Raw genomic sequence first — 72,089 nt, 5'->3', positions numbered from 1 at the left:
GCGGTGTAGCTTTGTGTCTGGCTCGTCTCCGAGAAGACTCATCAGGTGAAGTTGTAGGAGCTGTGGTGATCACTATTATCAGATTATCACCGTGGGATTCACCTGGCACGTTGATTTGTAGGCATGGATTATTCTCAATTAAATCTCAAGAGTAAAATGAGCAAACCTGAGAGCTCCTGGAAAGTAAAGTCATAAATACTATCCCGTTCTCAAAATGTTCCTTCACCTCAGTCGTTTCAAACAAGATTTATTATTTGTTTCAGGCAGTTGTTATATTAAACCTACATTTGGAGAAAGCCAAGCCCACCAGCGTTCAAAAAAGGACTGAATATACCAGTGTGTTAGGTGCAGTGAACTCAGTCCCAGTTTGAAACACTGTGTACTAGTATACTTTAACTCCAGTTTTATTCCCACGGTGGCTTGGAGTCAAGCAAAAAAATGTATTGCCTTGCCAAAGAGCACACACATCAAAGCCATTACCACATCAAAACTTGAGGACACCGCTTCCAGGTGAGGAGCTGTAACTCCCTAAAATGCTTTTTAAAAGTTGTTTGCCGTTGTCTGACCACATCTCTCAGTGCTTTGCATCCACTGTTCTTAGACACTCGCACAGGAAGAATTCAACTTCTTAAAAAATGTGCTATGCATTCACAAACATTTTCAGATCTGACTGGGACCAGCTGAGACATTTTTAAAGGTGAGGACTCTGATCGACTTAATACTGTAAATACTTTTAATCTAAACATTAACTTAATGACAAAAGCCTTCACACATTTCTTATCCAAGTATGGATTTGAGCTGGCTGGGAATTTTTGCGGAAGCAGTATTTTTCTCAAAAAGGCCAGTTAATCAAAATCAAAACTTTCAATAGAAAATTAACAGCTTAAACAAAACTTTAGCCAGAAACAGAGTCAAATATAGTTTTTCATGAAATGAGAAAAGGGGAAAAGAGGGTGAGGAAGAAAAGCAGCAGCAGCAGCTTGATGGCTGGAGTACCTCAGTGTGGAAAAACCAATTTCCAGCCTTTTTTCTCCTTCACTTAGATGAAAAGTACATATCTCCTACATTTCATTTTTTGCTCCAGTTGGTAAACAACTTGGAGTGAAATTCTGGTCCCATTTAAAACTCTTGCACATGTGCAGAAAAGAATAATACTGAATTAACTGACTGTTTATCTATTTCAGGTATGGGAAATGGCAGAGCAGAATTTAATCTTTGTCATATGTTTTCCTGGCTATGATCCTAACATACAAGTTACTGTCTGCCCATCTGTGAGCTATCTTCTCTCTGCATCTCTGCTCTTTCCCCCTCCCCCTTTCCAGTCCTAAGGAATAAATAAATGAAAATGGAAAAATGTTGATTTTTCACTGATGTGAAGTAGGAAATATTTGAAACTTGGGAAATTTAGATAGGAAAACCAATTTACAATCCACAACCTTATTAAAAATACTTGCAAAATGCATATACTAATACTTTTTTTAAAGTAAGCATTTTGCAATTGTTAACCACTATATTTTCCAGTGTTAGCCTCTGGTCTACTCAGCATAGTCAAAACCAAAGATAGGGATATAGGTCTGATAAGACCACCATCTTTTCAGTGCTTTTGGAACTTTCCTTTTTTGAACAAATGACCTTTCTATTCCACCTAAGTGGTCCAGCGCTTCTGACTGTGCACTTTCATCCACACAACATTGACATTAAAGTTTGCTTAAATCAAATTTCCTATCTTGTTCTTCTTGTGGTACTTGAGGAACTCAGAGCTCCTGTGCCTCTCCTTCCTCAGCTGCTTTATATATATATATTTTTTTGTTGTTGTTGTTGTTAGGTGGAGAAGATTTCATAATTGCTGTGCTGTGTGCATTTATTAGTGGTTAAAGAAAGATGTTTTATGACATTTTTCCTGCCTGGCAGGAGGATTCAGCACAAAGCAGGACTGCTAATGAATTTAGATTCAGCAATAGTGCCCAGATTTCTTGGCTAGAGGGCATGCATGTTCTTGTGCTTCAGCCATGGAGCGCATCTGTACCGCACACTGCAACGCTGGGCAGAGGGATACACTCCATATGAGTTAGCCTGAGAAACATTAGTACGAAACAGAGAGCTTATCACATGATAAATTAACCTGCTTCTTATTCGGAGACAGCTTGATAGTGCTTAATGCTGTTTACACTATGTTGCCATGCATATTGTGGTTATTCCTATGACGACTACTTAGGGCAATATTCTATAGGTGTATTTAAAACTGTGGGTTCCTCTCCTGTTCTCTCTGATGAAAGAATTAGATTTTCTCTTTTAAGTCAAAGAGCTTAGGAGATGCACTCAAACATTCCTTCCCTTAAATGACAGTCTCTTATCATTCTTCCTCTTGAAAAGGATATTTCCTTGAATATTTGCCCTCATCATTAAAGTACTTTGAAAATCAGTGTGTTTGGGCTGTCTGCAGGAACAAGGAGATTGTCAAATACAAGCCCTGCTGCTATATGACGTTATTAAACATACCTATGCTTTCTTTATTCAGTTACAATTTGGGGAAATATTTATGTATTGAATTTCACCAGAAATCGTCCAATTTCTCTAATATGGTAGATCACCATGCAAAGGAAGATTCATTTAAAGTTAAATGCCAGCAATATCAAGGTAGGCTTTGTGTGAAAAGGAAAAAAATGGTCTCCAGCCACTAAATGTCTGAGCACTCTGCAGTACCTACAAACACATCCACAAACGATTGGGTGGGCTGACACATTGGATTTCTCTTGAGGCATTGTTTGGATGGCAAAATTAACCTACAGCAGTGCACACTATTTAAGCTTCAGAAGCAGCAACCTTGAGAAAATGAAAATGTTTTCAGAATGTAGCCTGAACACTTTCTTAGCAACCTTACTAAACTCATTTCACTGCCTTTCATAAAATAGTCACATCACATTGAAGGTTGTTCTGCTTTGGTGCTATCATCTCATGGCCTCATACCTGAGAAGGCTAAAAGACCTCTCAAGCTGTCCGGATGCTGTTGTTGACCTCACATTTTCATCTCGCAGAAGACATGTACGCAGAAGTTCAAATCACTGACAAAAGCACACAGTCTGTTCAGCCCCGGCTGTAAAAACACCAAAATGCCTCACAGGCCGCTTTGAGAAAGACCAGAATGATTTCTGTCCTACCTCCACAACACAACATTTTTTGCCTGTTTTTCATCCTCCTCTCTTCGCGCACACAGGTTATGTATGCAAATGCAATTTCCCCTAAGACAGAGAAGTGTGGTAGCATATCGATAAAGTTTTTCAGTGCCTGATGACATAAAATGACCCAAATAAAAGAGAAGTTCAAGAGTCTAGCCATAGACAAAATTGATTCAAATTTTGGATTGTGTCTCCAAGTGAATAGATGTCATAATTACTGGTCCTGTGAGAACAGGCAGTGTGTATGAGGGATACACAAAACACTGCCCCACTGTATAATATCTCCACACTCTTCCAGATTACACAGACTACACACAGTAAAATCAGTTGGATTTGAATTTCAGTGATTAACAAGGCATTATTTTGAAATTGCACTGTCTAACCAAGAAGTCTTCAGTTCTGCCGAAGAAATTGTATACCACAGTAATACTTAGTACAGCAATGTATTGCAGTTATAGACAGCAATAATTAGCATACAGGGAAGTCTTGAAAATATTTGTAGGCTAAGGCATACCTGGTAAATATTTTCCTAACACGATATTTAAAATAGCCATAAAATCTTCTCCCAAAGCCTTGAGTGACCAGAGCAATGTAGGGAAGAGAGGTGGTGCATATCAAGATCATAGCTTTAAAATAGAGAGCACTTCAGGCTTTATTTATTACATAGTCTAAAGCATAAATATTAAACCTCTTTTTTTTTTAAAGAAAGCACTCAGATAACCTAGAAATACTGTATTCATTAAGAAATCAGCTGTACCAAATGCTAAAACACTGATGGTCAATTACATTTTAGACCACAGCATATGTCCTCAAAGGTAATTTTTTTCTATCCGACTAGTTTAATTTTCTTAGTAATATCATGGACATATTCATACAACATGTAGTTTTCTTTTAGCTTGAAATAAACCTAATTTGGAAAAAAAACCAAATCCTTGTAGTGTCTCTACTGTGCAGCGTTTTAGTCACCCTATCCTTTACAGATTAAGCTTTTTGGCATTATAAGAGAAATCATCTGCTACATACTGGCATCAAGCAAAAACAGATTCATAAACTCTGCCCTTAATCTCTCTTTCAGTTTTCTTCCAATTAGAAACAATCTTTTGCTGATACTCTAATTAATACTTACATATTAAAATATTAGGCATTATAGCAGAAATCATCTGTTATATTCTTGCATAAAGCAAAACTAGGTTTGTAAGCCCTTGCCCTTAATCTTTCTTTCAATTTTCTTTCATTTAAAAACAATCTTTCCCCAATACTCTAATTAATGCAAATGATATTCATGATTAGTTAGTATTATGCTAATCTGAGCCCCAAATTTACCTAAATCTACATGGTGTTGTCTGAGTACCAGATTGCTTTGGGTTTCTAAGTAAAATTACATTAGCCTGCCAGCTGTACAAAACACCATGATAGAGTAGAAATCCAAGCAAATCATCAAGATTACATTAGTTTTGTTTCTTAATGAACAACTGTTTGCATTAGGGATTACAGACAAATTATGGTTTTCCTCTCTGTACCCAGGCAGCCAGGCATCTGTTGAGAAGTTTCATTTTTTTTCCTGACTATCCCTAAATAGATTGCGGAGAGCTAAGGCAGAGAGACGGGTCTAATATTTCACATAATTGAGTTTTTTCCATTACAAAGCAATCACCACTCTGGGGCCCACTGCTAAACTCGAATTTCTCTCTTCCACTGCTGCCTGGAATGCGGGAGAAACCTGAGTGGGTTTTTTAGAGAGGTGTCGGTCGCCCAGCTTCTCCTCTCCTCCTACAGAAGCAGATTACCTACCTTAGAGCCATACCTGCTCGCTGCTACACTTCAAGCCAATTTCCAAAACCGTGCTGATGCAACTCCCGCTGCTCTGATACAAACAGCGTGCCACCAAAAAAGCATCGTGTGTGGAAAACAGAGCATCGGGCTTACGCTTCACGGTCTGCGTTGACAGAGCACGCAGGGGACACCGCGCGGTGCAAAGTTGGGCGATAACGAACGTGGTACCACCAAGACTGCTAATCTTTAAAGTGTAACAACGAAAGCGCCGTTTTGTGTACGCACGCAATTTAGCAGCCTGTTCAAGTTTGTCCCTGTTTCGTGTCAAACTGCTGTAACGTGCTTGTTATTATGTTCTGCTTGATTTAATTATGCTCCTAGTGTACAGGTTTACTCATTCTTCCGTGCACTAATCTCGTCTCCAGAACTCACACTGTGACAGCTCATTATTGTTGGCAAAAATGTAGGGCGCTGATAGGAAAAGAAAGGCTCTGATACATTCATCATTGTGTATCAAGACCTCCTGATTACAAGATACAAGTAACGAGTTAATTGTGGATCAATCTGTAGAGTGCAGGACAGTAAAGGGCGGGTAAATCACCATCCGTGTCTTGAATGACAACACCGAGGAGTGGCAAAATAATTCTGGGCAATTTCTTTCCTTCTGTCAGACTCCGTGCTAATATTACAGCCCCCTCTTGGCCCATCCGGAGTATCAGATGTATACAAACGTGCAACCAAGGGCACTGCCGCTGTTGTGGAATTTATTAAGAAACCCTACCTGAATACCCTCCAGAACACAACCTCCCTGTCACTTCCTTCACACGCTCAGTTTAAATAGTTGTAATTAATTTTAGCAACAACACATGAAGTTTAAAAAAAAAAAATAAATCATTAAACTGGCAGACATCTTTGCTATTATAGTCAATAACACATATTCCAGATTTTCTTCTGTACTCTTGCAAGTTTCTTATTGCAAACTACTGCAGAAAAAGACCACTCTACATCTGATTTTATATGCTGGCAAAATGAAACAAATCTAAAAATACCTGCATATGAGGTCTACAACAAATGTTACTGAGGCTATTACACTATAAAGCCCATTTGAGAGTTTAAGGAAAAATCTGACTGACTTCCAAAATGCTTTAAAAAACTTACTTATTAGTATATCTTTGTCTGAAACAGGTGAGATGCAGTTCTGTCGTCACTGGGTCTTATTAAATGCAGCAGTTTAAATTGGAGCAAGATGAAATCAGGCCTTTTACTTGGAAAGGTGCCTAAGAGCTAATACAAATGAATGTTTTCCCCTCCATGCTTGTCACATTTGGTACTTCTGTATGGACATTTTTTTTTGCTGTTGACAATATACACAGAAAATGAAAACAGTGACTAAAATTAGTCACAGAGGGGACAATCTTCACATTAGATGCCAGGAAACTTCTAATTACACACCGGTATCATTTGAGATACAGAGATTTACAAATACCATATCACAAATACCGGGCATTATATCATGAAAATGGAATCATTCTCTCCAAGAAGAAATAAGACGTTTGAGAGTTTAAAAACCCTACGATTTCTGCTGTGATAACAGACATTGATAAGGCAATTAGATGTACTGAAAATCTGAATGGTTATATGCTGCTCAGTGTAGACATTCTGTCAGGTAATGATACATCAGTTTGCTTATGGATTTGTGAAAGAATACTAGCAATTAATTACATTCTGCTTTAGCACTTGTCAGTGAGATACCTTAAGATAGTTCTAGTAGCACAACCAAAAAACACATCTGGATGAAGTGGTGTGAAGATCACTGTACTACGATAACCTTGGGTAAGTTTTTAGTAATTCAAAACTGATGTCTCATTGCTATTAATGCACTCACTTTGTCCAAATGTAATTTTTTGTACCAATTATTTGGGCAGCAGTGTTAACTATAATGTAATTTTCCTGAGCAAGAATAAAAGGATTTCTGCTCCCTTTTCTCACTTACAAATACTCCTTGTCTAAGGCAGTTTCAGCCTTAGATGAAACTCATAATGTTTTCCCTTCTGGAATAATTTCCAGGTTCATAGCTAGTTTGGCTGAAAAGAACATATTTGTATGACAAGTCACAAGATGAAATTGGAGTCAGGTGCATCACTGATAGAAGTGAAGAGCTGGTGGTGGGAATGAATGGAAATGGCTACTGCAGACTTCAATAATAATTCAAATTAAGCAAATGTCCTCCCCTGACACTCGAACTTGCTAATTATCAGTACCAAGGACAGAAAATTCAAGGTCTTTAGGACTGTGTTATGCCCCTGCAGAGCTGGAGTTCCAGCCCAGGTGTAAAGTGGAAGCCAGTGCTGCTGCATCTGCCATGGGTGCTGGGTGGAGACACGACAGCCTTCTGGTCAGATCCATTTAATACCTTCTTCTGAAGTTGGGCCCATGAAAATGCACTCATAAATTTGACTGGTGGGCCAAATAATCTCATAATACGTTTATGCAGACTTATGCAGACTGTATTCTCCTTTCTTAGTGTGACAGAGCCCTGTACTGCTGTTAAAGCCAGGGAAAAGCCTGTTCTGTGAAAGCAATGGCTGATGAAATAAGAAACCATTGCAGTATTGTGGGCTGCGGACAGACAAACAAACAAACAACCACCACCACCATCCCCCCAGTATCCTCAAAGACGCAACTGAGAAATTCTGGATTTGCGAGCACACATGCAGGAACAATACTGTGGCTGGGAAGCTCAGGCAGAAGGCTCTGCTTAAGAAACATCAGCATGTCTGCAGGGATGTTCTGGCAGATAAAAACCTCATCAGCCTTCCAGGGTGGTGCAATAAATCTCAGTGGCTTCTGAAACCACATTATCTTTTACTTTGAGGTAGCACAGGGATGACTTCGTATATGGAATCAGCATAGTTAGTAATCCAGTGAAGGACTCTTGTAGAATATCCTTCTGTGGCTAACTAACAGGTAATTTTAAAGGTGTTACAAAAACAGAGCTCCCCAAAACCTGAAAAAGGCAGTTAGAACAAACAAACCCGAGTCTGTCAGAGCAAATGGAATATGACTGGTTAAACAGGACAACTTGGCAGTGCCACACTATGAAGTATTTAAAATGCTAAAGTGGTTTAGTTCAAAAGCCCAGTGTTAAAGAATTCAGTTTGATCCTCTCTTCGTTTTTGAGGGGAACTTGTCTACTACATCGTATCCACAATTCTTAAGACCAATAGGTTTTGGTAACATTTTCCTTTTACAGATTGCTTACCCTAAATGGAAGACCACGTAACTTTACTGGATCAAATTTATTACATGGAAAAAATCAAAAGTCTTTATTATATGGAAGAAATCAAACCTCTTTTGTCACACTTCCTTGAGCACTGGGAAGACATATAGTCTTTCCTTGACTTACAAACAATGCATTTCATTTCCATTGGAAGGTAATGTTCTTTGAGATTGCCCGAGAAGCAAGTCATCTTTTAAAAGGATGCTACATAGAAAATCTCCCCCATCAGTCTTTAATATCTTTGAGAAATTGAGATTTGACAGTAACAATTTGAGATTTGACATTGAACCTCTTCTTAACAAAATAGATCTGTCATTGCACATGCATGCTAGTGCAAGGACAGAACTGAAGCGTTTGTGAGACATCGCAGTGTAGGAGATCTGTTAAAATATTTGATTGTCTCATTTTGTTTAGAATTCTGAATAGCTCTAGTAAAATTTTTCAGTTAATGGTATCACTGTATAACTGCACAGAGTGGTAAAGTTGTTAGTAGCAGTTGAAAAAGACAACAAAAGTTCCTATTTATATTGGGTTTACAGATTTTATTTGTTCTCAGTGCAGTTTTTATGTTTTTAAACTGTCTCTGTCATGATGCTATTATCTGAGCCACACTATCAGTTGTAGCTAATACCTAGCCATCTCTTATTTCTATGAAGTACCAGTGGAGTGACTTTCTCACCTTTTTTTTTTTTTTTTTTGCTAGTAACTTCTATTTCTAATTTAAGTTGCAAAAAGAAACTGCACAAATCTTCACTTATATGCCTTTATTTTAGGTCTTCCATTTCTTCACTGAATTTGCTTTGTTCAGGGTTGTAAATCTAATGTCTTACAGTAGGAGCCTGAAAATACATCTTAAAGAGTAAATACGTTTCCCGTCTTGATAGTTTTCAATCTATCAGTATCACAGTGTAGAAAACGCAGCTTTATTTCTTCAGAATTTTGACTCAACAATCATCAAACATCAGAGACCAATTACCATAAATTACAGCTAGAAAACTAGCTTTTTGCATAGCAAAAAAAAAAAAAAAAATTCAGAAAAGAAAACAAAAGAAAACAAGCATCTAGAAAAAAAAAACAGGAAAGTGAAAGAACAGACTGATAACCTCAGAACAGAATAAAAGCAACTTTATTATGAGTTGCATAAGATTTCTGTACGTCCTACAGAAGATTCAGCTACACCAAGGTGCCATAGCTTGCTTGGTAGGTGCATTTCCTCAATCACAACACATGTTCAGATAAATTACAAAGGAAAACTGTTATTGAACAGGTACACGAAACACCAATGTTGTTAATTACATCTTGAATACTACAGCTGTATAAATTACAGACAGGTTACATAAAGTACAACTGCATTTTACATGCTGTGGAAGCATGCTTTAGAATTAAATAGTTGCTTTCTCCTGTGTTCTGTGAACTTGGGATCATTCATGCCTTAAGCCAACACAGCGCACATATATTTAGACACGCGGCCACACGCACACATACACACAAACATATGTTTATGATATGGTTGATGTACGGCTTTCTTCGTAAGAAAACTGTAAACATTGCCAGAATGAGTCAACAAAAGCAGGCACTGACAGACTCCCAGTGTGGAGCTCTTGCTGGACACAAGTATGAAGCACAAGTGGAAAATGTTGCACTCAGAAGGTGCTGCAACTGCTAAACACCCCACAGTGGCAAATTTAACTGGAAATATACAGCTAACACGCAAGGGACCGAAAGCAAAAAGACACAGAGGAATTAGAAAAACACGTGCTTGTGCATAAGCACAAATACCTTTTTTCTTGGTTAAAAGGACACATTTTTTTTTAGAAATTGGCAATGAAGAATTCTTAAACATTCTACACTGGTGTATACTGTCAGCATTTACATTCCCTGCTACTCTTCTAGGTTTTTCCTTGATGAAGGTCGGTTATTCTCCTGTTCCGTAATAAAAAACATTAAACATTAGAAATGAACGTGTATTCAAGTTTTACAGTTCTCCAGACAAATCTTTCTGATTTTAAACAATCTAATTCTGAGACATACTAAGTATACATAGCACCTGAGCCAGATATTTATTATAGAATGAAATGTAACTGTTCTGAACAAAAACTAAAACCGAAATACTTAGAGTGTCTCATAAGCACATAAGCACAGTGTCTCTTTAAAAAAGACATCTTTTGGCTAATCATTCAGATTAACAATTACATAGTCAATAAAGCCCCTTGTATTAAGTTGACTGCATTTTTGTGTAAGGAAAACTGAACAACAGCTTACCAATATAACCTTGATCTAACCTTTCCTTTTACCCACTCCTCCCCTTGAAATTTACAGAATTAAGATATTGTGTTCTAGGTCTGTGAATAAGCACAGCATGTTCAATATGTCCACAGTTATACTGACATTTGTTTCCAAATCATTTAATTAAAAGTCATTATTGAGAACAAAGGATTCATTAACAAGCTGTACATCTGAACAACTGATGGAGTTGTTGTGTTATGAATATCATTTTAATCCAAATTAGAAAATTGCACAGATGTGCTGCTGCAAAATATTGACATACTGCAACTCTCTTGGAATGTGATTAACATTTGTGTTAAACCAAAAAGTATATTAAAACACGGCTTTACTGATAAATTTAGGATGGGAATAATTCTTTTAATGCTGAAATATAGCAGCTAAATTGTTATTATTTTTACCTCCATTTGGGATTATATACCCTATTAATACAGCCTTAATACTATGTGAAATCCCTCTTTTAAAAAATACTTATTTCTGATCTCAAAAACAGAGACTAGAATAGAAGAGTGATAAACTTTGCATTGACAAACTTTTTGTTCCAATATTTTGTTATGATGTTTTTGATGATAAGAACAAGCCGTTAAGCAAAAGGAAATGTGCAGTATTTGCAACAAATCAGAAATTCCTAGTGTTCTCTGGATTGTTCTTAGCACAAATCTGTGATTTCAATACTTCTTTCTAACACTTTTGAATACACAGACTATTTTTCTTTCTCTATCTCTACTGCACATGGATAAATATATGTGTACAAAAATAGGGTTTTGAGATTAGGAAGAAGACACTTTTTAGAATATATGTTTACACTCTGTAGACTTGCATGCAAATGATATGACAACTAGAAACATACATTCAGACTTGGGTACAGATCTAACAAAATATCTTTCAATAGGTGCCTGAGATGGAAATATTTGAAAACCTTTCCCACAAGAAAATCCCAGCAGCCTAATAACAATGTCACAAAGTTTTGTAAATAGCTACTCAGATTTGAATTTTTAAATCTGTAAAGTGATGAATTTTTAAATCTGTAAAGTCAATCACAAAACACCATATGACTGTAATCCCAAACTAGCCCTTTGCCATTAATGAAGAGACAGTAAAAAATATCTAGTGTTTCTATGGGTATCATCCTCTCAATCATCTTCATCATCATTCCTCCTCGCTTTATAAATGCAGATTTTTCTATGAAAAAATTTTAAAGTATTTGCCAGCTGTACTGAACACTACCTGATATATAGGTTCTATCCCTTCACCAAATATGTTCTTTCCCTCACCACAAAGTTAAAAGCAAAAATAATAAGATGATGCGCAATGAAGACGGTCACATTGCAACCAGCTAAAAAATAGAGATAACCAGTTAACAATTCTCTATGTATTTCCTGTTATTTAATATATTAAAAGTTTACTTTTGTTTGCACTTGGTTGGTTATCACATTCTCAGTAAAACTTTTACCCTCTTGTGTTTTAGTAAATGCGTCTGCATTCAAGAAAACACAGATCGAGTAAGTGCGTAATTTCTGTTTGTTTGGTTTTTCCCTATCAAATGTATTTGTTATTATTGTAGCTAAATAAAAGAATCTGAATTAAATTAACTGTAAGATAGGAAACAATACAGTAGTACTACAATACCATAGGTGGATAACCCAGACTTTACTTACTAAACGTTCATTCCACTTAATTTTAAGAGAAAGACAGAATGCTGTTTTCCAGAGAACAGTTTCAATGTAATTACTTTAAAAAAAATATTAAAATAATCCATTATTTCAGGAATATACAAGCTAAATTTGATGTTGAACATCTGTGCTGCAAAATAATTATAAAGTAGATAGCTTATCTATAATGAAAAAACACCAAGTTTTGTAATGATGCCTGTCATAATAGCATTTGTTAATGAACTTTTTTATAACTATGAGTAACCATCTTAATACACTATTTCCTGTTCCCCACAAAGCATTTGCAATTCAATGTTTACAATCATTCAGGAAAAGCAGAAGCAGAAAACTAAAGAAGTCTGCCTGTCTTGTTTTTCACTCAGAACCCTCAAGGTTTTACTTAGACTGCATATTCCTGATAGGAATTTACTGTAAATAATTATACAATAAACTCTATGGTAATATTTTGTACTCTATGGCATTGAAGCATAAGGTACTTATCCTTCTTTGAAAGAAAACAATTCACGTTGTACGTGGGTTCACCTTAGATTCTACAACTGCAACTTTATAGATTAGAAATGTGATGCAAAATAGTATGCACAGCTAAAACATATTATTTCATTTTCACCCATACTTAACAGTCAAGCATTTTTAAACTCTCTTTCTAAAGTTTGCATGAAATACACATTCATGACAGCGAACATTTACATTACCTGTATTTTACAGATCACCATTCGGGATAAAATACCGCATGCAGTGAAAGTATTGATTTTCTTTTCCCTTTGGAAGCAATGCCAGCTTACTGAAAGCTATCCTTAGAGAAACTTTTATTAAACTTAAGACACGCTCCTTAAGAAAACCAAGCCTTTGTACATGCAATACGAAGGAAATCTGCTACACAAATATTTCATAGTGCCTATGTCTAAACATCTGTCAGCCACTTTAACAGCTCGTCACAATAATGTACACACTTAACAATAAAAGGTCTGATTAAAGATCTAAACACGAATCTAAACATAATACTATACAGTGTAACTCCCAGCAAAAAAGTAAGTTCACAAAACAGCTTTTAATCATTTACTTTCCTCCTCTGTTCCTTTTTAAAGTAACACGAATGTTCATACCGCAGTAGTTCAACAAGTAGGAAAGACAGAAAAAGTCTCCTCCCCTGTATGCAGAAAGCACAGAAACAATCACAAGTAGCAAACATAATTTAAATTAAATACTCCCTTCAGGTGTGATACCCTCACTGAAGGCACGTATCAACATCCACCTTTGGAAAGATAATGAAGTCCTTGCAAAGCAGTGCGGGAAGGCAGTTATAATCAGAAGGCTGCCTTCTGTCCAGGCACTGGGACGTGCTATTCACTGGTGCTCCCCAGACCCACCGCCCAAGAATAAAGTGCCTATTGTCTCAGCACTGTACTAATTGTGAAAAAGCTGCCCATGCAGTAAGCATAATAATTATCCAGACAAACAAGCAAACGCAATCAATGAAGGAATGAACAGGGTAAAAATACACGACCAGACAAAGCAACCCAAGAATGAAATTAATATTCATAATGGAATGCTAGCCAGCAGAAGGTCCCTTTCATGGCATGGCTATTGCATACAAGAGACCATTGTCCACACGCCACAAAATCAGTATATGGAGAAAACTTCATGTAGCTCTGCTGAGGAGAAAAGCCTTGCGTTCCCAAAACACTTGCTCCTGGCCCCACTGTTTGAAATAAAGTTTTGGGCTCCTTCGCCCAGCAACATTAAAAAAGTTGTCTCTCAGGGTCCACCCTTCCCTGAGCCCTGTAAGTCTTTTTTTTTTTTTCCACCTCCCCGCTTTCATTTGCAGCTGTATAAATATGAACAAAAAAGCCATGCTCGTCCTAACAAAGAAAAAATGGACTGAATATGCATATCCTCATTAACTAAATTTAATTATGACAAGCGGCATATTAATCAGTAGTTGCTCCAGTTACTGCATTCATTGGAAGGGAGGAGGACTCCAAATTAAGGGGAAGCGTGGGGGACAATTGCATACTGATTAGGAGGCTGCTCACAACATGATACAATACACTTTCTAAATAATTATTCAGAGGAAACAGAATAAAGAGGCAGATTGCTCTATTTTTAAGACCAACTCAAGAACAATTAGCCAAGAGCATGATGACAAGGCTGCTTTCTTTTTTCCCGTGGCTGCTTCCACCTCCACATTCTCACACCAACTAGCTTGGCAAGCACTGCAAAATTTGCATTTCACGAGGGGGAAAAAGAAAAAAAAAAAAAAAAAAAGAAGAGAGAGAGCACGAGAGGAAGAAGAAGAAAAAGGAGAAAGAAAAATCCCACGCTGTCCTTGCTGCTGTTTTAAAAAAGAAGGCCCATGCCACTGCAACAGCAGAGAATCCCTGTCTATCTGACTGTGATGTTTAGGAGCTCTTGCGGAGTCACCGAGCTGGAGCTGGAAACTTTGCACACTCTGAACTTTGCAGCACGTGCATCGCAACGGTGAAGGAGGAGTTCAGAAAGTGGAGGAAAAAAAAAAAAAAAAAAGGCTTCCAGGGAGCGGGGGGGGGGAAAAAGTTACACCAACTTACCATCCACCAGGTCCTGGCTGACATGTCATAGCATAGCTGCCATTTTATGGAGCTGTCCGATGCTTTCCCTGCCATTACGCTGTCAGCAACCTTCATCAGATGCAGCTCAATGGAAGATAAGACACCTAATCAAGAAAACATCAGCAGTGGCTTGCTGGGCTACATGTAGGCCAATCCTTATCACACTGCATCATGGGAAAAGCTCCTTTATTAGCAAGAACTCCAACCTCACTGATATAAAGACAAGGATCAGGGTTTTTTTTTTTTTTCCTTTTTCTTTTTTTTTTTTTTTCTTTCCCTTTTTGTCTGAAGGGATTGGTGAAACTAGCCGGCGTTCTTTGTGTATCATGTGTACACCAGTTTAGTATCTCGCAAGTGGGCGGCTAGCTGCATTGCTGGGCTGTCCAGACCTAAGTTTATTTGCATTCTTCCCGCTTGTATATTGTTTGACACGGTCCGTGGTCGGCTCCGAGCGTAAGAAAGGAGGAGAAACAAACTGCTCTGGGTTAGTATCTGCCCCAACAAGGGCAGAGGGGTTTTGCCCACACGAGCGCGGGGGCACGGTTCCCATGTCGGGAGCACACGTGTGCGTGCAGGAGCGCGCGCACACACATACACACACACATGCGAGCGCGCGCACACACACACACGCGTGCACACGCGTGCACGGGCGGGCGCCCCTGGGAACACACAGGTAGCAGCTGCCGCAGCTGGATGCAGCAGGGGTTGCCAAAGGCTACAAACTCCCTTCTCCAACCGGACATATGGAAACAGTTTAAGTCTTCGCAATCAGCCTTTAACGAGGAGTAGGGAGGCTGGTGAGTCGGCAGGAGGAGCAGGGGCGGGGGGGGGGGGTTAGGGTTGCAGTGCCACAGACCTTTTCCTCCCCCTCCCTTCCCATGGATGCTCATGATCTCCTCTGCTCTGGATGATCTATCTGGGAAGAGGGAGGCGAAGGGGGGGGGGGGGGGGGGGGGGGAAGGGGAGGGGAACTATCTCAATCACTGCTCCCTCCTGCTCCACAGTTTTGGATCATCTGCCTGTTGCATCTACCACCAGCAGGGCGAGAAGGCATTCCTCCTGTGAGGTTTTCCATGCAAGGCTTTTTCCCTAATGGAAAATTTGCGATTCCCTGAAGGAAGGCCTAGCTTAGAAGAACAAGTAATTCTGACTTTATTTTAAGCTGCAGGAAAAATAAAAAAAAGAAAGGTATGTATATAAGCACACAGCGGGAATCAATAAACCCTGGCTGACACTAAAGGGGATATACGGGAAGAACAGGATTCGCTAGTCCTGAAGTGATCAACACGAGTTTCAACGCGGCATTGCAGATTCTGTATGTGCCTTAGTTACAAGCCCCTATTTAGCAAAAGAAAAACCCACATTTCAGAAACTGTCTTTTTAAAATGATCACTTTAATATAATATCTGTAAACAAGTATTTCACAAGCCTATAATCTCTCTACTGATCATGTTTTCAGTTTCTGATCTGCCACATTTTGCTCTGTATTTCATACTCGAAAAGTCTTTGCAATTGACAGTCTCCTTTCGCCTGTTTGCCCTGAGCCGTAAGTAAGAATCCAGGACTACTACTGCTGTATGGAGGTACCACACTATGGCACACACATCCCCCACCAGGACTCCTCGCTGCTCCAGCTCTTCTTTCCCATGCTTGCGTTTGCCTCTTTTTCCACTCTCTCCAGCCCTTTTCCCTTCCATGAAGATCACCTCCAGCGTTAACCACTCGGGGAGCTGAGAGCCCACCGTAGCTATGGCCACAGCAGTGCAATGCTCCCGCCGATGAATGGGGGAACCCACGCATGCACCCCACTGTGGTGGGATGGGCAGCAGGTTGGTCTGGCATAGACCAACAACCTTCAGCTAACTGTCGGAGCTGGCATCCACGGCCCATTTAATTAGGTCCTGGAACAGTGACAGCACCGAAAGAAACGACTCGCTGAGCAAGTCCGGAGCTCTGGCAACATAACAGCTCTGTAGCAACACCAGGTGCATCGAAAGATTAAAATTGTTTTCCCTTCTCCATGTGTGCTATTGAGCTCAGCTTGCTGCCTCAGTTGCTTGTTTTAAAGACGCTGATAAGGCCGGCATCAAAAAAAGCCAGACACAGAATTAATGGAGACTCTGGACATACCAGTCCCCTAAATTTATATAACTCTTTTTCTAGAAGAGCTCTGTACAACAGACAAGGATGTTTCCTTCCTTTTCATTTCAGCTAGGTCACAATGAGAAAGAGGAATCTGAGAAAATTTTGGATTATTGGAAGTTCTCCACATGTTCAGGTGCTGCGGGGTGGCTCAGCACACGCAGAGGAGGTGTTAACTCACTGTGGCTCAGTCCCTACACCCTGGTCAAACAGCCTGGATTTGTGGTAAACATTATAGGGTATGGAGAGCACCAACAGCAGAGTTTTATCCAGTTGCTGGTAGGCAGCGTACAGTCAGATGTACAAAATGGTCCCAGCCTGAATCTCTCCCGTGGCCTTCTAACAGGCTCATCATCATGGTGGGACTGCACACAGCAGCCAACTGCAGGCATGAGATAAACCTCGGACAAGAAGAAGGATGCTACCGCTCGCTTTCACACACCCCCTAACCCCAGGTGAAAAACATACTTCCCAGTGGAAGGAAACCGGGGGCTAATGTGAAGAGGTGGGTCTTCCACAGTTTGTCACCCACTGAAGTCTGACTACAGGTGAAGAGACCAACGGCTTCAGCCGCTAATCTGCTTTACCAGGGCAATTCACAAATCCCCAGCCAGCACCGTGACAGCTGGGAGTGGGAGCCCCACGCTTTAGGTAATCATGAGCCAGTTCGCTCTGCTTAAAAGAGGATAGAAGTTTTATCGCGCTATAGCTAGCTGAGAGATCCCAGGCCGCTCTTAGATGCCCAGCTCATGGCAGATCCGATCTTGCCGCATCCTCTAGCCACCAAGCCCCCTGCGACCAGGGGAGCTGCTCCATCCCAGAGAGGCACAGCTCCTGAAGCTTTAGGAAGACTACGATGCATCGCCTGTAGGCACAAACACCACGTGGATATTTGCTTTTCATGCAACCAGGAAAGACGGAGTTAACGATGAGCATCCCTTCTGTTGCTGCCTGTTGCCTTCCCACATGAGCTGAGGGCAGGATGGGGATTTCTGGCACCCAGAAAAACAACGCCTGCAGCGCTGGTCAGCGTATGGTTCCCACACATGTGCTGCTCCCATGCCTTCTCCTGCCTGCTGGGGGGTCTGCCTTTCGCCCAGCCGTGTCTGTTCTGCAGATGGGATTTTCTTAAATGCTGTGATATGCAGGAAGAGGTCTCATTTCCTATGCTGCTTGAAGATACAGTCATACACAACATGGGGAGAAATTACGTGATTGGATGAAATTTTTCAGATGACCTTTTTTTACTTTCAGGGAAAGGCAAATTTATGAGGAAAGCACATGGTATTGCTATTGCTTGTTACATAATAGCAATGCATTTCGAGGTTACTAGAACTCCTATTTTGGTAGAAGGGTGCTTTTTTTTTTTAACTGGAATAACATAAGTTTTTCAAGTGAGTTGGTTTTTTCAAGTGAATTTTTCAAGTGAATTTTTCAAATGAATTTGAATGAAACATTTGCTCTGACCCCTTTTTGGGGGGAATAAGCATCTTTTCCCACATTTTCAAAGGAATAAAAGAAGATATCAAAATATAAAATTTGGTAGAACAAAAATCTGGTCCTTATTTATGTGAAACAAGACACAAGCAAGCTCATCCGTTTCTAGATACCTGTCTTCGTAACACATTAAGAAAATAATTGCCAGCCTGACTTTTCCCCAAGGTTTTGGTTTTTTTCAGGTTTGTTTTCTCCAGGCTGGCTCAGCTTTTGACTCTACTCAAGGGGACATTCCCATTTCATATCCAGGAGGGAGCTAATGAAGACCACCCCACATAATGAGCCCTCAGGAATCAATTAGTTTCTTTCCATAAGGTCCCAACACCTACTAACAGAGAGGTTCAAACAAAGAACTCACAGTACACTGCTCTGGAGGACAGGCAGTGCTGGCAGAAAGAGACCCAAACTGGTAATGCAGATTTAAGTAATTACAGAGAACAAGATAAACGTTCAAATTTTGGGGTGATCTTGAAATCTTCGGGGGTTTTTTGTGTGTTTTGGGTTGTTTTTTGTTTGTTTGTTTGTTTGTTTGTTTGTTTTTTAATCCACTACTAGAAAAGTCCTTGATTGTCTTTAGAAGGAAAAAAAAACCCGGTGATTCTAAAAACCTCCTCTTATTAAGCCTAGAGCAGCATTTTTTCCACTAGTGGATAGAGACAGCTTAGTGCCCTGAGGGTATCCATGGTATGTAGAGGCCCTTCTGGTGTCGGCAATTCCCTTTCCACGACAGTCAATAAGCCTGTGGGCAGACACAGATTACAGCTCATATTTCCTAGGAAACTTTTTATTAATCCAGCCATTAGTGGAGCCAAACTGTTGATATTACCAGCAGGCAGCTAACCACAGATCACATTCACCTCCTGCCTCCCGCAGCTCTCACACGCGTGCCCGTGCACACTTCCACACGCTGCTGGCTGCCGGGCTGAGGCTGGGACACCAGCACCAGCTGTCTACTCAGACATGGAAACGTTTCACCCCCACACCAGAGGTTTTTGGGGAGGTTTGGGAATCCTCTCCAGTGCTCCCTTGTTTCATCAGGGGCACATACTGCCCTGCCTCAGCCCCACATGGGAACCCAAAGGGACTGCTGGTCTCCAGAGTCTAACAGCTCCCGGGAGACTTTCACACGCTGCCCTTCAGTGTGTGCTTTTCTTCTTTCCTCTGCTCTTTTCTGGTAAATATTTTCCGTTCATAGTCATTGGCACCTACAGAACTCATACACATAAACTTACACATAGAGGTCCTTTACGGCACCAGAACTTTTTAATTTCTATTAAGGGAGTAGTATGTGGCTACAGACGCCTGACAATCCACTGCTTACTGAGTTATGTCCCCTGGAAAACATAAATTTGACGATTCCTTCATAACATGGCAGTGGTGGTGGTGGGGAATAATTGCTATTAACTTCGCTTAGCCTTTCTATTTTTCTCATTTGACTTTAGTAAGGAGACAAGTAAGGCTTTAAAAAAAAAAAAGAAAATCAAAATAATCAAACCACGGCAGCATTTTCCCAAGAAACATCTTTGCTGACTGCTAGAGTGATGAAAGCCAGCATTCTTACAAAGTCCTTTACTGGGCATTTTATAACGAGACGCTTCCACCTTAGTACTTTCCTTCTTGTGGATAGACATACTTCCTCTCTTCTGGAGCTCTAGGGAGCCCAAGAAATGGCAGGGTACCTCCAGGAATGTGGAGAGCTCCGCAGTTAAGTCACAAAGAGTCCTGGCAAAGAGGAGCCACCAGCAGCAGCAGCTGTGGCTTCACTGAAAGTAAGAAAGAAGGCTAATGAGAGGGATGACTGGTAGTGTCTTTCCAGTATCCCTCCTTTTGCTCCCACCACGAGCGCCTGGTAGTCTTCCGGGTGGAGCACAGCACTTTTTGGGACAGGCAAAAAATGGAGGGTGGCAGGTGCCACCTGCGGGTGGGCAAGCTGGCTTCAAAAGACTGGAGACCCAGTTCCCAGGCCAATGACATTCAGGAAAGAAAGTAATGATAAACTGTTGTTTCCAAGTAACTTTTTGAAGTCATAGGTGCTGCATGCCAACTAGCAAAGCATACATGGCAAAACAGTTAAGTGAAAACTACTGTTTTTAAAACTACACATCAGTCAAACTCAGGGGCAAACATAATGGTTTAATTCGAAAACCTAATAATTATATAATTTCAATATGTCCACAGAACTGCTGCAGCTTGTGTATACACTTGTGTGCTATCAGAACTTGCAACCTGGGCAGGAGACAGCCATCGGTGGAAACATGCCCAAAACTGGAGGGTTCAATCGTGTTGTCTAAACCAGCCCCAGAAAATGCTTGATTTGCATTATTTCCATTGAAATAATTCATGCACAATAATGGAGCCAATGCACAATAAATCAAAATGCTGAACTTCTAGCATTCTGTTAAACTTATTTTTAAAGAAAAGTTTATGAAATGCAGTATGTAACTTCTTTTCATTTCTGAAAAGCTTCTCCAAAGTAAAACCATTATTTAAAGATGGAGGTGGAGTCACTCTTGCCATTTTCAAGGAAAAAAATTGTTTGATATCTAAGAATTGCATGTCTCACACAAGTGCTCTTTATTCACTAAGTGCCTTGTTTCATAAGAAGGGTGGCCGTTAATGTTCATAGGATAATACTCCATCCATCTCATTTGTGGATTGGATTTCATCCCCATGAGCCATGCAAGAATCATAGAAATCTGAATTGTATCCCCTGAGATTCAGTGCTAAGAAGCCCAGTAATAAATGGAAGTCATTATGCTGCTTGTTCACAATCTCCTCAGAAGAAGGGATGGATTCTTTTCACCGCCTCTTTGAAGAAAGGGGCATACTGACAGGCTTCATCAAATACACTGCACTTTTGTAACTGGATGTGGAGCAAGCACTTTGCTTAAAGCACTAACCAGTTCAGGGCCTGCTGAAATAACCTTATCTGCCGGGACCAAACCCCTGACCTGGTGCCCACTGTGCACTGGCATGAACAACAGTACAATCCAGAGAGCTCTAGAAAAAAATCAGTGCCCTCCCTTCCCCCAGACTTCACTGCAAATCTAGCCAAAAGCAAAAAAAAAATTAAAATAAAATAAAAGAGCAAAGCTGATTGCTCCCCTTTCCTAGGGCACCATAAGCAATAAAGGTTTGGCAGCCAAATGCAGCAGCAGCGACTCGCTGCATACCTGTCCGTTTTGCACAAGTGTCCCCAAAGACACCGGTGTCCCCCTGTGCCCTCACAGCCAGGCCAAGTGCACCCGAGGTGGGCAGGGGCGATGGGGATGCTGTTGCCCCTCAAACCAGCACCCGCCTTCGGGGCAGGCATGCCACTTGTCCTATTCAGAAACTGTATATGCCGCGCATATATCACTCCCCCGTCAGCACAAATGCTGCTGTTCTCTCAACTAGCTCTATCCCATTTCTTGCACATCTCACGATTTTTAATCAGTTCTTGACTTCTTCAGTATAACACAGTTCATTACTGGAGATATTAAATGTTCTAGCAAAGTCTAGATTGTTTTCTTTTATTTCATATGCCTTGAAAATCAATTATTTGAGGAAAAAAAAAGTAGGTTGAGAGGTGAGCATAAGCGGTGGTTTGACATGAGGGGAGGCTAGCTCCAAGACCTTTGCTGCCTTTTCTTCCCTTTTAACTCAGATGTTCCCTTCGGTTGTAACCAGTCAGATGTGGCAACCTTTTGCTCCCAGTTTGATAGACTTAAGATCTTTATTACTGATTTTGCAATTCTGTATGTGGGCTTCAGGGTACACCCTCCCTAAAGCAAGCAGGTCTGACCCCGAATCCATAGTCACCACATATGTTGAGTAGGCTGCTTTTCTTCTACCAGCTAGGTAGGTGTGAGGACTACTTATTCTTGGGTAATGAGATGCGGGGGTTGATTCTGGACCAGCAATCATTGCTCCTTAGCTAGGGGTTGTCCAGGTAACCTCTTGGTATGGCAGACCATAACTGGGATGGGAAAAACATGATGGGCAATTGGTTGAAGGAAAGGCATATTCCCATGTGGCTGAGCACCATCTCCAGGCCCTGACAGCAAATGCTTCATGCTCCCAGTGCAGACAGACTGGACATCGCAGGTGGCTTGGTTTGAGAGCTGGGCAGGGACCGGAGAGGGCACAGCTGGAGCAGGGAATATGGTCTCCACCAGTTCTACTTGATGAAATAAAACTCCTCAGGAAACAAAAGGCAGAGAAAGGGTAAGACACTGTTCCAGTCAGTTTCTTCCAATAATATTTTTATTTAGTTCCATATTTCATTCCAATGTTTTTGCTGAAATGATGTAAAATGGGTTTGGTTTTAGTTAGACATGTGGCACAGATAATAGAGTCTCCTTCGTTTTGGGGGCATCATGTAACTGTGTTGCTGAGAATAACCTAGGGATATCACTGCAGCTGCTGGCTTATCTCTGAGTAAGACTTACGATTATCTTCATTCCACCTGGCTGCTCAGGTACTAATGGTTAATGATGAGCATTTTCCCATCCTTCTGCAGTTCACAGTCTGAAAGCCTATTGCACTGGTAAAGAGAACACTACAGAGGTGTGGGTTAAGCTGTATGCAGTGTTTGGCACCGTTCCATGGCTGTAATTGATCTCATCCAGTTATATTACATAGCAGAGGTGAGAAAAAGGGGAGAATAGGCCAGGGCTGGGAGAAAGTCTCATGTGCGAAAGACCTAGGAGCTCCATTTCCTATTAATCCTTCTGGACTGATTAATGTTCTTGACCGCATCTTCCAGCAAAAGGGATCCTCCTTATCTTGTGTTGATAGTCACCATAATCCCTTCCAGACACTAGGCAAGACCTGTGACTTCACTCAGGACCATGCTGACCCAGGCCCAGCAGCACCCTGTGGTGGATGCTAATGCACCACCCAGATGACTTCCTAGCTGCAGAAACCATGGGAGGCTTTTAAAACATTCTCAGCATTATTCTCAGCACTGTGAGTCTTTGCTGCTGCAGATGGTCACAGAGGTTGTGCTATTCAGGAACTGAGCATGTGCCTTCCTCAGCACAAGGACGATTCCTCTTTGGTCCCCCTGTAGACCACCACTATGAGTCCCACACAGGAGGTATAGGAGCAGTCTCTGTATATGAATTTTGCTTGTGATGTCTTAGCAGGTCCTTTTGTGCCAGAGTGACTGCCCAGTCGTTAGAAGGATTGCACCTGCTGCGATCCTCTCTCCAATGGGGTGGGCTCCACCACATATTTCCTCCTGCTCAGTTCCGGTCAGCACTGTCCTAACAGATGTGTTGGTTTTAGACCGTTATTCTTCAGGTTGGAGCCTGTGGTAGGCAAACCAGGTGGGCAAGGGTCAATGCAGATGTATTTTCCTTGGAGTTTTGGTGCAGGACTAATTGCAGGATCACCAGACCTCAAACAGTCATCTGTCTCATGCCAGAGGGGAGGCTGAGCTTTCCCAAGGCAAGCACCCACTGGACTGAGTAGTTTTCAATATCCCTGTGACTACAGGCATGTAATTTAGGTTCACATCCTTATGTGCTGAATGTTTGCGAGGCCTGGTACTATACTACTGTGATTTGAGGCAAGTTGTGGCCTGCTTGGTTTTTTTTTTCCCTATTCATGTGTTTCTGCATCTTCCTTTTGTCCAGTTTACCCGAAAAGGTTAGCACACTGCGAGTAGAGCATGAAGTAATCCAGCAAACTGGAAAATCCTCTGCTGCCACATTAGATACCCCACAGCAAACACGGTGAATGAGAAGTTCATGGGGAGCTCAGCAACCCCGCATTAGGAAAAACTACCCTCATTTATTTCAGTTCATCATCTTTCCATGCCCCAATGGAGCACAGAACAGCAAGCTAGGACGGAGAACAGCAAGCTATGCATAAATGGAAAGAAGTGTAAAATTTAACTCAGTTCCCACCTGGGAAAATTATTATCTGTCTGAAAATGGGTCTGAGGTGTCAGCAGAGACTATTTTTTAAAGTTTTTTTCTGAAAGGCCTTTATATAATAATGCAGCTCCACGCAACTTGCAATTCTCAGGACACATTCAACAAATTGGATTAATCATTTCAACACCTAGACAGCCCCTCTGGGTGATAAAGATTCTTACCTTCAAATGCCCATTGGCCTTTGTGAAATAATAACAAAAAATGTATGGATAGAGACAGCATATCCTGCAGAGAGCTCACTAAACTAGCAGACCTGCAGTTACTGTCCTCCTCACAAACTAATTTTCCAGTGCTTTTCTGCCATCTATTTTATATGGTAAATAAATAGAGCTCAGATTACATGGCACTAGCTTTCTACTCAACTCAACTATTGTAATAAAATATAGACATTCACATTAAAAAACTTTTAGAATTATAACTGCAAATCCATTTAAGATACACTTGCCAAAACCTTTACGAGACCTAACAATGTCAAGCAGACATGTGGAGTAATAGAACAGCCTCATCAGTATTCCCCTAGATGCAGTCATACTACCTTCCCCTCCACTCCATTTCAAGCCATACATTAACCTTGTTTATCACATATCTTTTATGAGAAAGCAAATTTCTCTTCCACCCACAGCCATAATTTTTCTCCCAAAATTTTATGAACTGAAGCAATATGCTAAAAACCCAATCATTTCATCCTTTTCTCAGAATCAGCCACAAAATACCATAAGAAAATTTGCCATTGTTGACTTTATCAAACAAAAGAGATGCAATTCTTGAGATAAGTGTTTCAATGAGACGCTACTCTGTAACATCTGCCTTTCACCCTAAGTCAAGATCTACTTGTAAGAGTATTGGTTTTGTTCAGACTTCTCCAAAACTGAGAAAGTGTTTATACACATCCATGCATGCACACTAATTTCAAATGCAACAGGTAATTTTTTAATTCTTTTTCTAATTGTTTAAAATGGAATATCTGGAGAGTGCCACATCTTAGATGTAATATTAACCTCTGGCTTTTCAATTGTCTTTGAGTTCATTTTTCAGAAAACAGCAGCTACAATTTAATGGGAAGACTCTCTGAAGTGTACAGATTCAAACAAAGTATAATCTTGCTGTTTTGAAAACGGCACACGTGGGAAGTCTGATCAATCAGACACAATTGCAGCTGAAGTTCAACAGTTCCATCAATGCTACATCTTCTTCTTTTAAGTATCTGTAGTTTTGTCAGACTCGAAATGTCTAATTTTTGAAAGGCCAGATCTCTAGGGAATTTGCAGGAGGACTTGTGAAGAGTGGACTGCACCTACCCATAACTCAGCAATTCCAAGGGGAGCTTCCAAGGAATTGTGCTTAACAGAACAAAAGCATCTGAACTGACAGTAGCAGAAAGGATAAAGAGACCAACCCTCACAGGCAGGCTGGCTAACACCACCACTGGTTCTTGCATCGCTCATTACTGCTCTGAACCAGAAGCATTTTGATATTGGAAAGAATTCAGAGTCACGCCTTGGAGGAACAGCTCTTTATGTCTCATTCAGGAAAATTAAACCAAACCACACGTGCACCTTCAGCCCCTCGTGTTTCTGAATGCCTATCCAGATCTACTTTTCCATTTGCTATGAATATACAGACAGTCTGCACACTTTCCTGCCATGTTTTGGGAAGGATTTATGAAAACTTTTTCTGTAACGATGCACTTTCTTCTTTCTTACATACTACAGGGAACAGTATGAGAATGAACATCACTGCTAGAAAGTTTTTAGTAACATATTTGCCCTCAGTTTAAACTTATAGTCAGAATTCTCACTTCAAGTGCCAAAATCAAAATGAGACAGACAAGACACTTCACATTTCGAAATCTTTCTTTGCCAGTTCTTAGGGTTTAGGCAGGTAATTTCAAGCAATCCTGTTACAACAGATTAAACATTTGCTACTCACTTCCTGACCTTCAGTAGTGGACTGTGTTCCTAATCTAGCCCCACCATGAAGTAGTGACATTCCTGCCAGTTTTAGACATTTTACCACTTTTATGGTTATTCTTCATTTTAAATATAAACTGATTTCCTCACACTAGTAAAGTTCTTACTTGAATAGTATTATATTATCTCCCTTTACATTTAGCTGATTAGAGATAAAGTGTTACTCCTTTCATGAACTAATGCATCATTTAAAAGGTTAGTGGATACTGATGCACTATTTTCAATAGCTTTCTTGCTTACAAACAACTGAGTGAATATGATTTTTTTTTAACCAAAAATGCTGGTACTTGAAAATGAAGGTGAATTTAGTGACAAAAAGATCACTCTTTTTACCTATAAGCAGCTTTTACATATAAATGGTTCTAACATTGTGGTTTGCTGTTAACATGACAAACCCATCCTGCCCCATGCAATAACACCAGGGACAAACTAATAAACAGATATGGAGCATTCATGATAGTGAAGATAAAGGCTTTCTGAAATAACACAAGCATGGTTGCAGTGCTGTTGAAAATAATTGATTTGGGCAACTTGAGGTCTGTGGCCTGCAAAAATGTCATTTCAGAACTGCCTTGCCAACAGCAGAGCTGTGTGCCCAACTTGAGATTCCAAAAAATACTGAGCAGAAAGTTGCTTTCAGTGAGAAAACAGAGTGAAATGGCGCTGATTCAAAAATGTGAAAAACTTTGTGTTGAAAAATCCTCCAAACCCAAACATTTTCTTGTAAAAAAGTGCAAATTATGGTGTAATTTTCCTATGGAAAAGCCTATTGTTTATACTTTCCATCTAGAGCTAATGAGCACAAAATTTAGATGCATTCTGATTTCATTGAACAGTCATAAATCAGGTCCTGAAAAATTATTTGTTTAATTCAGTGTGTGCACCTCCTCCCTTAGTGAGGTTCAGACATATCTTTACCTTGGAGAGCAGAGAGTAAATCCGTGTTTATGTAGCAGATACTCAGATAGACACTATGTCGCTGAGATGCCAAATCAGTTCTAAGTTCTCACTAAAAAGGCATACAATGCTCACGTGGTCACATTCCTTCTTTATCTTTTTCTGAGAAGCTATAGAGGTTGTTGAATTGACCCCGTAGGACTTCTCCATCTAGGTGCTCAATAGAACATCAGCAAAACTGTGTTAGCATTTCATAGTTTAGATTTCATGTGAGTATTTCAGAGAAGTAGCTCTTTTAGAAGAGATTTTACAGTCCTTCAGTTATCAACTCTTGCTTGTCTTTTGCTATCTGCCAAGCTAATAAGCCACTGCCTAATTGGAAGACAACAGAAATGTGGAGTCCTTGAGTTTCACCTGACATCAAGCACTTGTTTCAAGTGACAAAAATTAAGACTCCTTTGCCCCCAGAGGTGTTTGCAGAGTCTGTCAGAGAAAAGGGAAACTCCTGCTCAGGTATCTCACCTGACCACTGAGTGCCCAAGCTTCCTACAGGGAAAACAATTCCCACCTCCACGAATTCCACTGCACACCGAGACGCTTTCTCCCCTCCCGTTATCAGCATGGGAGACCGCTCCACCATGCTTCATGGCTCAACTGCTTCCTCTGTCATTACTGTGGCGGTGATAAACTTTATCTTCTTGACTTCACAAGGCCCTCTCCCAACAGCATGGAGATGCTGCTCTGAGGTATGGATGATGGTGCTAGGTGTCTCTGTACAAAAGAGTAAGCAAGAAAGAAGAAGGGTGGCAGAGCCACACTGCCACTCATGGACTTCAGAGCCCCATCCCTGCCTGGCGTTTTGTGGCTGACAGTGCTGTACCTCCCTCTACCTGCAAACAATACTGGGTTAAAAAAACACGCTTCATTCCTCAAACGAGGTTCCTGACTCTTCAAGATGCAAAATAAAGAACACTTGGACTGGTGGAAGATGCATTGCACCTCCTTTCCCGGTCCACATGTGTTGTGGTGGCTTCTCCCTCCCCAAGGATATGAAGATACCACCTGTTTTATTTGGGGGTTCAAACTCGATGATCTTCAAGGCCCCTTCCAACCTAAACCATTCTATGATTCTATGATTCTATGAGTTTGCATCCATTTCTGAGATGAGCTGGGACTGCACAGCCAACATGGGTGTTAGCCTCAGCCAGAGGAGGAACATGAGTGTAGAGGAGTGACACCAGTGTCTCAACTTGTGCCGTTTTAGGTGCTCTCGCTACCCTGCCTGACTTCCAGCTGCTGACCCAGAAGAGGAGTGGCATCCCATAAATGCTGCGTCGAACTTGCTGGCTCCACGCCATTGTCCCGGCCACCCTGTGGCATCTGTAATAGCAAAAGCACCCCTATCGTTCTTCACCTTTCCCTGCTTCTGGGCAGTCTGGTGCTGGGCCTCTAAAACCTGCTGTCCCTTGGGACTGACCTCAAGGGCTGACCATGGGGACAAAGAGCAGAGGGTTTATCAGTGACTAAGACAAATGCTAATACCCAACCACAGTATGAATGCTGCCATGCTAAATAAGTTTTAAACAAAAGTCTGTAAAATGTTGCCTGACAAGTAGCAAGAAAAATAAGAGGAAAAGGTGAGTCAATTAATCATGAATGAAAGGATTCACTACAGCACTTGTTCTGATCTAACCAGGAACATAAACACAAATATTTAGAGACCTAATTTCATCTTCAGATGAGAATAAAAGATTTGTAACAGAGATTATTGCACAGTTCTAATCTGCTTATATTTTTGGAGGTACTCTGCACTGCTTTCTCTTAATAGTTTCTCAGCATCAGGACTAGTTTAAAGCCAGGATAACAGATCACAAAAGGAAGTTGTCTGTATGGAATCATAACTGAATGGGGATTGTGCTAATGTGGCCTCATAAGAAGCAACATTAGGATTCATATCATCAAACACATGAACCAATGCACTCTAAAAAAAATAATTTGCTGGTAAAATTTGCTGAGCTTAAGTAGGAAGAGGATTTTACTTCTGTGGGTGGCATTGACCACAATAAAGCTCTGAATGAAATATTATGTCTGTAACTTTCTTTCAAATGCCATCACACAGCAATAAAATTGCTTATTCAGTAATGCCCTTCAGCAAGACTGCAAGTGCACGTTCACTTAGTTTATCAAATAAACATATGGCTGAAAGGCAATTTCATTTTATTTCACAAGTAAGTTTAGGTAAAGAAAATGCTGACTGCTCAAAGATTCTTCCAGTTAGAAAGAACAGGGCAAGTCCAGCACATTCAAAGGAAAAGCTTAAAATTTCAAGTGGGAAAAGAAAACACTGAAAAACTGGGAATGGAAAAAAGTAATAAACTAACTGAAGGATTGGGCTCCCAAGGTAAGTGATGGATTTCCAGCTTCTTGACACCTTCGAGAATACTCTTCTTGGAGAGTGCAGAGGAGTTGAATGAAATAATACTGTCTATTTTTCATAAGCTGGTTAAGATCTTGAATTTACAACGTATTTATGCATCTGTTGTGACAGGTGAGCAAAGACTATAAAAAGTTATTTCCAGAAAGAAGTTCTGCAAGACACTGCAAACGTGGCTTTGCTGTCTGAACAGATGCGCTCCAGGCTATTGGTCTGCCAGCCTGAGTTCTTGAAAGGAAAAACAACTGGAAAGAGAGAGAGTAGAAATTTTGCAGTCATCTCAGAAAACTAGTTGTCTGTGCTATGATTGATTTCCACATTTTGTCTTCTCTCCCCAAAGAATAGCAACTCCTTACAGATCTATGATGCAACTAACTAGTGAGGGACAGAGAAGACACATTTCTGTCAGCAAAGGAATATAAATGAAGTATCTGGAGAAAGACTACTTCTCAGCAACAAATACCTACTGCAGTACTTTAACCAAACTTTTCTTTTTGTCTTCTGAGATTGCGATGTTCCACTCTGTGCCTGTGAAACAGCACATACTATTTGAATGGGTTTTTTGGTGTATATGAGCTAATATGTATATGTATATTATATCTCTATGAAATCCAATATAATCATTAACACAAGATCTCTCCCTCCTCCCCTCTTTAAATGTTCCTACGCATTCAACCGCTGGAAAAAAAGAGCTGATGAATGCTTTCAAGCGATAACTGTTTACTCCTTAGCGCTCCAAGTAAGCTGCTGCACTTGAGCGCACACCTTACCCCCTCGAAGGTCCCCCCTTCCCACCAGTTTACCTTTCTGCCACCAGTTTACCTTTCTGCTGGGGGGATGTGCGTACCTGCCAGCCAGACCCTGCCAAACCCACCGGCAAACCTCCCATCCGCTGCCCACACAAATTGTTCTTTATTTTCTCTTACAGAAAGACTCCCCCTGCCTCTCCACCGATGGCTAGCACGGGGGTTGCCAGTGGGGCTGGGGGTACAAGGCTTCCACTGTTCCTCTCTTCGCAGGAGCAGAGTGTGCTTGCTTTAGATAAAAAGAAACTTCAAGGCAAGATTTATGTCCCCTAACAGTCCTCTCCCCTTTTTCCTTAGCAATCAGAACAGATATCAAATATGTTTTACGGAACATTCCTTTTTAAATCACTCCAATAATTTCTGATTTTACTATCTGAGAACAATAGTGACACTATATGAATTGAATAAATTGGGAAAACTTGCTTGAAATATTGTCTGCAACTACAGTATCTGAAAGTAACTTTTTCTAGGCTCCAAAAGTTGTGGTTTTTTTTTTTTTTTTTTAACACGGCAAAATATAAAAAGGTTAATTAAAGATATCTGTGCAGTTATTCAGGCATTTGTCATTTCTAAAAAGAAAACAAGATACGAATAACGAAGACTGACAGAAGTGCAGGAAGCTGGAAGGCTGACAGTTGTTATTTACACATACAAATAAACTTTCAGGAATTAAAAAAAAATAAAAAAAAATATACCTGTCTTCACCAACATTTCCCTTTCTATAGTCACACCTCAAGAAGTACGTCTCAGAAGAGAAAGCCATTCCAGAAACACAGGAGAACATTTTCTTCGGAATAGGGCTATTTTTGTTTTTTAACAGCACTTCCAAAATGACTTAAAAAAAAGGGATTCCATTTTCCCAGAATATAATTTTGCAATTTTAAGCTTCTGTATAGATGGCATAAAGTTTATGGCCCCAAATTAGGCAAAAAATATTTTTTAAAAAGCAAAAAGCCAAAAGACAGAAATACTTCTGGGACTAGCTTAGTTGATGAAATCTCTCACATGTGGCCTCCCCTTATACCTTACCAGAGGTCAGCAAGGTACACTTGAGTTACTATGAGTCCTTCAGTTATGACATTTCTAAAATTGTACACCTGGCTACTTATTTTCACAGATATTGTGGAAAATTATTCTCTAAGAGAGTTACACATCCATCAGACTATTGAGTACCAACTCAGAGCCTGCAGAAATCTTGGTCCTTAGGGATCCCAGCCAAAATGAGGGTTAGATTCTCAACTCTGAATTTTGTAGCAAAACAGTCTGATTTAGAGATGTAATCAACAACAGCATATTAAGTTGACCTTACATGTCCACAGTGTGCAGAAAGCTAAAGTATGTGCAATAGCACTTGCAGATATTACTTGTATTTTATTTTTAACTCAAGGCAAAAAGCACAATATTTGTATTTTTACTTAAAGTCACCAAGTGTCACTGAGGTGTACTCTCCCTTCTACGTTTAAATCGGACACTGCTGTGAGAAAGCTGCAGTGTAAAATTTTCTGAGAAGTGTATTACTCATTGTCTTGTTAAAATACACTCAAATTCACTTCTTCTTCACAAGATAAAGTATTGCTTTTTCAATGAAGTGGGAAAAAGGAGGAAATTTATTTTCTGATATTTCTAACTTTCTTTTGGCAGTATGAGGATAGAAGTTATAATTATTTTATCATTAGCAGACATCCGGTGACCTGTCTTAACTGGAAATAATGTTAGAAAGAGAAAGTCACTTGAAGAGATCAACTTTTTGAATTCCCTGCTTCTCCCTCTTCAGCCTCACTGCAGAAGCATTATTACATGGCAAAGACTCATCAGACATAAACATATAGGACAATAAATTTCTTTTTTTTTTCTTCTTTTTTCATTATGTCATTTCATTCACTCTAAAGCTGGAAGGTCTTTATTACATAGCTATGTATTCCTCCTCCAACTGTAACGATGCCATTGCAGACCTTAAATTTCTTTCATACTTATCTCAATATTGCAAACAATAGCAAGTACCAAGTTTGCAACCTTCACAACAAAGTTATCTTCGACACGTGAGTTGCAGTATCATCCAAAAAACTTCACATCTTATTTGTCAGAATATTTTGTGGAAATAAAAAAGTGACAGCACCAGAATTTTTATCACCTTTAACAAAGTTCACCTTAGCATAACTTCAAGGCAGAAAGCATTTGTAGTCCTTACTCTGCATCAGCCATAGAGACAAAAAAGAAATGGAGACTAGATGCAATAAAAACCTGTTACCTGGTCCCTAGAAAAGGACGTTACAGCGGTGAATACTGGAGTTCTGACCTCCAGTGAAGACACCGTGGGAGTGGGGACTTGGTGAACAGCAATCGCGAGCACCCAAGATGTGCTGGAATTGCTCAGAGCTGGCAGGAGCTCCAAATACCCCGAGGAACTGCTCTAACTGCAATTCGCTGCTCAAAGACCCACGCAAACCCCTTGCTATAGCCACAGCACAGCGATGGCTGCTGGTGTACCCTGCCCTCGGCCCCCAGCTGCGTTTGGGCTGCATCATTCGAAGGCTTCAGGGAAGGATCCCCAGTGTCCTGCGGGAGGGAAGCAAGTGTGCAGCTCGTCAGGCAGAGGCAGCCCGGGGCAGTGGGGACACATTGCTCCGGTGGTCCTGGGAGCTCTGGAAATCCAATACGGGATTGCAGCTTCGGCTTCTGTGTCAGGGGATGTGGCAGCACGCACAGGAGGGCTCGAGCGGGGGATGGCAGCCTTCACCATCAGCATTGCACCTCCACCCAAGAAAACCAGGCGTCAGGCAGAGAACTGGAGTCAGATCTTCAGGGTCCCAGACTTGCGGTCTAACCCAGTGGGTTAGCATCCATTAGCTATCAAAACAAATCATCAAGTTTCACCTTTGTAGGGCTCAAACTACGGCATTGTCTGCACTTACACCACTTGAAAAAAAAAAGAGGAGCCTATTGCCCAAATGGTAGCTGGCAGACTGCGGAAGCAGAGATTTTGGCTGCAGCTACAGGAAAGTCCTAGCTTCGTGGAATAAAAAAGCGAGGTTGTGAAGCATATCATAAGCAGCAAGATCATGTTATATTTGGGGTTAAATTATTACTTAGGCTTGAAAGAGTCATTATTCCTCAGCAGCACCTGTCCAGTTCATTTTATGTTCAGCTCTATGTGACTGAAATACAGCTTTTTGGCTTACTGCATGCAAAGCCTATTGCTGCACGTGTCTGATCTTAAACTAATCCTTCAGCAAAGGGAATGTTTTTGAGAGGGGAAGCCTAATGAGAAAAATATTGTGAAACTAGAGGACATACAAAGAATGTGCTGTGACTGATACAAATTCTGGCCTGTTTTTTTTCAAATTAGCTTAGCTGTATTTTATTCAGACTAACACATCCTCCATCCTTCCTCAAGCCTGTTTACTCAGCTGGATATCCACTGGGTCCAATTTTCCCTCCAATTGCCCTTGCACGCTAATATAATTGCGGCTCATATGGGTAATTGGTCAGCCTACAGCAGTGTTTGCATGCATTTGTTCATCTGCACTACCTGGCAGCCTCTTAAAATGAATTTATAGACTCAAAGTACTGTTGAATACTTTGTTTCATTCAGTTTATAAAAGGACAAAACACATCAAGAAATACTTCCAGGAGCTTTAGGCACTAAAAATACTGCAGTGTACACATTAAAATTATTTTTATGGGCAAGTGGGAATAGATCTCTGTTTCCACACATCAAAAAGAAGGCACACACTCGCACGAGTCAGTTGTATCTAATTTGTAAATACTAAACTAAATAAATTTCATAGCAGAGATCAACCAGATTTCAAATTACTATGTGGGGAAAAGAGGCCCATTGAAATTTCAGACAAGAGAAACTGAAACTGTTGGCAGTGGGCAAGAACAGTTTTTTCTGGAATACACACAGAACACAGAATTTTACGGGTCAGTGTTACACTGCTGTGGAAGGATCAGTATGGAAGTGATTTTTATTACTGTTATTACCAGAATCCGGTTCTTGGGCTGAAACAGAAGACGCAAGTTCTGTACCACAAACTGTCATCATGTAGTTTGTGCTCCCTTATTCATGAAGTGCCACAATTCAGCTATTTTAATCATTTCCTTGCAGGCACAACCACTGGCTTTTTTCTTTGGCTCACGATTCTTGCAGTGGATCTTCCCAGGTGTCTAAAATCTTCCCTTTACTTCTTCTACAGCTGAGACTACTGCTCACACCATACCCAGCAGCTTCTGTTTAATTCCTCTCTGCTACATTTTACTGTGGCCACAAATACTCCTGCACTTCTTTTTACACGTCTAAATCCAGTATCTCATTTGAAAGAGTCCAAAATCTGTGAAAACACTCTGCATCGGAATCTGACATAAATTCACATGTACACAAAACAGAAGAGTTGCTGATTCAGATCCATTTAACTGTCTCAAAAAGCGTTCCAAGATTAATTACGTATGATTTAATAGAGTGTATAAAAACATACACTGATCAGCACGGTTTAGAGATTTACTTTACATAACAAGAGCAGAGAGAAAAAAAAAAGGGGGGGGGGGGGGAGGAGAAGGGCTAGTGCATCAGTATAGCTGCCACAAATAACTTATTTAGGCAAGAGATTTAACCAATGCTGTAATTAGTGTTGTTATACCAATAGATAGTCCTAACAGAGAAAGCTTCCAATGCTTCCACCAACACTCAGTTGTTCTCTTATAAACAAGCAACAAAGCTCAGACAGTAAGTACCTCACTACCTATTCAGTGATTTTTCACAGTTCAGTTTTCCAAAACAACCATTTGGGGTTCTAGCTTACTCTTGTCATGATGAAAAAAAAAAAAAAAGAGTAATGACAGTAATTTATAGAGGAATTGGGAAAATCTAAAAACGGATTTGGAAAATATTAGTAAAGTATTTACACAGCTTTAAACCAATGTAAATGATATCCAGAGAAGAAAAGAAAGTTTGATTTTTTTTTATTAAAAAAAAGATTTCTAAAAAATACAATGCATAAGAAATCCCAACAGGAATGAAAAAACAACCTATAATTTAAATCAATCAGAAAAGAAAAAAAAAAGAAATAAAAATGAAGACAGATAAATAAAAGACAATTCATTGTTTCTCAGCTGGACATACTCTTGCACTTTTAGATTTGATTAAAAGAATACCAGAGTGAGTTTCCCTATTTCGACATTATCCAGCCATTCAACTCATACGTTACCCATTCAGGCACAACCAGTGTTAGACCTCATAATTTCCAACAAGTCTGGTATAAACGTTATTCAGTATTGTTTGAAAACAGTTAAGATCAAACAAAGAACAAATTAGTAAAACTCAATCACATGCCCATGTGTGAACCACAAAATTCAGAATGCTAATTTAAAAAAAATCAGTACTGTTTTGCTACCTGGCATTTAGATTGAAGCTGTTAAAGAGACAGAGTGATAATTTTCCATCTGTAAACTACACTGTGATCTACAGTATATCAGTCTTGGGAATGTGCATAGAAATACTTATCGACCCAGAAACACACATAAATTATTATTTAAGTTTCATATTTCCTAACTCAAAAAGCACGTGTAAATCTGAATTATTCTTGAAGTTACAGGTGACACTTAGATGGCCCTTGTTGCCACAACTGACTTTAATCACTCCGCCTTAGTTTGGCAAGCTACAATTGAGCAATTTCAGCAGAACTGAAGTCCGAGACGTAACGCAGCTGCAAGTACTTCAGTGAATCCTGAAGTTCAAATTCTCAGCCACTGAGAAAGTAGTACAAAAATCTTTTGAGGAACAATGCTTTCTGAAGTATTCAGTCACGCAGTTAGCCGCATAAGTACGGACACTGTATTTAGAGGTACCGGTTCTTCCCAAAAGCAATCCTTAGCATCATTCGCCATCACTCAGACAGTTTTGAAGTCCTGATACTTTGACTAATTTAGAACTAGATTCAACTTATTACTGTAAGAGGAATAATTAAATTTAACTTTGCTAATTCAGGAGACAACTCCCAGTATATTTTCTGCACTCTCAACTATTAAAACCTTACAACCCACATATATAAAACAATCAACATGAAAATGAGGTGCCTGACACACTGTAGTAGTAAGAATGGTAATTATATTTTGATATAAACAGCGTAACAAGCAGGAGTTTGTTACATTTCATCCATTTTAAATAATTTTATACAGCACTGAAATCACACTTTGTAATGCCTGTGTATTTTCAAATACGTATATTCACTTAAAGATTTTTAATAATCCGTATAGACAAATATTTCTAGCATTGTATTTTACATATATTATTTCCTAATGACTGTAAAGCAAAATATTCCATCTATATCTGTACTGCCATTTCAGTATCATTAGTTGTTTTATCCTGAACATGATAATATGAAGGTGAATCCTGAATTATCCTGAATGTGAATGAAAATGTGATTTGTCATGACATCCCACTTGGTGTTTTATTAACCATGTGTTAATAAAGTAATAAGTAAAAACAAATTATCAGGAATATCTGAAGTACAGCTCAGAATATAAATTTTAAAACAATTATGTGTTTGTTAATAAAGACTAATCCATAGGAGATTAGGTTTATTCTTAAAATTCCAAGTATGTGAGAATTCAAGTCTTGCAACTGGACCAATTAAACCAATTATTTTTTGACACATGAGACATGGATCTCCAGCTGCTAAATTTATCTGTGGCAGCACCAGAACATTGCATATACTGGCTTCAGTCAGGAAGCAACAACAAGGTAAAATCAACCTGAATTACATACAAAATAACGCTTAATGTTACAAAGAGCTCCAACTGGGCTTTATTAGAGCAAAAAAGGCAGCACTTGTTCAAAACCCATAAAGAGGTGCAACTTCTTTCTGTTTATTTCAGTATACAGAATCCATAACAGATTTCAAACTTTTTAAGCAATTGATTTCTTGCTCTCAACCCAAACACAAACAGAACCACAGAATTTGCATATCAAAAATTATAACTCTTTTTTTTTTTTTTTTTAAATCAAACCAATACTCCATAGCTCCACACCTTCAAAGGCTACTCTACCACAGTCTCTATTCAGGCCAAGATGATATGAACACTACTACTGTATGCTGCTGTGTGCTCATGGAGAAGACAGGAAAAGAGCCATCGAAGTTGAAAGTGAGCAGAGGAATGAACAGAACTCATTCAAGGTAGTAACTTTGCTACAGTAGAGAATTCATGACAACAGAAGTGATTTTGTCTGTGCAACTGACAAAAACTGAGCCAAGTTAAAGAATACATCTAGGTGACAGCATCCTCAAATATGTGACAGAAACACTCTGCTGTAAGTGATTTACTGCTGGCAGGAAGGCTGGCCAAATACAGTCAATAATGTGTTACAAAAAAAGTGTTTCATGTTAACTAACAATTTCAGGTTACCAGAAAACTCATTATCATATGTTTCCCTTGAATGCAAAGTTGACTTGAAAAAGAATCTCTTTCACAGTACTGCAAAAATCCTGTCTTTGCTACCTACATTCCTTACATTGGCACACAATGGCCTGCTACAGCACAAAACAAAGCATGAAGTCCTAATTTCTGAAAAGTATCGTTTACTGAATAAAACTGGACAACTGTAAGATTAACATTGAAAGACATCATATAGCGATGACGTGTATTTAACTGCGTAACTCCTGCTCTTTGCAATTTCACTTCATTTGGTAAACTTTGGTAACGAACCAAAACAATTCTTTTGGCCCCCTCTCCATTTCCTCTGTGCTTTTATGAATCTTCCCTTCACATTAGCCCACTCTAGTTTCAAAACAAGGAAGAAGCTGCCTAGTTCAAAATCTAGCCTATCACTTGGTTCTTAGTTTCATACGCAGAAATCCTCCTCAAGACTAAAAGTGATTGCATATCTCAACTACTCTACCAGCTGTTTGATAGACCCTGTCCTTCAAACCAACTGATCAGAGGATAGGTTGGTAAACACTATTTAATGCAGAATCTTTTAATTTAGACATCAAAATTCTTCAAATGAAATCTCAAATCTCTGATATTACAAGAAGATAGCAAGGTAGCACTGCTTAGTCCTACCAGGAGCTACCCCGTACTGCAAATATGCCAGTTTTTTTCAAATGTTTTCAGGTGGTTTTTAATTAGTGCCTTGACTTCTCCTTGTACCCCTCAGGAAAGCAAGTATTAAGTTCATAGCTTATATCCACTATGCTCAATAAAGCACATGTAGTTCTGATGTTACACTGATGACATTCATTAATACTGCCTATAAGATTTTTTAAGTTAATAACAATGACAAGCACTAATTAGTCTTAAGAATGCAGTTTCTACTAAAATAAAAAATCATGAAGGACAGCTGGAGGGAAAGAAGGGGGATTTCAAAGTAAAGGTTCAAAGGATTTCAAGGATTTCAAGGTTTAAGGGATTTCAAATTAGATCATAAAAGTCTACCTGATCTTTTCCTGCTAGAGTAACTCTTTCTGAGAGTCAGTTTCAGAAACATTACTCCAATAAACTAGTACCATAATAGAGTCATTGGCTAAAATTTAAAAAAATATTTTAATTACTTTTACATTTTTAGAGGCCCATCATTCAAAGACTAAAGCTCATTGCCTCCTAAAAATGAAGCCTCTCCAAACTCTGCCTTCTCTCCTCCACATACTCAGAAGTGGGACAAAAAATAAAGCAGCTGCCTTAATCAGATTAAATATTGATTCCTAATGTTAAGGATGAATGGGAGATTGAGAAAAAAATCTATTTACCAAAAAACCCCCAACAGTATGAAAACATTTGAGAAATTCTGAATCCGTGAAATTACCACCTTCATTTGAGATGATGAGACAAGATTTTCATGTATATCGTTTACTTAAACATATAGTTGATACTTCAGCCTCAAGGTTCTTCTTTTGGGCGTTTAAGTAAGTGCCTTAGAATTCACAGATTTTTGTTTGGGTTTTTGTTTGCTTGTTTGGTTTTTTTTTGTTTGGTTTGTTTGTTTTTTTTTTTTCATTTATAACGGATTTGTTTGAAAGTCGAATGGTTCCGAGGACTTTCTAGCTAAACCTGGCGCGCTGCCCGCCCACCCGCGGCCGGCCCGCGGCAGGGTCCGCTCACCCACCAGATCCCCCATCCCCCAGAAGCCAGCCCCAACTCTTGCTCTCGTCACCCACTGCGTCATCACGACGCGGGCAGGGGGGCACCGCCCCCCCCCCCCTCCCCCGGGGCTGCCGACAGAGGTTGTCCGACAGAGGGCGCGTGGAGAGCGGGGGAGTGCGCGCTGCCGCCCTCCCCCCCTTCCCCCCACTACACGCGTGGACGTTTGTAGATACGGAGGTAGAACATCCAGAGCGTGTCCAATGCCAACCGACGCCACGCAGCAGCACCGGCTGCTTGCGCACCCTACCTTCTTTCGCTTGAGAATAGCGGAAAATCACGGGCGGGATGACATTGTTTGGGCCGCTGGTGGATTTTCACCCCCACGAGGCCGGCAAAATTTAACGGTCCCATTACTTCACCGCATACCGTGTACAAAACATTAAATACACAGTTTATAACCAAGGTTCCTGCCGTCGAGCAGATTCTGTATTACAGATTTGGTTCTCCGTGTGCAGTTAAATTAACCGAAACAATGGTATTAGAAAACAGAAAGAATACTTACACGCCCCCACAGCAAATGTATCAAGAACACATACATTCTTGATCCTTTTTCTTAATAAGCTTCAGAACTGTATGATCTGCTAACTATAATTGATTAGCGTTAAAAACTAATGTTGTGCTCACGAAACAGATTTAAATATTGGCACGTAAAACAAAACTGCTACTATTCCCCCAGGTGTTTCACAGAGACTATAATAGCAGAATTCCTTAAAAAAGAGCATACAGCCATTACTTTATAATGTGTATGCACATTCTTTTTCATTCCAAGCACTGCTGCAGCCCTTCCATCCACTTTCCTTAAGCTTCCTTTTGTTTAAATATTGCTGCCAAGACCATCTTAAAGAAAGTCTAAAGTCACGTCCAAACATGCTGTGAAAAAAATGGTTGAACATTAGGCTTGAAATTTAAATGCAGAAAATATTGCACCTATTTTAAAAGGAGAGGGAAAGTAAAGTCGGTTCAAATGTTGGAGGTTTACAAAAGCTTAAAATTCAAGTGATTTTTAAGATGCACCTTTTGGGGAGTTTCAATGGATGACCAAAACGTGTCAATTCTATACAGGGACGTCCAACATTGGCAGTGACTGTGTTAAGATTTTAAGGCAGCCAATGTAAAAATTCATTATGAATACCACTCATGACAACTCCAGCCCTTCTTTTTGAATGAACTGTTCACAAACGAACTATTAATCTCTCCAAACACCACGCAGGTGTATTACCTCCTGCTTTTGTGCCTGTTATCATCCTGTTGCATGGCTGTCATTTAAGGTGGATTGTTGTCCTGTTAGACTGGACAACAAACACAGTATGTAGCATAACTGAAAACACTGCGGCTGTGAATTTCTCATAAAAATTCACAGAACTTTCACCAATCACCCCATGCTGTTATTTGTGCAGACACAGAGGGCTATAATAAATTACGTATTTTTTCCAGATACAGCAAAGCTGAGCCCGGACTTTGGGAATTGTTGTCATTTTACCAGCTAATAATCTGTAATTTGTAAAGATGCTTTCTTTGGTTAACTACTTCCATATATAAAGGGCCCACAACAAGCTATCACACATCAACCTAGTAACCCATTAAATCAGTTCATATTCTTTACTATACATGTTAGTAGCAAATATCTGTATTTATGTATAAATATTTTAAAACATTTTCACATATATTTCCAATATACCAGCAGACCAATTCCAGCTAATCATGACTAAACAGAAGTAAATATAAAATTTATAACTTTATTGACAATATATTCTTCTTTATGGTACATTATGCTAATTATATCTACATTTTTAAAAAGTAATCACTTTAGTATTTGCACCATGAAACTCCTTTGTTGAATTATTGCAAATAAATCCTTGGAATATAGGGAAAACATGCTTTCTATCTGCATATTTTACCCTGGGTCATTTAATTTATTTTATTGACATAAAGACATGTATATTTTTCACTAAGATCAATACTATGCAGAAAGCTGTAAGATGTAAGATTTCTCAATATAAACATGTACATTAATGTGTATTTATAAAAACCTGTCTGAGGAAGGTTTAGGAAGAAGTCTGCCTCAGTTCTAAATGTTACCTTTATATAGCGTGGTGCTGCAGGATTACTATTGCATATCATAAATAACTGGCAGTATCAGGGAATTTTAAACACATGTGGCTGAAACAGACGTTAATATAATCTAGACAGACCTACTGATAAAAACACATAAAAAAATTCAAGGCAGAATAAGACACTTTGTGGGAAAGCTAACAATCAATGTAACTTCAGTGTTTCCTACCAAAAAAAAAAAATAAAATCAAAAGACCAAGTATCAAACAAATAGGGTAAGACTGCATTCCAGTCATTTGGTTTTAGTATTAACCTCAAAGATGGAAGAAATCCCCTTGAAAGTAAATATGCCTAAAGTTAAACCTACAACTTGTATTAATCTCAGAATAGAATCAAGACCACTATTAAAACAAAGCCTGGGGCACATTGTGATACCTACAATTGGTGGGCGGATTTTAATTGACTTGAAGACTGTCACAGTCCCATTATCATAAAACCTGTAACGCACTTCCAGCATGGAGGACCCATCTGTGCCCACCATCCATCTGTTCAGACGTGATTGGCAAAGTGGTAGGGAACTCGTAGTGGTTGCCTCTGCCTGAAAGGAATAAACCACAGGATCTTCCAGTGAGTGCCAAAAACTTCTGAGAAGGTCTGCTGCCATGGCTTTCGGGGCCTTGATCTACAGAAGACAGCATTATTAGTGAAAGACAGCACGCCCACGGTGCACTTCAGTCAGCTAGAACAATGCAGGTTGGCTGGGGATCCATTACTGGACTCTGATGAATTGTGCCCCAGCATCACAAATACAGCTTTTCTCTCATTACGGCACGCAGCTGAGACTTAACTTAGGCGAACAGAAACTATCTGTGTCATCAATCAACCGAAGGCAACTTTTGAAGCAGCGGAGAACCTCAGAATCAATGAAATGTATGTCAAGACACAGCAGACAGTGTCTTTTGATCTGTACTTTTGAAAGAAAATACAGTTCCACTGGCTTTGGGTAGGGAAGGAATGGGAATAACATGAGGCTCCTTTACGCACAACCAATATTAAAAGATTAGTGAGCTGCTGCTAGAGATAAGAAGTACAGGGCACAGCACCATGCAAAATAATCTTAACAAAGTGCCCTCAGTTCCTTTTCTCTCTCACACAGTTAAAAAAAACCCAGCTACTCCTTTAGCTTTTCAGCAAATAAACGTAGAAATTTTACAGCACTTACATGTCTTCACAACAGTTTGACATTTTTTCTATGCTTGTAGTGTCCTGTTGAAGAAAAGAAAACACAATGAAAAAGTATGTACATTCCTAACTGTTAAACTGTCATTATGAAAGCAACTAAATAAAGCAGGGAATCAGTTCTTAGCATACGCTGCTTTGGCATTAGTCCAGTAGGTTACATATTACTCATACACCGCATTAGTTTTAACCAGCTGTGAGATTATATGCACAAATTTACTCAGTCTGTTAAATGACTTTTACAAACATGATGTGAAACTACAGTGTGTAGTTTTACTATGACAGCACATACCACAGAACGTCAACAAAAACTTACAGCATTAATACCGCTAAAATTAATTCAGCTATTACAATTAATTTGTGGGACATTTAGAAATAATGTAAGGTACACTCTTGCCATACTTTTCACAAGCACCTCTTCCAGACTTGGGAGTCCACTGAGATAACCACAGGAAAATTTAGTAAAATGCAACTATTAACAGATCTAGGATTTGAAAAGCAGGAGACATTAAGAAGTTTTAAAATTGTTATCACCGTGACTATTATAATACGAATAACACCACTAGGAATATACCATCAGTTTCCATAGTCTCTACAGGTGAATACCAAATATAAAACATATTCTCTTAAAATGTAAGAAAAACTAAATAACATGCGGAGTGAAGGCACCCCTGCAGCTAACAGTAAATTAAATTCATACTTCACTTTTCTGAACGTGATTAATCTAATGAGTAACAAAGTTTTGCAATTAACAAATCAATTTAAGCTTAGATCGTGTCCAAATAAAACTTTCAAAACTACCAACAATAGTACTTTTTTCTCACTTTGGCACTTATGTTTAAGAAAAAAGATTGCTTTGCAAGTATCACGTCAATTTTAACTCCAGCACTATTAGAATTTTCAATGCACATTCATAGTTCACTATGTCCCAAAATCACTCATAACGTCCAAAATACAGTCATCGAAATATTTCTCATGGTTCCATCCCCTTTTCATGGCAGCTTGATATCTCCCTTTGCTGTCCATTGATTTAGGCACACACATAATGCACCTGTCAGATTACACTAGCTTTGAATGAAATCGTGAGCCAGTCTCCATTGTCCCAGCCATGCAGAGACACAAGGGCTGTGGTTTAATTAGCCTGTGACTTCATTGTCATCTGGAAACACTACCTAGCCATAAAACCATACTGTGTTCCTTGATTGTTCCTGCCGTCAGTGCATTCAATGCAGTGCAGGCACTGCTGGGATTCTGCCACCATCCTTCATAAAGCTTTAAAGGGGAAGGGTGAAATGTGAGTGGGAAATAACGTGCTTCACCAGGCATGGGTGGCCTTGACCCCCCTTGCCAAACTTTTTCCTTCTAAATCTGCTTCCCAGCTCTGATGAGTTTTGGAACAGGATCCCTTACCACATGCTAAGCAGCAAAAATCTTTAATTCTGCCCACGACCTATGCAGCTGAATTCCAGACGCACTATGGCAAAGGAGAGAAGTCCCCTCTTCTCACACCAATCTACCGGGGTGCACAGCTCTACCCTGTTGGTGCAGAGAAGGCATGCCCACTGCAGACTACATAAACCATTCCGGCCCCATCACTAGGTGGATTTGAACAACTGCTCAGTAGTGAGAGAGGATAGGACTGGAGACAGCAGACCGTAAATACCATCCACTGTTCCAATTCCCATAAATAAGCTGCTTCTCCTCTCCACCTTATGGGCCTGTCTAGCCTATTCCCCCTCACCTGCCACAGGTGGCAGGGAAGCAACACAAGACACAAGCTGTTCTCCTCGTTCGGGCAGGACCTGACTGTACAGCCCAGGGACACTCTGCTTCCTTGGGCTGACTTTTTGTCCCACTCTGGCCAGAAAACACCACCTTTTCTGACCACAGAAAATCATACACAGCTTTCTGAATGAAAAGGGCTAAGTAAGCATGGATATTACTTCCAGGACGTTCCGGTGAGGCTGTAACAGCGTTTTCATGAGACGCTATAGCTCCTTCCATAACTGAAAAAATATCTCAGCTCTAGGAATTACCCTGTGGTCAACTCAAAGCTGTCTACCTGATAGTACAAAATGATGTTGCTATGTTTGAAAGAAATGATTGCTGATGATTTTTTGTACAATAGAAACATGCTAGTCCAGACTACAATTGATTTCTAGCTATCAAAGATTTATGCTATTGTTTCACAAAAGCAGTCTTAAACCCGTTTTGGGTGCAGAAGTAACATAACAAAATAATACCTTAAATATGGCTTTTTGCCATATTGTTTATACATTAATAGATTTGTGCTGGTCCCTAAAATACCGTATTTGAGATTTTTGGAGGAATTCCCAGGTTGGGAACTGGGGGTTGTATTTAATAATCATGGCATGTTACCACGACCTGAATGATGCTCATCAGGGTCTCCCGCCCTCAAAAATGTAACCCATTAAATCAACGAACTAAGTTACAGCAACAAAACAGGAACTGTACAAAATGACTGTAAGAAAAGACTGTCAAGCTTTCACACCTTTAAAACATACTAAGGATCTTAGTTGGATAGGAAGTCAAAGGAAATCCTTCTTTCCTTCCTTCTTTCCTTCTTGCATTAAAATGTCAACATCTACTTTAGAATACTTTTGCTTTACAGTAAAGGAAGTGGGACTGAGCAGTGAATCCTTTGCTTCTGGGATAATTTTTCAGAATTAAAAAAAAAACCCTTTATAGCCACATTTTAAAAGCTGTGAACTAGGGCTTGAGGGAATGGGAGGAAACATCTCTCTGAAGTTTAGCTGCTTAACAAGTGCTGGTGACTGAACTTAAGAAACTCAATTCCCCTCACAGCTTCCCTCCCCCAACATTGCTGCCAAACAGCTGGGCTCATTCCAAATGTACTTTCATTTGAGAGTGAAACAATTTACCTTTTTGCATGAAAGTGAAACTTCACAGCACCCTGGAAACTCGGTAGCCCCTCTGGAGACAGGACAGGAAGGAAAGGGAAAGGGCCACAGTTGAGTTTCAGCCCATTATTTAAAGCTTTCTTCTCAGACAAATGAATTTTTCTTCTTTTGGAGACAGGAGGACCAGAATAACCACTACTCTTCTGAATGACAAGGTGTTCTGTTCATTAACACATGGCACAAATGGCTTTCAACCAGAATATCACCTCTCTTAATTATGCATTTGATGTATACAAAGGTTTTGCTACAACACCAGTATTACTGTGTTCAGCCTAAGAGGCTTTGGCTGTCTGCATCTACTATCAGCTTGGATTACTATTAATACAAATAGAACTCTGCTAAGATTTTTTTTTCCAGACTCACAGCTAATGCTGATGTTAAAATCATTTGGAGAATTGGCACTCATCCAAAAGTTGAAAATAACTTGGTATGAGCAAACATGGCATTTGAATTGAGTCCTAGTAATCTCTATCTCCAAAAGTCCCACAAAATTTACAATTGCCTACAAGATGAAATTGACTAACCCACAATTGATGAATTTCATAACATGGGTCATCTGGATGCCCAAAGTCATGACCCAGATGGGAAACAACTCTTGTTCCTGCACCTGGTCATTCAGAGATACATACCCATTGATAATCATCTTAAAGCATCTACAGAAAAAATAACCATACCTCAGTGAGAAAGGCAAAAGAAATTAGAGGAAATAAACACACATATCACTTTAAAAGAAGAGGAAAAGGGCAAAGGGTTCAGATTCTGCTGAGGGGATGAGCAATGTTTTTTCGCTTTGAGCACTTACTACAAGTCTGTAAGAGCAGCTTGTCTACTCTAAGTGAAGTAAGCTACTGCCGCAGCTAAGACCATTACAAGAGGAATGGAGAGACATATGTAAGAGCACCGACTGAATTCTGCAGACCAACTTATGTTTCATTTGCAAATTAATGCACCTGTGTTAGCTACTAATAGGAATATATCTTTTACATCTATATTTTTAACTAGCAAAACCAACTGCCTGAAAAAAAAGTTTTTTTTTTTAAAAAGATCACATGCACCTTTTAACAAACTGTGCTATAGGATGGGATTCATCATGAACTAAATTATCACGGAAGAAGAACATGGAAAGAGTATTTTCCTCTTACTGACTCAGGTTTTCCAAAGGAGATGCTGTAATTTGTAACACACAGGACAAACCCCAAAGCATGCAGCCACAATCACTGGTTCAATTTTTCTTCTGTTTGCTTAAAGTGACATGTAATCAATACAGGTCTATTTAATACTTGCAATAGAAGAATGTAAACATTATGCCACAGTTCCTTAATATAGTATCTTCAAATACTCAGTATATAAGAATCAGCAGGAAAGTACGATAAAGCAGAAAGAGAAAAAACAAACAAATCTTGCAAGCCTTCCTGGATTTGCAGCCACTGCTTTTATTCGAAACTGCAAGACAACATGTCTTCTATCTGAACAATACATTTTTTCATTCCCTCTACCTAACATCCTTTCATTGTGTGTATGTAAGTGACAGGTGAGCAACTGAACATCTCATAGAAAGAATACTTTGTCTTTCAGAAATTTTCCCTTTTTGCATTAATTACATCTTCAGTTTACATTTGGTCACTTTTTAGCACTGTTTTCTTAATCTGGACTTCTCACATAAGATCATATGATTAATTTTATCAATTAAAATTAGGTTCATCCTGAAAATTACTAGTTCAGTTTTAACTTTAAATCTCTAAATCAGAGAATTGTGTGCAAAATGAAAAATGAAGCTACACTAGCTTATATCCAGGGAATACTCCTACACTCTTCTATGCTCTGATGAATTTAGTTGAAAAGATTTCCAGTGTATTTGTCAGATATTAGAAAATGATTCAATTAAAAGAAAACCTCTGGTAACAGATTAGGAACACATCTACAAAGAAGTGGATACAAACAGATCTCTTTTCTTCAGTCTATTTCAAATCCATGGTGTCTTAGGCACAGAGAGCTGCATGACAGCAAGACACATGACAAAACGTATTATTTTTCTTGATACTTACAAACACCTTCTTAAGACAAAAATATTAAGAAAAAAATGCTTAGGAAGGCTAGGTGTTCACCTCCCTCACATGGAAGTCACTTAATTGGTCCGATGTCTAAATTTGACGAGCAACATTTAAACAAAATGTACTCAGCCCATAGAACACTCAAATGTCATTATTATAGTCACTTATTTTCAACTGGTTAAAGGGACTTCCTTTACTGTTTAGAAAAATAACTGAGCTGTAAAAGGAATTCCTCCTTGTGTGAACAGGGGATATTTTTGGCATGATATTTTTGACTCTCTGCACAGTATAAAATCTCTTTCATTAAATTTTCCAACTTATGCTTTTCCTTAATAATATTGTAAATAATTAATTTCAATAAAAGTACTCTCACTTTATGTAGTGATCTAAATAAAACAGATGAGATCTTTTGCCACTTAGTCTCTTAAACTTGAATTTATTCTTACATTTTAAATACCTCATGAAAGAGGTTTTTTAAATAAACTAAAATTTTATTTTGAAGGTAAGTAGGTGTTTAAGACTGTCAGGATACATTCATTAAAAATGTTAAAAAAATTGTTAGTCTATTTGAGAAAAAATAAGGTACAGGTACAAAAGACATTACACAGTTAGCGAAATCCCATTCAAAGACCAGGACATTGCTAATTGCTGAAAATTTAATTTATAGGACTTTATCCAGTCTTCTAATATGAGATTTACCTATAGATGGATTAAAGGTAGAGACAGGAAAAGGGGAAAGGATAAAAATAATGGGGAAGATAGAGACAGACAACATTAACATGAACTTATCTTCTGTTACATCTCTAATTTCAAATTACTATTTGAGTTTATAGTTTATATACCCTTTGCTTTTCCTGTACAATTACTTTATATCTTACACTTTATTATGGCCAGGTAAAGAATAAATTTGCCTGGGAATCCTAATTTCCCCTTCCAATCCTAATTTCTTCTGTGCTAAACTTAATTATGAGGATTAATATTTCCTTGATTACATTTCTGTCATGTTTGAAAAAACAGGAAAAGCCCTTAGCATCTCACTAATCAAAATAGTATTTAATAGATTATCTGATTAAAGATATGATTACAAATATTTTTAATTATAAGATACTTATTTTTAAAGACAAAAAGCATTTTAGTACAACCAGATCACTTGTGCACACGTATATTGAAACAGCAATGGATCAACACTAGAAAATATGCAAAGAAGTTTTTCAGTGGCATTTTTATTGTTTGCATTTCATTTTTGCATTGTACTATTAAATGAAATGATACTCCCAAAGAAATTTAACTGTTTGAAAATATTCCTTTGGGATAAATATATTAGAAAATTAATTTGTACAATTTCCTTAAAAGAAAGGTTTTGTTCTTTTGAGAAGAAGCCCTGAGCAAAATGAATGAAGTTCCTTACTACATGCTCACTGTAAGTGTCAGACACACTAAGTAAAACAGTTAAAATATACGAATCAGTAAGGTCAAGACGTTAATGTGGAGATGGATCTGTTTACGAGAACAACAAAAAATAGCTAGTGAAAAATGTTTGCTACTTGAAGGTGAAAAGGAGAAACATCGCAACAATAATAAAACATAGCATATAACAAATATCAACACTTTAAAATGCTTCTAAGCGGAAAAATTTATGTAGTAGGCATCATATAGTGCACCGGACAGACCATTGAACACCAGCTGTTAAACTATTTTCCCTTCCATCCTCCTCAAAGCAAATAAGGGGAAATTTCTCTCTACCACATCCACACAGTACTGATGCACCAGGATATTGGCGTATCACTGTAAACCATTCAAACAGTTAATTAACAGGAAACCCTGGTAGCATTAATTAAATTAATAAAGTCACTGTCCACTTAGTTTATGATAATACATCCACTACCTTGCACAAAGACCACATGGTATCTGTTAAATTTATAAAATCCCATCCATTACACAGGTCTGCCCCAGAGAAACAACTTAATTACTAAATAATTTTAATTAAAAGTTTTTATCTGCAATACTGACACACAAAAATCACATAAAATCATATCTGAGGGACTATAGTGGAAAAAATGAAGAAAATTTCTTTAATTCCATAGAAATACTTCGTTTGAACATATGGAAAAATGAAAACACAAACTGTTTAGTGTTTGAAATAAAAAACAATCAAAGGTAATCCTTTAAAATTAGGGTTCAGATTAGTCTCTGCAAAGGATGCTGTTTAACGGAAACATCTGGTAGTGTTACGTTGAGAGACAAGCCTTTTTCAACTTTGGAAATGAGATTAGTAGATCAGTTATTTGTAAGTGTCCAAGTAATTTCTAATTATTTTATCTGGGTCACAGATAATCCGCTTTTACAGGGCTCCCACAATGACATCAGAGGATCACTGCTGAACTGATTATCCTGTTACCTTCCACCATCCATGGGAAGATGGGATTTTCCTTTTGTACAGAGGAAGAGAAAGAAGTGGCTGATTGCTTCAGACAGGTGGCAGCCAACAAAATAAAGAACAACAAAGATCTCAAGAAGAAAACCTCACATATGCAAAAGGTACCAGCCTTTAAAAAGGTCAGCAAACTGAATACTTCTTAGTAGTGTCTGGTGCAATTTAAAACCTCACTAGATATGAACAAATATCAGAATAATTGGACAAGCCATTGTTTAAAAAAGCATGCCATATTATTTATTACTTGTTCTACAGTAATGCCTTGCAGATCAAACATAACTGATGTCAGAATCTTACTGTATAAATAAAAAACTGTTTTTTAACATCATTTAACTGTTGAAGTGACATGAAAGACATACAGAGGTTCTTCCTCAAAGCAAAAATGGAACACGAGTGAGAGAAATGCAATTACCAGGGCTAGTCTTGTACTAACATACACTCAAGCATCCTGACAGTTCCACCTCTTTAAAAGAGCTCTTTACCTCCTACAATTATAAATCAGAAGCAATCTGTAGTTGATAAAAGAAACTTTCTTTTTCTAGGTGAATTTATGCCTTTTCCTATGAATAAATGAATAAATAGACTAGTTATGCATTTTTAAGGAAAACAAACGTCTGTTACATATAAAAATACCAAATGAGAGAGGACTTCTTAAAAAACACATGTCAAGAAAATATGTCTTGAGAAAGCAAGCAATTTTCTGGATACCATCTGATTTAGCTTCCAATTAAATTTTATTATTTGATATAAGGATAACTACAGAAAAAAGTAATTGGAAATAAAATTGAGTAACACAGACATGTCCTCCTCAAGATTTTCCTCTCGGTTAAGTATGTCTTCTAGAAAAAATTGTTTTCTAGATAAACTTTGCATTTGCCATTGCAATACAATGTCACTAATAGGTATAGGCATTAGTGGCATCAGATAGTGGATGTTTTGGATTTTTTTTGGTGGAAAATTTAAAACTTTCTGAAATGGAACTATCTCAAGCAAAATGATAATTTATCTGTAAATAGTACTTTTAGTATCTACCACAAACCACCAAATAAAAAAAACAGGCCTCTATCTTCATGGAGTTTGAAAGTGTCCATACTAGAGCTATGTTGTTATCCTGTAGTGGTCGAGGCAAAAGAGGAACAATTCCTTGTGGGAGTACAAGCAGCGAGAAGTAGTCTGAAGCAATGGGTACCAATAATATGCCAAAAAAAAAAAAAAAGCATTATTCTCAGTAGAAGAACATTTAGTTTTTCTAGGGTGCAACTGACAAAAACCTTTTCTGTTGGGTTGCGGTTTTTTTTTTCCCTACTGTTTTATGCTAAGCTTGCTTTTACTTCTCAAGCAGTGCCATTAAAAGAACACCATGATGCCTGGGAACGTAAGAATACAGGCTCATTTCCAGTTAAGGAATATAAAATTCAAATTTGCACTATAAGCAATGACAGGGAATAGAGAATTGGAAAAGCAAGCACCAAGCATGGAAGATAAGCAGGCCTTCAATATAAATACATGATCATCTTGGAAATCACATTAGACAGTGCTTTCTTCATGGGTGAGACTGATTTCTTTCACCCAGTTCTGTAGAAACATGAAAATTTTAAGTAAGAGGACTAATTGTTATGCTGAGATTTTAAGAGTATCTTCTTTGGATCCTAAGGTTCCTAAAATAGGATCTTAAATTTCAGAGACTTCTGAATTGGAGTGAACCTCTATTTCCAAAGTTTCCAAATAAACATTCCCCAAAAGCAATCTCAGGTACATGCTGGAAGAAGTGTTAAAATTCAGGATGATGATGAGAGTAAAGGCAAACAGAGCTTGGGGAAAGCAATTGGAAAAGGAGGATGAAAAGAGCCATGAGCCCCTTCTGCTAGAAGTGTGTTTCACATATGCTAGTTTCTAGGGAGAAAGCACTAATCTCATATACAGAGGCCACCTCAGCTGCTCCCTTCTTCATCAGAACAATTCATGTCAAAAGTTCTTCTAAGGACAGTTTTTGCCAACCAGCTGTTCTCTCATTGTAGGAAGTCACCTCCCTTGCTCTTCGGCTTCCTGGACCTCCAGATGAGATAGGAAAAGCCTTGTGCTAATGATACCCTAACAGTGATACCACAATAACAGAGGCAGAACACATACTCAAAGAAATTACTGTGTGTTAGGTAATTTGGTCTGTTAATCACCTTCTCAAGCAGTACAGCCTAGAACCTTCTCTGTGCAAGAGGCAAATTTGAGTACACAAGTTACAATGTTTTCATTTTTACCAGAGAGCACATGTTTTCCAAGTATCTTTGTACCTGCTGAACACACATGAAGCAGAATAACAGCAGATTACAAGGTTTTTTTCTTAAAGAACTTTTACATAACGAATCTACCATTACAGCCGATGAGAGTTATGCAATGACATGTACAGAAAGTCAGTCAAATGCACACCAGCACCGAATTTTGGAAAGTGCCAGAACACATCGCAGAATATTTCACCTGCGCTTCATAATGCACTGCTTTGCTTTCCTGTTTTAGCTATTACCCTGTTCCAGAAACATGCTGGAGTATATCAAATATAGATGTTCAGTTGGACAACATTTTTTGACTTCTGAAAAAATTTGTCAGAGGAGAAAATGCCAGTATTTCCCCTTAAAAACCTATTAAGAAACTTCTGCTCATTGTTATGACTTGTCAAGTTATCACTTAGCTCAACTCCAATAAAGAGCAACTCTGCTTATAAAAATGCTGTATACAAAGGTCACTTAATGCAAATTAATTCTATGCATTCAACTTTATCTATGTTGCTGCAGTGGCAAAAGGATAAACTTCTGTAAATATGAAGAATCAGCACGAGTGCTCTGACCAAGGGTATGTATCATGCTTCATAATGCATACTAAATTCCAATACTTCACATCTGAGCAGAGCCATCGGACTGTGGAAATCAACCATAAACAATGGAGAAGTTGCCATTTCAGCGCCAAGTTCCTTGTTATTGATGATGCTAAAGGTGGATGAACAAGTCTGCAGTTTCTTTATCCCTAGTTACTTCTGTGAGACTGACAATAAGCAGAGCACATTCTGTGTATGTAGAAGACACTGAAAGACCAAGAACTGGGGATCTTTTTAATATGCACATCCAATATTCCTAGGAAAAGTTAGTTTTAGCTTTATATTACTTAGACAAAACTATTGGCTTGGTTTCTGGAAAATTACATAATGACGGTCACGCAAGTTCGCTCTATGGAGAATCAGGAAGTTTTGCTACAAAAGGGTCAAAGTTTGATAAATCTTGAGTTTATTTTTCTTTCCAAAAATACAATTTGGCAGCATTTGAAATACAGGTAAATAATAATGTTAAACCCCAACAAGCCTGAACTTGCTGGAATAATTTCACAACAGCGTGTATCAGTCACAGTTTAGATCACAGAGCTGCAATGCTGATTGTCCCTATTATTTAAAAATAAATTTTATCCAGGAGCTGTGGAACTAATCTTGGCCTGATGTTAAACTGCAAACAGGCATGGAGCATGAACTAGGAAAATGTGTATTATCTGTTTTCCTGTACAAGCACAAGTAAGAGCTGCTCTGCTTCACCTTTTTCAAAAGGCCCATGCTCTTGTCCGCCTCTCCTGCACACATCTCTGGGCAGCGTCAACTATCACTGAAATTAATGCTCTCAAGAATAGCTATGGAGCAAATAATAAAAAATGAATGCTTTAACTGTGCATATCTATGCCTTCAAGTGTTTGAGGTTCTTTTAAATTAACCTCAGGTCTGCACTGTCACACTTCAATGACTGTGTTATGCTGTTATAGAATTCAACCTGTACCTTATACTAAGTTAAGCTTAATGTCATCATTAATTAATTATTTTAAATAGAGCCCATTTCAGATACAATCTGCTTAGTTTATACAGGAATGTTAAATGCTGAGGAGTAACTCCAGCACAGTACACAGCAGGAACATTGCTGCCTCTTAGTGATCATAGTTCATTGCTTCTACAGGACTTGAATGTCTTCCACTCTGTGCCCTCAGCACTATGGAAAGGTTTCTTTGTTTCCCTATTCTATGCATCATAGGTGTGACTTTGGGGATCCTGCAGAGAAACTACTCACTCACCTACTGCCCTCTCCTCTGCTTTTTCCACTGGCTAGCCAAAGCTGTTAGTTAGTGCTTGTGGAGGCAGCAAATCCCCACACTACAATGCTGACAAAAAACATTTGTACAGAAAGATTTTCTGATACAACTTGCAGACTAAGCACAACCTCACTGAACAGATTTGGCTTTGTTCATTTGAAGCAGATTTCCTCCAAATGACTGTATTGTTTATTCTTGCCAATTCTATACTCATGAAGAAAGGATGAAAAGGAATTGTGCTGCTGGCATGGAAATGCTTTGAGCGGGGGATGGACTAGATGACCTACGTTCTTCAATGAGTCCATGCAACAGCATCCACATGGTGTGAATAAATTAGAGTTTGGAGATCCCAGTAATGGATTTCTACTTCCCCAGGAATCCCAACCCAACAATCTCAAATGTAAAAACTTGTCCACATGAGGCAAGCACAATAGCCCCACTGCTACAGGTAAGGTGCAATGAGAAGCCCTAATGCAGAAGATACACACTTTCCAGCAGCTGCCTCTCTGTATCTGCAATTACTGTGGTGTGCTTGTTTCACAAAGTTTGGCAAAGAGGACAAAAGAGACCATCCAGGCATACTGAAGCTCAGCCATCCACTGAATTATGATTTGCGTACATAAAAGGAGGTTGTACTTGAAAACGCTATTAGCCCACATCTGTTCCAGGGTAGTGGCCAGCTCAGTAAGTGCAATGGGATGTACTTCACCATATATTATACAACTGACATAGAATAAAGGGGCTTCACCGCACTTTATAAGAGTTTGCAGTGGTGGTAGCAGCCAGACAGTCTTAAGGCTCAGAACTGTGAAAGAACATACTGGGAATTCATGCCTGTTGCAGAGGCAGTACAGTTGGTATCCTGTGTCAGAACAGAGATGTCCCAAGTTTCACTTGTATCTGACAGAATCATAGAATTGCTGAGGTTGGAAGGGACCTTTAAGATCATCAAGTCCAACCATTAACCCACCCTGACAAAATCACTTCTAAACCATGTCCCTAAGTACCACATCTACCCTTTTTTTAAACACCTCCAGGGATGGCGAATCCACCACCTCCCAGGGCAGCCTATTCCAATGTTTAATAACCCTTTCAGTGAACAAATGTTTCCTAATATCCAATCCCAGGCTAAACAATCCCAGTCGTTCCTCAATCAGGGTCAGTCTGAGAGTTTTTATTTCATGTATTCATCCCAACTGATGCTGACAGCCACTGCCAAAATTTAGTCCAGCTTCAGAGAACAGAATGGTAGACTTAGATTTTGTTCCTTGTTCTGTATAGTTTCTGTGTTTTAGTGTAGTACCAATCACATGTTTTTTTATTTCTTCTCATATATCCATTTAACAGAGACTAAAAAGACATCTATATTTCAGCATCTAAACTCTAAGGCTCGCCGAGTTTCTGTCTCTCCCACTACTGGGAGTAAGGGTGAACAGAATTAAGATGTCTGCACCGCTCCAGCTAGATACCCAGCAAGGCATAGTATTAGATTAGAAAAAAAAAAATCCAAACTCTAGAGGACACAGACACAAAGGTTGTGTGCCAGCATTTAAACAGGGAGGTGAGAACCTGTCAGCAAGACCCTGGAACAAATCAGGCACACAGTAAATGGGCCTAAAGATAAATCTGTAGACCTGGGGGTTGACAAAAGTGCAGAAAGCAGTTTGGCAGTGCAGCTGGAGGATTGCAAAAATAATACACAACATAGCTACAGTCACACAAAGAGCAAAAGGTAGTAAACTCAAGTGAAGGTAATACAATAAAAACAATAAGCAATATTATTGTTTTATCTAGCAGAAGGAAAAACTATACAGTAATTTTTCTCCTTTATTCCATACAAAGGAATTAATAATACATAATACAGTTAGGAGGTTTTCCATTATGCACCTACTAAGGTTAATACTGTGTAAACCCTCATAATCCCAAAATGAAATCTCAGGCAGATCTCAATCAGTTGCAGTCACAAAGATGCTGTCATCTTGTACATTATTGTCTTTAAAAAAAAGTTTTGCAGGTCAGGTCATAGAGCCTTTCAGACACGTACAGATCCAACTAATGTATTCTCTCTGTTCAACACTGCAGCACTTCAAACACTTCTATGGATTCTCAAGATAACTTTAAAGAATTCATTGTCAGTGATTAACTTCTAATGTCCAGAACAGGATGTTACAGCAACAAAAGCTTGTTTCTTGTAGATATTTATTACATTACCAAATTCATTTAAATGGAAAATTTTTCCATGCAGAGGATTTTTTTCTGTACCTTTAAATACACAATACGCATTTGGACTGTAAATTGTACATGATCCCATTCCACAGCTCAGTAACTGAAGAGATATGAATGTAAGCATATTTATTACAATACTTAAAAAATGCCTGTGTTCTCAGAATGTATGATTTATCAGTGGGCCACACTCACAAAGTATAATTGAGGCCAGGGCACATAACAGTTTAAAATAAAAACAAAAATCAGAACCCACAAATATGTACCTTGTACACTGCACAATTCCAGGACAACGTATGGTTATATTTTACTAATACAAACCAGGAAATTGCTTTGATTGGTGAATTATTAGACACTTGTTTGTTACAAGGCTTCTTAAGACTTCCTTGGAGACAAGAGTCTTGACAGAGCACATACCAAATAGGTGCCTCCTACTGCAAGTGTTTCTCTATTCTAAATGCATTCTGCTTTTCTGCTTTTATTAATTTTATTGAAAATAAAACTAATATATACTTCTAAAATTAGATACTTACAGTGAAAATACCCATTAGCTGAGTGTAAAAGAGTCCACTTATTCCACCTAATATTATTAGACCCATGAAGGCAGATATTCTTAGGAGAGCAAGTTCATGTCTAAATACAAAAACATCCTAGAACAAGACAGAAAGAAGAGAGAGACTTTAGCACTTACAAATTAATTTAAGTCTTTGAACCAAGTGGAAACACTAGATAGGAGCTGTTCCCTAAGACTTACAACTAAAGGCAAATATTGGATTTTTGAGCTACATTGCAAATCATTGATACATTTATGTGCTAAAACCATAAACCAATACACTTTTATTTATACATGTAAACAGTTGGGGGGTTTCGCCAGAATGTTAAAAAAAAACCAAACGTATTCAGTTATTTAAGGTTTGTGAATAGATGAAGCTCAAATGGGTTATTCCTGAATCTTCCATCTCAAACTGTGCCACATTACTACTCACAAGCTCCAAAACATAAGAAACCCACTCTGTTAAACAGTCTGATTTTTATAAGACTTCTTTATCTCAGCTCCCAGCCATGACAAATTTCATTTTAACATCACCTCTTTTGTAATAAAAATAACATTCCTAGCTTGACTTTTGATGATGGTACATACAAAATCCAAGTATCTGTATTAGATTGGTCTCATTGTAATGCTGCCTATTATCCGACATAAACTTATCTTCATGTTTTAAATTTCAGCCTTAAGTGGATTATCTGGATATGGGTGCACAACCAAGTTGCCTCAGGGTACAGGAGGATATGAATTTACTGTATCAGCTGCTCTGGAAAGCCTGCTCTCACCCAGCAGAAAATATGAAACGTGTAAGAGAGTTTTATATATCTTTTTCAAAGGATAAAACACCTTATTTTTATCACAGGAAAACATTTGTACATGGCAGTTACTGTAGATGTACTGCAAGTTCACACCCCATCTTACCCTTTGATAACGAGTTAACACACCCATTCTCTTATTTATAAGTTACGATTATGTTCTCAAGGCTGTCTTTTGAATGTACACATCTGTTTTTCCACTTAGAAAAGACAGATCACAGCAGGAAACTATTAAAACCTTTCAAGTAAACTTTAAATTACAACCAGAACATAAAAGTGAACTGAATAAAAAAACCCAAAACACTGCTTTTGATCTTTCCTTCTTTACATTCAACCAGTAGGACTTAAGGAAGAGGAATTCTTAGATTCAGGAATACTGGGTTGTAATTAAACAGAGAATAGTAAAAGCAAATTTTATTTAGTAAAGAAGCCCGATTTTAGATTTAAATTATTTCCATGAAGGTTCAAAATATAAACTCAGGAAAAAACTTTATACTGGCTACTAAAGCTGTGAAGAAAGTCAGTATTTAATGAATGAGAAGAAATCACTAGTTAACCAGCTAAACAAAAAGCAAACTCTACCAGTCTCTTCTGAACTGGTAAGCCAGCTCTTGTTAGTATTGGCCTTTCTTACTGCTGTAGAAAATATATGCTTCATTTCCATTTTTTTAAACCCTACTCACTAAGTTAATGAGTTAATTCAAATCACCTCAAAATAAAAGCATTCATACTAATCTTTATTACCTTTCCACCAGTCCACCACAGCTTTAAAGAAAAGCAAGGTAAGACACAAGTTCTACTAGCTCTAAAATACTTTCTCTTCTTATCTTCATACATATGTTGTTTTATTATATCAGAAATCACAGAATCACAGAACGGTTAGGGTTGGAAGGGACCTCTGGAGATCATCTAGTCCAATCCCCCTGCCAGAGCAGGTTCACCTACACAGCTCAGATGTGCCCACCCCCCAGGCTGTTGCCTGTTCTAATGGTTAAGCTCCCTTTAGCCACTACTTCCATCCACCCAGTCAAACTGCAAGGTTTCTTGGCAACTTATAAAAATGGACAGAAATGTGTAAAACAGAAACGTCACAAAATAAGAACAGAAGCGTAGGCCTGTAGGATTATGTCAAGGAATTGAGTACAAACCATGAGATACGGCATCTTTATCTTAACAGGCAATACCAAAACATTCCACAGAAAGCCAGTACGCATGACAGATGCACATAAGACTTCCTCAAGCCCATGGCAAAACACATGCCACGTCTTCATTTGTGAGCATCAATCGTTACGGATGATCCCTACAACGAATGCTACCCCGGGCTAGTAAAACAGCTATTACAGCTTTACGCTATCATACAGAAGTCAAAAGCAATGATGGGTCCAGCCCAAGATGATATTCAATGAAATGACCACTACTTCCAAATTAAACTTTCTTTTTACCCTGCTAACAAAACAACAACAACAAAAAAAGCATGAAAACATTCAGTGGGTCCCTGTCATAGGCAGTATTGGGGTATTATTTTCAAGGGTTTACAGTATTCCTTTACAAACAGCACACTGTACAGAGGACTGAGCTCTCAGTAGGACCAACATGGGACTATTGTTTCTGTTCCAGAAGAGACAAAGCAAAAAACAATCTTCATAAATTTTAATTTACAATGTAAGATTCATTTATTCAATCTTGACTCTTTACTGTAATATGATATACACAGAAATTAATACACTAACAAAATATGTTAAGATACTTCATCTTTCTCTTGGGGAAAGTATACCTCATGTAACACATGCTAACCTGCTTGTCTATTCTCAGTTGAAAATGCTTGGGATGTCTGTCCCAGTCTGGTGATGAAGTCAGTCTATCAACTTGGCTATCATAAAAACAGTGCAGAACACAGAACAAAGCCAGGCTGTCAGATTCAAAAAAGCAAAAGAAAAAGTATAGACTGCAGGTTTTGCAGGAAGAAAGAGGAAAGAGAGGCACAAAGGAGAAAATTCACCCATTAAAAAAAAAACAAGAATTCACAGAACACAAGCTGCATTCTAATAAGCCCTTTTGTAGAGATATTTATGATTAATAACAACTGATGTTTATGTAAAACACCTTTTGATTCAGGACTATTTTCAGGTCTACTAAATGAGTAAATTTCCAGTCTGATTCATGACCGATGTGGTTTAAAGTGAAAATGGACTCTGATTCCAAAAGTTGTTGTATACATAGAGTTCAATCCAAAGTGATAATTCTGAAAGAATTTCAGACTAGAACAGATTTTAAGAGAAGGCCATACAATCTTTGCATAAAAATGACACTAGCAATATATTAAGTATTAGCAAAATGTTATCCTCTCATTCATTCCTATCCTTTCTCTACAGACCATGTATTTACTTTCTAAACTTAATTCAATATCCACATACTGTCCTTATAATTATAGAGGAAGAGAGCAAGGTTAGGTCAGTTTTGCAGAACACTGAGAAGGAAAATTCTGATGTATTCTTATTTTTCTAAAAAATCTCACATCCTGTAGGTCATTTCGTGACCCTAAGAGAAAAGATTTTCTTTACATTCTCTTTGCAATATAAATAGACTGTGGATGATACATATTTCCAGATTTTAATTAATATTCATTAATACATAATATTGAAATAAGTATCACTGTAAATAATCTTCTCACAAAGTTTAATGAATATTTCCCAACACCTTTTATTTGGAATTGGGAAGGCTGAGTCCCAGACAGAGCAGGCTGATACTGCCACAATGCTTCCTTCATCATGTTCCTCCTCCTTCTAGCAACGGAGCTCAGAACACTTAAAATCTTAGTTAAATAACAATACTTTCATAATATACAATGGATAACTGCAGAACCAGAAACCAAGTAAAACTAAACCAGAGCAAAGGGGTTTTTTACTTCCTAAAAGATACAGACTTCCTGACCCTGATGCTTTTTAATGAACATGCAAAATTAAGTACGCTCTAGTCTTAGCCTCTAAAAATCACCAAAGCTAGCAGAGGAACTCATATGCTGTTTTATTCAAACTATCTATTTTTCTTCTGCTAGGATCTCACATAGACAATTTAATTACCATTTCCTTCATTTCTAGCAGTAATTGTACTCCTCCTGCTGGACAAACAGAAGCAATAACCACAATCCATCTTTCTGACAGTATCAATTACAAGAGCCATGAATACTATGATGCAATGTTCTGCTTTAAGACCTGAAGCTGAAAGATTGTATCTCCATTGAAATGGCTTCCCCATTAGCTTTAAAGCTACCACCCTTAGCTTAGTACACTTAACTAAAAATGTTTGGGTTTTTCTTACTTAAGCCTTTAAAGATAAAAGCTTAGGAAAAAAAAAAGTTTTCATTCAGAAGGAAATACTAGCATGCATGCAGTGATCATATTTTCATAATGCACTCATCAGTACTGTGATAAAATGATTATTTCACAACAGCATTAAAAGCAATTTTAATTCTACAGCTCCTGTGTTATGTACTATTTTATATCCAAAGAATAAAAATTAAGATGAAGGCACACTGCCAAAAAATTGACAAGTATTTTTAATGAGCAGGAAGTAAGCTAATTCCAGATGGCTGTTTAGAAAAAATTATCCAGTTTTCTGAATCTGAGCTAAACACTAGCCCCTGACAATTCAGAAAATGTAAGCTCTTGGTTACAGGCCAAATTTTGACAAAGAATAGTGCTTCCATCAAAGGTAGAAGGTACTGCAGTTTCTGAAACACTGTGGTACTTCATCTTTACTTGATATAGATAGACTAAAAGAATCTTGCAGGATGCTTCCCTAAAAAACTAATAGTAAGCAAATCTGCCCACTGGTCCTGTCAGAATTACATAATTCTGACAAATTATTCTGTGGCACGGAGTTATATGGCATCATGTCCTTAGCAACACTTTAAAAAAAATCAGTTTAATGGGGCTCTGATGTCACCTTCCAGGCAGATATATTCCAGGTGGATGAAAAGCTGGACGTGACCTGACGTGGCCTGCAGAAGGCCAACAGTACCCTGGACTGCATCAAAAGCAGCATGGCCAGCAGGTTGAGGGAGGTGATTCTTCCCCTCTGCTCCACCCTGGTGAGACCCCATCTGGAGTACTGCATCCAGCTCTGGAGTCCTCAACACAGGAAGGACACGGACCTGTTGGAGCACGTCCAGATGAAGGCCACAAAAATGATCAGAGGGCTGGAGCAGAGAGAGTTGAGGTTGTTCAGCCTGGCGAAGAGGAGCCTCTGGGGAGACCTTATTGCGGCCTTTCAGTACTTTAAAGGGACTTCTAAGAAAGACAGGGACAAACATATTAGAAAAGAGGGTAGATTTAGATTAGATATAAGGAAGAATTTTTTTACAATGAGGATGGTGAAACACTGGCCCAGGTTGCCTGGAGAGGTGGTAGATGCCCCATCCCTGGAAGCATTCAAGGTCAGGCTGGATTGGACTCTGAGCATCCTGATCTAGTTGAAGATGTCCCTTCTCATTGCTGGGGGGTTGGACCTTTAAAAGTCCCTTCCAACCCAAAATATTCTACAATTCTATGATATATTGACTAGGCACCCAAACAAATTATTCTTAATTTTCTGTACTTCAGTGTGTGCCCCCCAATCCTGCAGCTGAAAAACTGAGAAAGCTAAATATTATTCAGTGTAATACTAGACTTATCAAAGGTCTGAAAGACCAGACCTGCTGTGTCTACTAAGTTTTTCTATATGGTGTAAACTTATTTATCTCTCTGGGGCACAGAATGTTATATACTATATCACAGATTCACTTGTTTCACAGAATCACACACAGAATTATCAGAGTTGGAAGGGACCTCTAGAGATCATCTAGTCCAACTACCCTGCTAAAGCAGGATTGCCTAGAGCACATTACTCAGGACTGCATCCAGGCGGGTCTTGAAAATCTCCAGGGAAGGGGACTCCACAACCTCCCTGGGCAGCCTGTGCCAGTGCTCTGTCACCCTCACCGTAAAGAAGTGTTTCCGTGTATTTGAACGGAACTTCCTGTGTTCTAACTTGTGCCCATTGCCCCTCGTCCTGTTACTTGGAACCATTGAAAAGAGCCTGGCTCCATCCTCCTTCAACCCACCCTTTAGATACTTGTACGTCATGTTTAAAAGGAAGAGTGTCATTTGAAGTGTCCACGTATGCAAGTTGATAAAGCCAAAAATCCCACAGCTGAAACAAAACAGAACTAATGAGAACGAAGTACTCCATTTTTTCCGTGATGCTGTATAAATTCAGGCAGCCAAACATGCAAACCTGATCCACTCTTCAGGTAACTACATTAAACTGGGTTAATATAATTATTGAGTATGTATTCTGCCTCCTAAACTGTCATATCTTCTAAAGGGTAGATATTAAAAGTAGGTCTCTCTCCAAAAGACTTAAAATTAATCCAGTTAAATCATCAAGAACAAAGTTTTATACGTATTCATTTTTTGAACTGTTATTATTAATAACTATTTATTATTACCTCTTCAGAGGTTGTAAACCATCTGAAATAAACATGATTTCCCTTTTCCTCTCTTACACAGACCAAGCAAATAATTTGGTTCCCTTTCATCCTGTTTTTAAAAAGCAAGGCTAACAAGCAGAACTTGGGTTCATTATCTGAACACAGCGTAATTACTTAAAGTACGTTAGAGAATTCAGGGGACTCTCACAATAAAAAGGAAATATTCTACCATGAAATTACACTATTAGAGAAGCAGCACCTATTTCAGACGAAGATTTTATCTTTGGAAAATAACACTTCTTCTAGAAGCACTGCAATACCTAATCCAGTATTCAGATTAGTATCATTGAGAAGCCATCGCACTTGAAACCTGCAAACTCTGTGCACGAGAAGCCTTCAGAATACACGAAGTATAGAAGATTACTATGGCCAGAAATGGAGTAGGTTAACTTAGTTTATAAATTAAAAAGAAGTTCACAAAGCCACTGAAACTAGAAGCAAAGGTATTTACAGTTAGTTACCTTTCAAAAAACATTAACTTTCCAAAAACCCAAAATGTAACATATCCGTAAGAAATTTTACTTAGACAACAGGTTTCTTCACTAATACAGAAAGACTGCAATTTCATATCTCTCTTAATTTGAATGTAGATAAATCAATCAAAATGCCTCCCTCAAATTTCACAATGCCTGTAAAACAAAGTGAATACCAAAAGCCCATCTGCAAAAAAATGGAAAAAAAGTGCAAAGTGCAAGTACCCCGTTTTAAGAGACATATTTTACAGGTCTGTCTCAGTTTACAGGGCAGTGTCTATGAAAAGATGCTCCAAGCAGACAGCAAATTCTTCTCTTTTCCATATGTCTACAGTCACTTAAACCATTTAAATGGAAATATTCATATAAATTAAAAAAAAAAAAACAACGAAATCCCTTTAGAATAGAAGCTATTTTAAGAGAGATTTGCAAAATCCTCAACTTTGGTACATTCCATGTAATGAAAAGTTGGTATCTATCAACTTGAATATAACACTTCTATCAGTTCTGGATGATCCAAGGAGTACAGCCTTCCTACTTTTTCAGCTCTCTTTTGACACAACATCTTCACATACGCTTTCTTGGGAACATCACGTCCACTACAGACTGATACAGGAGCAAATTAGAAGCTTGGAGGGCATTCTTTTCCAGAAGCAGAATTTTTCAGGACGTTTAATATTCTTATTTTATACCATTTAGGATAAAAGAATAATACAACAAACTTAAGTTGTTCAACAAAATGGAAAATAGGACTTGCCTTACCCATAACCAAAGGCCAGTCTCCAGCACCATGAAAGATGGGTGTGATGTCACCAGCAGAGAGTATGTTACATCAACAAGGAATAAAAAAAAATGTGTAGCACTTCAGTACTTGGAAAAAATCTGAACAAAATCTAGAGTACACTACCAGTTTCTGGGATAGTCTTAGTCTCTTCACTTAGCACACCTGGAATGTTATCTAAATTTGAATATGTTTTAAACTTGTTTTCTATGTTTTTCTCTTTAGTGCACCTTTACTCATTATAGTCCAGTATAAATACAAAGTCCATTTCAGATTTTAGGCAAAAGTTTTTATGTTTATTTATGAGCAAGATCTCGTAACATTTTCTTCAAAAGAAAGAGTATCAATTTTGCTATTCTAGCACTTTCAAGCATTCAGCAACTTTCAAGCAAAACTCTGGAGTATTCTGAACATTACAGATAATAGGCATAAATAAGCACCAGACACAGAGACTTTACAACTTCAATTCCATAATGGAAAAAATTCTATTTTTTTTTACTCTATTCCAATCCGTAAGTCCATTTTCTCTATTTGTGTGTTCAACTGCATTTTGCTGATGACAAGACGTTGGAATATGATAATGGCATAGAGTCCAAGTAAAACAAACCAAACTTAATTTTCCTTTAACCCACACTACCTTTTCAAAGCAACACAAAATATTGCTTCAAAACCAATGTACATTTTTCTTGTTTCAGAATGATTGTATGTTTTTTTCTCATTTTTCTAGCAAGATCAGCATTTTTAAATAGAGACTTAGGATAGTTATATACTCTGGATAGATTTACTTTGGAGAAAGTAAAAAGACATTTTAATACACCTAAAGTAGTTAACTTGCTTCTTACCGGTACTCACCAATCACTTATAAACGAACCTAACTGGTTCTGTCCTCCCTTCCTAGATTTCTAAGAAAACTAACATTGTGTTGTTAAGACACAGAAATCATATACCCTTTCAGAATGGTATTTTGTTACTTACCATAAATCAGTTTGCTCACTTGATAACATACATCTACATGAACTCTCCACTGTTAACAACTGAGCCAGAAGAAACGTATAGTAACTAGATATCAAAATAAATTACACTGCAGTAGTAGCTATTTATTCACTTTGTAGAGAAAACAGATTCTTACCCAGTTTTCCTTTTTCAGAGGGAAAAAGTAGTAGTAATGGCAGAAATCAAGTATCAGCGTATAGGAACTAAGGATCTGAGTGTAGAAACATAGCTGTAAAAACAGCCAGTGATTGTCTTCACCAACACAATTATTAATCCTGCAGAGAAACAAAGTGTATATATAAAGACAGAAATATAAAGACTTTATCACTGCAGTTACAATACTGTGAAAAAGAGAAGCCATGATTATTTGCTCCATAGAGCAAACATAAGAACTACTGATTCATCACTCCGTTCTTAATCAAAGTGACGGTCTGTATGTTAGAGATGGCAGTTACTGTAAAGGGTGGTTCCCTCACACTGCCACTTAAAGTGCGGGTTGCATTACTGAGATCACTGCTTAGAACAGGAGACTTATTTCTCCGTATCTTCATGTAGCAAAGATACTCCTACAATGTTAAGTAAAACTCAAGTAACAAAAATTATTTTTTAAGTCTGCAAAATTTCATAGTAATATTTATTATCTTCTGCTACTCAACACATTTCACTGTTTGTGAACCACATAGAGTGCAAAAACTGGAAATGCAAATAAATGGTTTGAAATAAATGTGACCACACGGTACCCCAATGACAAATAAGCATGACTTAGGAAGGAGCCTAAGAAACAGAAGACAGAACACGCATCTCTATTCAGAAACTACTTCTGCATACTCCAACATGAAGAAGTACAGGAATCACAAGGATTCTAGAAATATTAAGTACAAGATTCAAAATGTTTGAAAGCTAGGTCTAGTCTGCTTCACAGAAGTTACACTGATGCAAAAAATGTGGTCGGGGTGCAATTTCATACAAGCATTGGCACAGACATCAGTACAAAGCTAAGCCATAACAACAAAAGCACTATATTGGCACTATATTCTGAAGTAATGATTGACAAAAAGGGTAGTTTGAAAAATGGCTAAATCAACATAAGAGGATCCTGATGTCAATTCTGTCCTCTGCAGTTCATCATTGCTGTCTTGCTGGAAATGATACCTCAGAACTACTGACAGAAATGTTTATTTCCATTTTAAGCTACAAACAATTGGTTTAAATAGAGAATTTCAGCCAGATTAGTTCATTTTGACTGAAACTAGTTAAAGAACACTAAAATAAGCAATTTCACTACAAAATCAAAGAGGCTATGACAAGCGGGGCATGGTATGAGTCAATAATATTTTCTACTCAGCGTAGACACTCAGTAAACTAAAAACCAAAAACTGTCTGAAATAATGATTTTTATTATTATAAAGAGCATCCCCTCTTATGTTGAAATTATAATCTTTTCTTTCAATCTCAGAAACATAAATATTGTTTAATTTCCTACAAAAAATATTTTTTTCCAGCATCAGAAACCAAATTGCAACAAATGAAATAAATCTGCAATGTACAAATTACTTATGTTGAGATCAGTTTTAGGAGTAAAAATTCCAATTCTTTAAACAAAATATGTGAATTCTCATGAAATAAATCTGCAATGTACAAATTAATTATGTTGAGATCAGTTTTAGGAGTAAAAATTCCAATTCTTTAAACAAAATATGTGAATTTTCAGAGACTATATGGCATACAGCAATTTGACAATGATAAAATGTTACACTGCAACAGTTCTTACCGCCAATTTTACTTGCAGACATAAGAATGTCTCAAAGTTGTTCCTTCCCTGCTCTAAATGCCTAAACGATTAAGCACTACTGGGAAAGAAATATGACAAATGAGCAAAAGTCAAGACCATGAACTTTGAAATGATTCACTAAAACAACAGTAGATTGTTAGAACAAATGTCCTGGTCTTACCACGGACAGTGGTGATCCATCCTCCTCACACAATGTCCACAACGACTGCAATGGTGTGAACGCTTTGGTCTCATCATATTGCATTTGTTACATAACTCCCAATATTCTCGTTCTAGGTGAAAATGTAAAGACACCTTGGAGAGATTTAAACTCAGTACAGCATGCTCATGATAAATCTACATGCTAGTGATTCAAAGAGAAAAAAAATACTTACGATGACCTGCAAAGGGTAAGCAGCATATAAAAAAACCTTTTTCCCCACTGTCACCTCAATTAAACTGGAAAATATTACTCCCAGTCTGTGCCAGTTTTCTTTTCCAAAACCTCTCCTCCTATATATTTCTAGGGAGTAACTACTACAGCACAACAGCTGTCACTCAAACAAGGAAGACTGTAATTCAATTCTTTTCTTACATGTCTACTGTGAAAAGACATAGCTGCTAGACAGAACTATCGCACAATCTCCCTGCCCTTCCTCCTGAGGAAATACTGCTACTTGAATTTGTCACAGCTAGCTAACTAAAATAAAATACACAATGAACACTTCAGGAGCATCTTCCATCTCAAAGCATTTTAAGACGTGCATCTCACACCATTCAATTTTACACTTAAGTCAACCAAAGAAAAGACTGAGGATAGGCTTGTTTTTAAAAATATACACTATTTTTGAATGCCTAATGTGAAATTCTTTAAGCTGATCTCCAGAGTTACTGAGCAGCTGAAACTACCAGGTGCTACTATAGCTCAGCTTAGCTATCATTTATTTCAAATTGCACCACCCAAATTAGAGGAAAACTTTGAAAATGAGAATTCTACTATATATTCAGAAAGTTCATTTTCACATAGGAAACAAATCACACCAACACTGTAATAATTCCATTCACAAAAGCATGCATTTTCTGTCTTTAAGGAAAATAGGTGCGTGACTGAGAGTCTTAAATACTTCGGTTGTTTTTACCTAAGTAGAATTTTTTGATGTAGAGAAATTTCTTAAATCCCAGGGGGGAAATAAATAAGCTTAGTTTTTAGAGTAGGGCATTCCGAAATTTTACATGGTAAAGCATTGTCCCTGTGTAAACAAAATGAAGTTAAAAATAGCACTTCTGAGCCACCTGCAGGCAGCTCTAGTCTTGTCTTTCTTGCTGCAAAATAACATTTGGACACTGGAAGTGAAGAAGCTCAATATCTGAGATCATTAAACTAGTAATAATGCCAGATGGAAAATTATTTACAATCTGTTCCCATAAATCCAGTGTCACAAAGGTGTCACTCCCTAATAGGGTAGCGACCAGTAGAGTTCAGAAACACCCCAACCTCGTTTTTTAATAGAATTTATACCATGCAAAAATGTATCTTCCTGTCAATGTAGAGAATACCAATAAACTGAAGTGCTACTTTAGAAAGTACAAAATCCCTGACACAGCACACACAAAATCATAATATCACTGTCACAGTCAAGCCTAAGTGTTCCATCTTCAGAAGTATCTATAAAGTATCATTGACATATGAAATTAATGGAGCATGAAGAGGTTGGAGAGCTATTCAAAGGGATCCCTTAAAAGAGAAAGAAACATTTGTGCACAAAGGGAATTTGTACTGGTCCTAGTATTTTGCAGGTAAATGAACATTCAGTCATAAACGTAATTTTCTGTAAATGTACTGCATGTCTTCATTCTCCAGCTCAGGCTGCAGAACCCATGTTATTCTTCCTGCAGCAAGAACTCTGACTGCAGAACACAAGTCTGAGCCACCTTTCATTTTACCGGATCAGAGGCTCAGCTACCCTGAGCATAAAGAAAACTGACATGACTTTTTCTGTGATCAGTGTTTCACACCTGAATCCCAGACAGATATGTCCCTTCGTACTATCTACTGCCTAGTTTGTGCACATCATAACATCGGTGCTGAGGCTAAACAGATCATGTTTCCAAACACACCATTCTAGATTCTCACTAACATCAGGAAGAAAGAGTACAATGTTACTGCTGGCATCCACCACATTGCAAGACAAGACTGAAATATTCACCCCTCAACGCATTTGATACATTTTCTACATTCAAAATGCATTTTCTGTTAATGTGAGAAAGCTCATGCTGTTTAATAGACCTACTCCATTCTAAGCCACTATGTAAAAGCTCTATGCATTAGGCAAGCACTTTAATAGCATCAAATAGGTCATAAAAATATTGGTTTCTCTGTGAAGAATTATTAATGTTTCAAATTCCCCCCAATTTTTGGAGCATCAGATACCATACAGGAATTTTGGGATAAATTCACAAAGACAGAAGGGAATTCTCACATGTGAAGCTGTTACTCTATAGCAACACAATGTAATTAGCATCACATTTGTTTGGTTAACAGCCCGTACAAACATGAGGTACTGAAAAAAACATGTAAAAAACACACAGGTAAAATCCAGTGTAAGAGTACCTTCTACCACCACTTTCAACATCTTATACATTACTTAGAAAAAAGCTGTAGAATTATAATGACTAACCATCTCTAAACATTTTTGATTAAATATTACCAAGTTAGAAGTATATGCAATATGTTTGAAAGCCTAGAATCCAAACAAACTATTCCCATGGAAAAATTTCCTAGAAGTTCCTACATAACTAAACTTCTGGTGGAATACAACTGTTGAAAAAGAAGGTTTGAGTCTACACAAGGGAAAGTGCTAGAATTTTACAAGTCAAAAACAGTGACATACTGATTTTAATTTCACTAACAATATAGGCTTCAGCAGAGACAGCTCGTGGTTTCCATCAAATCTCACAAAATCAAATTGATTACTAAATATTTTGAGGACACCAAAATAATTTCTATTCAATTATACAGAAACAACTTAATGTACCTGTAATTGGTATCTTTGGGTTTTCAGGTAGCTTTCCTGGATCAGCTACTGAGGCTCTTAGTAATGAAGCTATACAAAACAATGAGCAGAAGTAATAACCTGAAAAAAATAAATAAGCATTTGTTAGCCTTTTTCAGGTGTACAAAATATCTACTGTACACTGCATCAAAAACATAGATGATCCAGCACTGAGTTGGAAATTACTCAGCCTTCTCATTCAATTCCAGATATATTTTTGGTACTATACAGGCTACAATTTTAAGTATTCCCCAGTCTTAAAAAGGGAGAGGAAAAGGTAGCGGTGAACACTGTTTTGATAGCACAAGCAGGATGCCATGATGACCTTACTACTGTATTTAAGAAGTTCCTCCGCTCTCTTATCAAGCAAGCACCAATCATTATACACTTCAAAGCCTCTATGTGAAAGGACATTCCCAATAGTCCACCTTCACTTTAAAACTGGTTCCAGTTACAATTCAAGCCTTTTCCATAGCAAAACCTGTTAGTGTAACTCGTATTAGCTGACCCATCCAGGGATGTATGACAAAACTAACAAAACTCAGTTTGTCAACCATCAGTACTACCACCCCAAATTCTGTCAACAAGTTCTAGCTACAGGATCTGAAAGCTATATTAATGCTTTTCTCCAGTTTACACACAAACAAGTTTTACCATAACACCTCCAAAATGAATGAAGTCTCAACTTCTCAGCACACAAAAATGTAGGATGCATCCCAGTACTCTTATCCTTTATCTCATCCTTTATCTTTACCCTTCACCTTATTCTTTTTTTCTTACCTTTCTCATATATGTTAACTACTCCCCCAAGATACTATTCTTACTAGTAGAAAAAAGAGCTAAGTTAAATTGACTTACACAAAATTGCCACAACCGAAATATGTCCCTCTTCATAGTGAGGGAAAAGGATTACTTTTGGAATGAAGATTGTATTGTACAGCCAGACAAAGATAATCAGGCCCATGCAGCACCAACCCTGAGGGTCAACCACAAAGTGAATTCGTCGTCCCATTGAACACAAACAGGTAATAATCTGTCACGACCCAGGAAGAAAAGATTATCCTAGACAGGTAAAGAAAGAAAAAAAAAAAAGAGTAAATTAACTAGTATCATTCATCCACATACGCTCAAATAGGAAAAAAACCAAACTGTCAGCTATTAGTTTAAGAAATTAAATGAAAACTTACAGGCATTTCACATACATTGGTCAAGAACCATGAAGAGAAATATTTTATGATTTCATTAATAAGTTATATCTTGCTAAAAAGTAACATTTACCATCAAGATGCAAGTAAAACAAGTGCCTGGGAAAACTATTAAGTAATCAGTAAAGCAAGGAACTGTCAGCCAGCTGGTAGAAGCAAGGCATATAAACATTGAAGAAAAGAAGTCTCCCATCAAAATAAAAAGGTTGCAAAGCAAACAAGAGATAGAGCAAATGATACATGTTATACAAGGATTCATCCCACCTACCTATTGTAGTCTCACAGCTATATT

The 72,089-nt window shown here is 38.4% G+C and overlaps 1 protein-coding gene across 1 annotated transcript; it reads right to left on the bottom strand.

Annotated features, from left to right (window-relative positions):
• Window positions 1-42,179: 42,179 nt before the first annotated feature.
• ZDHHC21 (zDHHC palmitoyltransferase 21) lies at window positions 42,180-71,619 on the bottom strand (the record flags this gene model as incomplete). Its single annotated transcript, XM_082497173.1, has 7 exons — window positions 71,451-71,619; window positions 70,575-70,673; window positions 67,721-67,832; window positions 65,905-66,043; window positions 57,166-57,282; window positions 42,853-42,896; window positions 42,180-42,312 (listed from the first exon to the last, which is right to left on the bottom strand). The coding sequence occupies exons 1-7, from the start codon at window positions 71,602-71,604 to the stop codon at window positions 42,180-42,182; spliced, it is 798 nt and encodes a 265-aa protein (XP_082353299.1). The 5' UTR covers window positions 71,605-71,619.
• Window positions 71,620-72,089: the final 470 nt, after the last annotated feature.

The sequence above is a fragment of the Vanellus vanellus genome (assembly GCF_965231255.1).
Source record: "Vanellus vanellus genome assembly, chromosome: Z".
Lineage (NCBI taxonomy): Eukaryota > Metazoa > Chordata > Aves > Charadriiformes > Charadriidae > Vanellus > Vanellus vanellus.
The sequence above is the reverse complement of the archived record's forward strand: the minus strand, read 5'-3'. Positions and strand labels throughout refer to the sequence as shown.